Consider the following 72,089-nt stretch of genomic DNA (forward strand, 5'->3'; position numbering starts at 1 on the left):
GTGTTAGGGAGTGCTCTAATTTCATTCTTTTATATGTAGCTGTCCACTTTTCCCAACACCACTTATTGAAGAGACTGTCTTTTCTCCATTGTATATCCTTGCCTCCTTTGTCATAGATTAGTTGACCATAGGTGCATGGATTTATCTCTGGGCTTTCTATCCTGTTCCATTGATCTATATTTCTGTTTTTGTGCCAGTACCATATTGTGCTGATTACTGTAGCTTTGCAGTATAGCCTGAAGTCAGGGAGTCTGATTTCTCCAGCTCCATTTTTTTTCCCTCAAGACTGCTTTTGCTATTTGGGGTCTTTTGTGTCTCTATACAAATTTTAAGATTTTTTCTGTTCTAGTTCTGTAAAAAATGCCCCTGGTAATTTGATAGGGATTGCATTGTATATGTAGTTTGCTTTTTGTAGTATAGTTATTTTCACAATATTGATTCTTCCAATCCAAGAACATGGTATATCTCTCCATCTGTTTGTGTCATCTTTGATTTCTTTCATCAGTGTCTTATAGTTTTCTGAGTATAGGTCTTTTACCACCTTAGGTAGGATTATTCCTGGGTATTTTCTTCTTTTTGTTACAATGGTAAATGGGATTGTTTCCTTAATTTCTCTTTCTGATATTTAGTTGTTAGTGTATAGGAATGCAAGCGATTTCTGTGCATTAATTTTGTATCCTGCAACTTTACCAAATTCATTGATTAACACTAGTAGTTTTCTGGTGGCACTTTTAGGATACTCTATGCGTAGTATCATATCATCTGCAAACAGTGACAGTTTTACTTCTTCTTTTCCAATTTGTATTCCTTTTATTTCTTTTTCATCTCTGATTGCTGTGGCTAGGACTTCCAAAACTATGTTGAATAATAGTGGTGAGAGTGGACATCCTTGTGTTGTTCCTGATCTTAGAGGAAATGCTTTCAGTTTTTCACCATTGAGAATGATATTTGCTGTGGGTTTGTCGTGTATTTATTATGTCATGCCTTATTAAGTTGCAGTAGGCTCCCTCTATGCCCGCTTTCTGGAGAGTTTTTATCATAAACGGTATTGAATTTTTTCAAAAGCTTTTTCTGCATCTATTGAGATGATCATATGGTTTTTATTCTTCAGTTTGTTACTATGGTGTATCACATTGATTGATTTGCATATATTGAAGAATACTTGCATTCCTAGGATAAATCCTACTTGATCATGGTGTATGATCCTTTTAATGTGTTGCTGGATTCTGTTTGCTAGTATTTTGTTGAGGATTTTTGTATCTATATTCATCTGTGATATTGGTCAGTAATTTTCTTTTTTTGTAGTATCTTTGTCTGGTTTTGGTATCAGGGTGATGGTGGCCTCATAGAATGCATTTGGGAGTGTTCCTCCCTCTGCTATATTTTGGAAGAGTTTGAGAAGGATAGGTGTTAGTTCTTCCCTAAATGTTTGATAGAGTTCGCCTGTGAAACCATCTGGTCCTGGACTTCTGTTTGTTGGAAGATTTTTAATCACACTCTCAATTTCAGTGCTTGTGATTGTTCTATTTATATTTTCTATTTCTTCCTGGTTCAGTCTCTGAAGTTTGTGTGTTTCTAAGAATTTGTTCATTTCTTCCAGGTTGTCCATTTTATTGGCATATATTTGCTTGTAGTAATCCTTCATGATCCTTTGTTTTTCTGCAGTGTTAGTTGTTACTTCTCCTTTTTTCATTTCTAATTTTATTGATTTGAGTCCTCTCCCTCTTTTTCTTGATGAGTCTGGCTAAAGATTTATCAGTTGTGTTTATCTTCTCAAAGAACCAGCTTTTAGTTTTATTGATCTTTGCTATTGTTTTCTTTTTTCCTATTTCATTTATTTCTGCTCTGATCCTTATGATTTCTTTCCTTCTAGTAAATTTGGGTTTTGTTTCTTTTTCTTTCTCTAGTTCCTTTAGGTGTAAAGTTAGATTGTTTATTTGAGATTTTTCTTGTTTCTTGAGGTAGATGTGTATTGCTATAAACTTCCCTCTTAGAACTGCTTTTGCTGCATCCCATAGGTTTTAGATTGTAGTGTTTTCTTTGGAATATGTCTCTAGGTATTTTTTGATTTCCTCTTGGTTTCTTCAGTGATCTCTTGGTTATTTAGTAACGTGTTGTTTAGCCTCTATGTTTTTGTGGTTTTTACGGTTTTTTTCTCTGTAATTGATTTCTAATCTCATAGCACTGTGGTCAGAAAAGATGCTTGATAGGATTTCTATTTTCTTAAATTTACTGAGGCTTGATTTTTGACCCAAGATGTGATCTATCCTGGAGAATGTTCCATGCACACTTGAGCAGTGTAATCTCCTGTTTTGGGATGGAATGCCCTATAAGTATAAATTAAATCTCTCTGGTCTATTGTGTCATTTAAAGCTTCTGTTTCCTTATTAATTTTCTGTTTTGATGATCTGCCCATTGGTGTAAATGAGGTTTTAACGTCCCCCACTATTATTGTGTTACTGTCGATTTTCTCTTTTGTAGTTGTTAGCAATTGCCTTATGTATTGAGGTGCTCCTATGTTGGGTGCATATATATTTATCATTGTTACATCTTCTTCTTGGATTGATCCCTTGATCATTATGTAGTGTCCTTTCTTGTCGCTTGTAACATTCTTTATTTTGAAGTCTATATTATCTGATATGAGTGTTACTACTCCAGCTTTCTTTTGATTTCCATTTGCATGGAATATCTTTTTCCATCACTTCACTTTCAGTCTGTACGTATCCCTAGGTCTGAGTGTGTCTCTTGTGGATGGCATATATATGGGTCTTGTTTTTGTATCCATTCAGTGAGCCTGTGTCTTTTGGTTGGAGCTTTTAATCCATCACGTTTAAGGTAATTATCAATATGTATGTTCCCATTACCATTTTTTGAATTGTTTTGGGTTTGGTTTTGTAGGTCCTTTTCTTCTCTTGTGTTTCCTACTTAGAGAAGTTCCTTTAACATTTATTGTAGAGCTGGTTTGGTGGTTCTGAATTCTCTTAGCTTTTGCTTGTCTGTAAAGCTTTTGATTTCTCAGTCGAATCTAAATGACATGCTTGCCGAGTAGAGTAATCTTAGTTGTAGGTTCTTCCCTTTAATCACTTTAAGTATATCATGCCACTCCCTTCTAGCATGTAGAGGTTCTGCTGAGAAGTCAGCTGTTAACCTTATGGGAGTTCCCTTGTATATTATTTGTCATTTTTCCCTTGCTGCTTTCAATAATTTTTCTTTGCCTTTAATTTTTGTCAATTAGATTACTATGTGTCTTGGTGTGTTTCTCCTTGAGTTTAATCTGCCTAGGACTCTCTGTGCTTCCAGGACTTGGGTGGCTATTTCCTTTCATATGTTAAGGAAGTTTTCGACTATAATGTCTTCAAATATTTTCTCTGGTACTTTCTCTCTGTCTTCTCTTTCTGGGACCCCTATAATGTGAATGTTAGTGCATTTAATGTTGTCCCAGTTTTCTCTTAGGCTGCCCTCATTTCTTTTCATTCTTTTTTCTTTATTCTGTTCCATGGCAGTGAATTCCACCATTCTGTCTTCCAGATTACTTATTCGTTCTTCTGCCTCAGTTATTCTGGCATCTTCTTGATCTTTGCTTCCATTTTTTTTCCAGGGTCCTGAATCATCTTCACTATCATTATTCTGAATTCTTTTTCTGGAAGGTTGTCTATCTCCACTTCATTTAGCTGTTTTTCTGGGCTTTTGTCTTGTTCCTTAATCTGGTGTATATTCCTCTGCCTTTTCATTTTGTCTATGTTTCTCTGAATGTGGTTTTTGTTCCACAGACTGCAGGATTGTAGTTCTTCTTGCTTATGCTGTCTGCCCTCTGGTGGATGAGGCTTTCTAAGAGGTTTGTGCAAGCTTCCTTATTGGAGGGACTAGTGGTGGGTAGAGCAGGCTGTTGCTCTTTTGGACAGAGCTCAGTAAATCTTTAATCCACTTTTCTGCTAATGGGTGGGGCTGGTTTCCCTCCCTGCTGGTTGTTTGGCCTGAGGCAGCCCAGCCCTGAAGCCTACCTGGCTCTTTTGTGGGGTTAATGGCAGAGTCTGGGAGGGCTCACGCCAAATAGTACTTCCCAGAACTTCTGCTGTCAGTGTTCTTGTCTCCACTGTTAAGCCACATCTGCTCCCCACCTCTGCAGGAGACCCTCCAACACTAGCAGGTAGGTCTGGTTCAGTCTCCTATTACGTCACTGCTCCCTTCCCTGGGTCCCAATGTGCACACTACTTTGTGTGTGCCCTCCAAGAGTGGAGTCTCTGTTTCCCCTAGTCCTGTTGAAGTCCTGCAATCAAATACTGCTAACCTTCAAAGTCTGATTTTCTAGGAATTCCTCCTCCTGTTGCTGGACCCCCAGGTTGGGAAGCCTGAGATGGGGCTCAGAATCTTCACTCCAGTGGGTGGACTTCTGTGGTATAAATGTTCTCCAGTTTGTGACTCACCCACCCAGCAGTTATGGGATTTGATTTTATTGTGATTGTGCCCCTCCTATCATCTCATTGTGGCTTCTCCATTGTCTTTGGATGTGGGGTATCTTTTCTGGTGAGTTCCAGTGTCTTCGTGCTGATGATTGTTCAGCAGTTAGTTGTGATTCTGGTGCTCTCGCAAGAGGGAGTAAGCACACGTCCTTCTACTCTGCCATCTTGAACCAATCTCCATCAATGTTATTTCCTGATGGTGAATCTTTGAATTACTTTTCTTGTTTGCAATTTTCCAAATTTTTCCAAAAATTAGATTCTATTCAACTGTATCAGTTTAGGTTCTGTCAGGAAAATGGAAAACTATGAATTTTAGGCAGGAAGAAGTTTAATTCTGAGTTTTGTGGCTTACACTTTCACACGTTCATTGGAGAGGCTGGAGGAGCATACATCTGGCATAGCCATTGATCTGAGGAAATCTGGCAGTAGAAGAAATCATATGAAAGCTATTACTTACTCACTAAAGTAAGTGAGTCATAGGAGAAATTTCCAGAGCGACTGGAAAACCAGGCATCAGCTCTCTGCAAAATTACCTGCCAGACAATGACAGAGAAGTTACGTTGGCTTCTACTTCACCACTATTCTCCAGATCTCACAGGAGCGTGTCTCCCTGACAGATTCTAAATCTGAACTCCACTGGCAAGAGATTCTGGGAAATGTAGTTTCCAGGATTCTATCCCTAACAAAACAGGGAGAAAAACAGAGGAAGGATTCTTTCATGCCCAAACACAAACTACCAAGTGAACAAATCAAAATAAACAAATGAAATAGTATACAGCATGCCATACTGTCCTTTTCATCTTTACAGAGATGAAAGAGTAAAAGCACAAATAGAGTGCCTTCAGAAAAGTGTATGAGGCCACTTTGAAGCACACATTTCAGCTGGGATTGGTCATAATACTGACTTTATATAGTTAGTGATTCCTGTCATTAAAAAGCAGAATCTTGGGAAAATGTACACATGGAGGATGAGAATAATAACATCTCAATTTACTGAGTATTTATCATGTTGTAGGCACTTGAATGTCATTTTCATTAATCCTCGTAGCAACCCAGTAAGATGGATGTTATTAACCTCATTTCTTAGATAAGGAAAATGAATTAGAAAGAGAATATTATACTTGCCCCATATAACCTGGGTAGCTAGAGGAAATATTAAAATGAGACTGCAATTTGGTCTGATTCCTAATCAAAATTTCACATCTACTCCCCTATAGCAAATTGTCACTTGGTTTAAAAGCCTTAATTTGCAGTGGATACAATTACAATTGAGAACTGAACTAAAAAACCAACCAAACAAACAAAACAACAAAAAACTACAAAGCAAACAGTACCAGACTGATAGATGAAAATAAACTGGAAGAGACAAACACAGAAATAAACCTTTAGTCATAGTAGTATAAATATTGCTAGTGAGAAACTATTGGAATTACTTTTGTATATATATGTATCTGTGTGTATATCATTGCTAAGATTTATTTTTCCAACAGCTCTCTATAATCTCATTCAATCTTCACAGTGACTGTTTATTAGTTTCCTAGGGCTGCTATAACAAAGTACTACAATCTGAGGGGCTTAAAGCCACTCACAGCTCTAAAGTCTTGCAGTCTAAAATCTAGTTTTCAGCAGGGTCTTACATCCTCTGGAGGCTATAGGGAAGAATACATTCTTTGCCTTTCTCAGCTCACGTAGTTGGCCCTCATTCCTTGATTCACAGTCCCATCACTCCAATCTCTGCTTCGGTGGTCATATTGCCTCTCCCTCTTTTCTTTGTATCAGATGTCTCTTTGCCACTCTCTCTTTTTTTTTAATTTTATTTTATTTATTTTTTTTATACAGCAGGTTCTTATTAGTCATCAATTTTATACACATCAGTGTATACATGTCAATCCCAATTGCCCAGTTCATCACACCACCATCCCCACTCTCCCTGCGGCTTTCCCCCCTTACTGTCCATATGTCTGTTCCCTACATCTGCATCTCAACTTCTACACTGCAAACCAGTTCATCTGTGCCATTTTTCTAGGTTCCACATACATGCATTAATATATGATATTTGTTTTTCTCTTTCTGACATACTTCACTCTGTATGACAGTCTCTAGATCCATCCACGTCTCAACAAATGGCCCAATTTCATTCCTTTTTATGGCTGAGTAATATTCCATTGTGTATATGTGCCACATCTTCTTTATCCATTGGTGTGTTGATGGGCATTTAGGTTGCTTCCATGACCTGGCTATTGTAAATAGTGCTGCAATGAACATTGGGGTGCATGTGTCTTTTTGAATTATGTTTTTCTCTGGGTATATGCCCAGTAGTGGGATTGCTGGATCATATGGTAATTCTAGTTTTAGTGTTTTAAGGAACCTCCATACTATTCTCCATAGTGGCTGTATCAATTTACACTCCCACCAACAGTGCAAGAGGGGACCCTTTTCTCCACACCCTTTCCAGCATTTGCTGTTTGTAGTTTTTTGATGATGCCCATTCTAACTGGAGTGAGGTGATACCTCATTGTAGTTTTGATTTGCATTTCTCTAATAATTAGTGATGTTGAGCAGCTTTTCATGTGTTTCTTGGCCATCTCTATGTCTTCTTGGGAGAAATGTCTATATAGGTCTTCTGCCCATTTTTGGATTGGGTTCTGTGTTTCTTTATTATGGAGCTACATGAGCTGTTTATATATTTTGGAGATTAATCCTTTGTTTGTTGATTCATTTGCAAATATTTTCTCCCATTCTGAGGGTTGTCTTTTTGTATTGTTTATGGTTTCCTTTGCTGTGCAAAAGCTTTTAATTTTCATTAGGTCCCATATGTTTATTTTTGTTTTTATTTCCATTACTCTAGGAGGTGGATCAAAAAATACCTTGCTGTGATTTATGTCCAAGATTGTTCTAAATATGTTTTCCTCTAAGAGTTTCATAGTGTCTGGTCTTACATTTAGGTCTCTAATCCATTTAGAGTTTATTTTTGTGTATGGTGTTAAGGAGTGCTCTAATTTCATTCTTTTACATGTAACTGTTCAGTTTTCCCAACACCACTCTTTGAAGGGACTGTCTTTTCTCCATTGTGTATCTTTGCCTCCTTTGTCATAGATTAGTTGACCAGAGGTGCATGGGTTTATCTCTGGGCTTTCTATCCTGTTCCATTGATCTATGTTTCTGTTTTTGTGCCAGAACCATGTTGTCTTGATTACTGTAGCTTTGTAGTATAGTCTGAAGTCAGGGAGCCTGATTCCTCCAGCTCTGATTTTTTCCCTCAAGAATGCTTTGGCCATTCGTGGTCTTTTGTGTCTCTATACAAATTTTAAGATTTTTTGTTCTAGTTCCATAAAAAATGCCATTGGCAATTTGGTAGGGATTGCATTGAATCTGTAAATTGCTTTGGGCAGTATAGTCATTTTCACAATATTGATTCTTCCAATCCAAGAACATGGTATTTCTCTCCATCTGTTGGTATCATCTTTAATTTCTTTCATCAGTGTCTTATAGTTTTCTGCATGCAGGTCGTTTTTCTCCCTAGGTAGGTTTATTCCTAGGTACTTTATTCTTTTTGTTGCAGTGGTAAATAGGAGTGTTTCCTTAATTTCTCTTTCAGATTTTTCATCATTAGTGTATAGGAATGCAAGAGATGTCTGTGCATTAATTTTGTATCCTGCTACTTTACAAAATTCATTAAGTAGCTATAGTAGTTTTCTGGTGGCATTTTTAGGATTCTCTATGTATAGTATCATATCATCTGCAAACAGTGACAGTTTTACTTCTTCTTTTCCAATTTGTATTACTTTTATTTCATTTTCTTCTCTGATTGCCATGGCTAGGACTTCCAAAACTATGTTGAATAATAGTGGTGAGAATGGACATCCTTGTCTTGTTCCTGATCTTAGTGGAAATGCTTTCAGTTTTTCACCATTAAGAATGATGTTTACTGTGGGTTTGTCTTATATGGCCTTTATTATGTTGAGGTAGCCTCCCTCTATGCCCACTTTCTGGAGAGTTTTTATCATAAATGAGTGTTCAATTTTGTCAAAAGCTTTTCCTGCATCTATTGAGATGATCATATGGTTTTTATTCTTCAATTTGTTATTATGGTGTATCACATTGATTGATTTGCATATATTGAAGAATCTTTGCATCCCTGTAATAAATCCCACTTGATCATGGTGTATGATCCTTTTAACGTGCTGTTGAATTCTGTTTGGTAGTATTTTGTTGAGGATTTTTGCATCTATATTCATCAGTGATATTGGTCTGTAACTGTCTTTTTTGTACTATCTTTGTCTGGTTTTGGTATCAGGGTGATGGTGGCCTCAGAGAATGAGTTTGGGAGTGTTCCTTCCTCTGCAATTTTTTGGAAGAGTTTGAGAAGGATGGGTGTTAGCTCTTCTCTAAATGTTTGGTAGAATTCACCTGTGAAGCCATCTGGTCCTGGACTTTTGTTTGTTGGAAGATTTTTAATCACAGTTTCAATTTCTTTACTTGTGTTTGGTCTGTTCATATTTTCTTTTTCTTCCTGGTTCAGTCTTGGAAGTTTATACATTTCTAAGAATTTGTCCATTTCTTCTAGGTTGTGCATTTTATTGGCATAGAGTTGCTTCTAGTAGTCTCTTAGGATGCTTTGTATTTCTGTGGTGTCTGTTGTAACTTCTCCTTTTTCATTTCTAATTTTATTGATTTGAGTCCTCTCCATCTTTTTCTTGATGAGTCTGGCTAACGGTTTATCAATTTTTTTTATCTTCTCAAAGAACCAGCTTTTAGTTTTATTGATCTTTGCTATTGTTTTCTTTTTTTCTATTTCATTTATTTCTGCTCTGAACTTTATGATTTCTTTCCTTCTGCTAACGTTGGGTTTCGTTTATTCTTCTTTCTCTAGTTCCTTTGGGTGTAAGGTTAGATTGTTTATTTGAGATTTTTCTTGTTTCTTGAGGTAGGCTTGTATAGCTGTAAACTTCCTTCTTAGAACTGCTTTTGCTGCATCCCATAGGTTTCGGATCATCATGTTTTCATTGTCATTTGTCTCTAGGTATTTTATGATTTCCTCTTTGATTTCTTCAGTGATCTCTTGGTTATTTAGTAACGTATTGTTTAGCCTCCATATGTTTCTGTTTTTTACGTTTTTTTTTCCTGTATTTGATTTCTAATCTCATAGCGTTGTGGTCAGAAAAGATGCTTGATATGATTTCAATTTTCTTAAATTTACTTAGGTTTGATTTGTGACCCAATATGTGATGTATCCTGGCGAATGTTCTGTGCACACTTGGAAAGAGAGTTTAATCTGCTGTTTTGGGATGGAATGTCCTTTAAATATCAATTAAATCTCTCTGGTCTATTGTGTCATTTAAAGCTTCTGTTTCCTTATTCATTTTCTGTTTTGATGATCTGCCCATTGGTGTAAGTGAGGTTTTAACGTCCCCCACTATTATTGTGTTACTGTTGACTTCCTCTTTTATAGCTGTTAGCTGTTGCCTTATGTATTGAGGTGCTCCTATGTTGGATGCATATTTATCTATAATTGTTGTATCTTCTTCTTGGATTGATCCCTTAATTATTATGTAGTGTCCTTCCTTGCCTCTTGTAACATTCTTTATTTTAAAGTCTATTTTATCTGATATGAGTATTGCTACTCCAGCTTTCTTTTGATTTCCATTTGCATGGAATATCTTTTTCCATCCCCTCACTTTCAGTCTGTTTGTGTCCCTAAGTCTGAAGTGGGTCTCTTGTAGACAGCGTATAGATGGGTCTTGTTTTTGTATACATTCAGCTAGCCTGTGTCTTTTGGTTGGAGCATTTAATCCACTCACGTTTAAGGTAATTATCGATATATATATTCCTATGACCATTTTCTTAATTGTTTTGGGTTTGTTTTTGTAGGTCCTTTTCTTCTCTTTTGTTTCCCACTTAGAGAAGTTCCTTTAGCATTTGTTGTAGAGTTGGTTTGGTGGTGCTGAATTCTCTTAGCTTTTGCTTCTCTGTAAAGCTTTTGATTTCTCCATAGAATCTGAATGAGATCCTTGCTGGGTGGAGTAATCTTAGTTGTAGGTTCTTCCCTTTAATCACTTTAAGTATATCATGCCACTCCCTTCTAGCATGTAGAGGTTCTGCTGAGAAGTCAGCTGTTAACCTTATGGGAGTTCCCTTGTATATTATTTGTCATTTTTCCCTTGCTGCTTTCAATAATTTTTCATTGCCTTTAATTTTTGCCAATTTGATTACTATGTGTCTAGGTGTTTTTCTCCTTGGGTTTATCCTACATGGGACTTGCTGTGCTTCCTGCACTTGGGTGGCTATTTCTTTTCCCATGTTAGGTAAGTTTTCAACTATAATCTCTTCAAATATATTCTTGGGTCCTTTCTCTCTCTCGTCTCCTTCTGGGACTGCTATAATGCGAATCTTGTTTTGTTTAATGTTGTCCCAGAGGTCTCTTAGGCTGCCTTCATTTCTTTTTATTCTTTTTTCTTTATTCTGTTCCACAGCAGTGAATTCCACGATTCTGTCTTCCAGGTCAGAGGGTCCGTTCTTCTGCCTCAGTTATTCTGCCATTGGTTCTTCTAGTGTAGTTTTGTTTTCAGTTATTTTATTGCTCATCTCTGTTTGTTTGTTCTTTAATTCTTCTAGGTCTTTGTTAAACATTTCTTGCATCTTCTTGATTTTTTTTTTTTTTTTTTTTGTGGTACGCGGGCCTCTCACTGTTGTGGCCTCTCCCATTGCGGAGCACAGGCTCTGGACGTGCAGGCTCAGTGGCCATGGCTCACGGGCCTAGCCGCTCCACGCCATGCGGGATCTTCCCAGACCAGGCACGAACCCGCGTCCCCTGCATCGGCAAGCGGACTCTCAACCACTGTGCCACCAGGGAAGCCCCATCTTCTTGATTTTTACCTTTTTTCTTTTTCTGAGGTCTTGGATCATGTTCACTATCATTATTCTGAATTCTTTTTCTGGAAGGTTGTCTAGCTCCACTTCATTTAGTTGTTTTTCTAGGGTTGTAACTTGTTCCTTCATCTGGTACATAGCCCTCTGCCTTTTCATTTTGTCTATCTTTCTGTGAATGTGGTTTTTGCTCCACAGGCTGCAAGATTGTAGCTCTTCTTGCTTCTGCTGTCTTCCCTCTCTCTTTGCCGCTCATTTATAAGGACATTTGTCATTGGATTTAGGGCTCACTCAACGAATCCAGGATGATCTCATCTCAACAGTCTTACTTTAATTACATCTGCCAAGACTCTATTTCCAGATAAGGTAAAGTTCACAGGTTCTAGACGGTGGACATATATTTTGGAGGACTATTCAGCTCCTTATCCTCTGGAAAGTAGGTACCATTATCACTATTTTATTTAGGATGAAACTGAAGCATTTCATGTTTGACATTAAAAAAATATAGCTTTTCTGTGTCAAAGTCAGGTTTAAATCCTGCTTTTTTCAAACTCCAAATCTTATTACATGAAACCCCTTTTAACGGTTCTGATCACCAATCCATTTCAGTGTGTGTTGTGTTTAGATTCAGGAGGAAGTCTCCACACCTCTGACATCAGCTAGGTATGCTAAAATTCAACTCAATTCTGACACTATCTACCTGGATGTAGCATCTGATCCTGCAGGTTAAGGGCTCAGTCCTACAAGACTGCTGTCCCCCAACACACTTCAGATGCCAATCACAAGTCCAGGTTGTTAACTGTGCTTCTCATTGACCTAGTATAGATTGGAGGTTGTAATGAACCCCTCCTTGGGTTTGATTAATTTGCTAGAGCAACTCACAGAACTCAGAGAAATATTTTACCTACTAGATTACTGGTTTATTGTAAAAGGATATAACTCAGGAAGAGCCAGATGAAAGAGTTTCATAAGGCAAGGTGTGTGGAAAGAGTCATGGAGTTTTCATGCCCTCTCCAGAAGGACCACTCTCTCTGTATCTGTGTGTATTCACCAACCCAGAAGCTCTCTAAACCCTGTCCTTTTGAGTTTTTTATGGAGGCTTCATTGCATAGGCATGATTGATTAAATCATTGGCCATTGATGATTGATTTAACCTCTAGCCCCTTTCCCCTCCTTGTAAGTCAGGGAGTGGGGGAGGTAGGACTGAAAGTCCCTGTCTCCGGTGATAAGGATGCCTTCTACCCTCTTTTTCAAGGAAGGGTATCCTTCACATGAGAGATTTATCTCTTGTTTCAGGAGGAAAAAAGGAGAGTCAGAGTGTCCTTCTTATGCTGGCTTTTTCTCAAGTACCTTTATTTCAAAATAATCAATATGAAAAAGTAGCATACTTGGGATGATATATTCTAAACCCCTATAGCCACAATACAAAATTATTATTTTCCTAAACAGAAGAAAGCTTAAAATGTACTGTTTACTTTATTCACTTGAGTAAATAGAATTTTATTATTATTTGGTTGTTTTTTCTTTGACTACGTATCCTCTGAAATTTTGTAATCCTGAGTGATTCTTTTCTTTTGTAATTCACATTTAAATCTAGGTGCTTATTTACAAAACACTGATATTCAAAGGAGCCATTCTGAAAGACTGATTCTGTCTTTGTTTAAAAGTCTTTCTTCAACAATTTTGGTTTAACGGTTAGAAAAATATATGAACAGGAAAAAGAAGGGGAAAAAATGGAGCAGGGAATGAAACACAGTGTTAATAGTGGTCAGCAAGTTAAAGCTTGTTATGTGATAAGTACATGAAATGCAGTCAGCAAATTACATTCCAAAAAGAATGTAGTTTTAGGTATGTTATCAACATATCAATAACTGAATGATGGGTACAAAAATATTGTACTGTGTAATCAACAAAGCAAAGCATTTTTCTTGTCATTTTTTAAAAACTCCACCTTTTCACAAGACTTTAGGATATAAGAAAGCTTCCCAAAGATGAGAGAAATATACCCCATTCTTGTCCCTACCCCCACTTTTCCCATAAATGTGTTTCCGTTTACAAATAATATACCAGGTATAATAAATCTCATGCCACAAACCAATTGTACAAATAAAATTATTTCCCCCATAATAAAACTTAATTTCTATTTTAAACCCCAATTCCAGCAGGATTTGAAATTTTAGGTTTGGCCAATTCAAGGACTCAGTGATTTGGGAGTTCTGCCTCTTGACTTACCCTGTGTTTTATTCTAAAGCCTCTTGTGAGTTATTTGATTGCTAAGGTATTGGATAGGAAGATATCTACCTGGCCCTCAGTCACTGTTCCCTTCTCCATGCTGAAATAAGCACTGTTTCTTTAATAAACATTTTGTCCATCCATGTACATAACAGACAACCTAAGTTCCATCTGTTGTTTGGTCACTTATCTATAGCTACATCCTTGACCACTGGCTTCTCAGCTCTGGCTTTCTCTCAAGTATGGCTTTTCTTGGGCATTCAGGTAGCACATCACTATTTTCACACTCCATTGGAGTTCAGGGATTGCTGATATGTCACAGACCCATTTCCTATGTATCTAATGTGGCCATCTCTCTTTTCTTGCTCTTAAAGCATGCTGTTCATGCAGGTATTGTGTGGAGCTGGCTATCTTCCTGCTTCTCCCAGGATGTCCCCTACTCTTACAGTCTCTGAAACTACATGTCATCCCTCTCAATGTCTCACCCTACCGTGGTTGGAAGGCAGGCACAGGGTCCATTCTCTGATTATTTGTACTCCCATAGTTAGCCTAACAAATGTTTATCTACCATGGGCCAGATAGTCTTTGATATCTGTTATGAAGGGCAAAAATATAATGTTCTGAATCCTGTAGGATTTAGGAAGGTGAATCCCAGTGGTTCAAATTTGTGCATTTCAAATTATTTTTTCCACTAAACACTATTGTCATGTCATTAGTTTCAAAAATCCAAAACCTTTGTCAAAACTCATTGGACTACACATTTAAAAAGAGGATGCTATATTTTATGTAAATAATACCTCAATAAAATTAATTTTAAAAAGACAACACTCAAATTTAGTAAATAAATCTCCATATTTATTAGTTATTTTTCTCTCAGGCAATTAGTAGAGAATACCCTTACCACTGCCTTATTTGTGGAATGTAATATTTGAGATAAGAGGATGCAGGAGAAGGGAAATCTCAAAATAATATCTTATGCTATAATATTAATAACAGTAATAATAGTGGGATGAAAACTAAACTCATAGGTTTCTACTGTGTGCCAGAAAACAGTTTCTATCAGTTAATCTTCACTATAATTCCATCAAATAGGTGTATGATTGGCTAGGTTTAGAAGATTAAGAGGGGTATGTAAAATCATTAAGCTTTTTTGTGGTGAGGAATGATTTAAAAGCAGACAGTCTAACTTCTGAGTCTTTACTCTTAACCACTACTCTATACCAATATTTAAAGCTAATTTTTCTGGTCAAAGCTACAATGATAATGCAAATGAAAATAACGATGATGAAAACATGATGATATTGTGAGTTTTTAACATTGATGCCCCTCATTCTTAGTGTCTAATGTGCATTTTATCCAATTATTGCTCACAAAAGTCTTCTGACAATGTTATTGTTATTATCTCAATATTTAAAATGAGAAAACTGAGGCTCAGGGAAGATAAAATAACACACTTGAAATATACAGCTGAAAAGTATTACAAGTTAGATAGGAATCTAGGTTTGATTGGCATCAGAGCTCACTCAACCACTTTGATGTAATTCTCTCAATAGCTTGTTTTTCCTCTCTCTTTTTGAAATAAACACATATTTCTAGTGTTATCATGTTTGGATCCCCATACTGAATAACTTAACAATATTCCATTATTGTTTTTCACTTGTGATTCTTAACTAAATAATAAGTCTCACTGCTTTTTCAAGAAAAATACATGCTGTCATCTTGTACAAAGATGGGGGCTGAGAAAATGGGAAAAAAATAGAACTCAGCCCTTTCTGAACTCTGGTTTGTATCACTGTATTCAACTCCATATGCATGTTCATCTATCCATCTCTACCTCATACCTATCTCTATCAGTAGAGCTGTTCAACGTCTGTATAATTGTGTTGTGTTAAGACGCATGAAGATCGAAGGAGAAGCAAGTAGAGAAAAGTGATCACTTTTATAGCTCCCTTTTTTCTTCCTTACTACCAGTTGATAAGTAATGTTTTATAAATACTTCTGGAATCCACAAATACACAAACTCACAAGCAATTATTTGCTAGTCTCCCACGGGTTCTTAGTCCTTAGCGTGAAAACACGTTGCTCTACAAATTCAAGAGTCTCAGGGAAAAAGGGAAATGTGAGGCTTATGAAATAACTCCAGTCATGATGTTCAGACCCTTGCAGGGAATCCATGCCGGTAGCAAAGAAATGTTGGCCAGTGTTTGAAGATCATAAGAATGTCAGGTAAACAGGAACCAACAACTGGATCTTTGGGTTGGACATGTATATTTGGGACTAAGAAATTAGAAAGCCCTTGAGGGTAGAATAGGGGAAAAAAAGGAAAGCCTGAGAAATCCAAGTTGAGCTTCGATGCTCTTCAGGCAGGCATGAAGCTAGAGGCAGTAGCAAAGCTTAATTTAAAAGTTGTATTTTCAGAGTTATTTTCTTTAATACTGCTTAACACTATAATTTTATTAGCCACTGGACAGAGACAAAGATGATTTCAGCAGCTCAGTGTAAACTGAACATGTTTTAGCAACTCCCATGAAAAGTCACCACATTGTAATGACATGCTGCCACATACATCATCAGAGAGAAAACTAGCTTTGTTTTAGGAAGAAAATCATGCTCACCCAAGAATATTTCGTATGTACCTATTATTAGAAAGATCTCTATAGCCTCAAGGCTAAGATCCTTTTATCCCTCCAGTAGTGTTCTAAAGATTTGTAACCCTGAAAATGTTTCAACAATTTAACTTTACTTCAAAATTTGAAAACCTACAGGGATAAATGGTTTTTCCAGGGGCTGCTATTAGTATAAAAATATGTCCAGTATATAAAGAGCATATGTCCACATGTTTAACATTATTTATTTTACATAAGTTTTATATATGAAAAACAAATTCCATTCCAGAACCCAAGTGAAGCAGTGATTTGGAAAGGGAAATTTTTTAATAAATTCAAATTAAAGGTTTATCAGAGTCATTACACTTTTTCTACTTTATCAGGCTACAGCATTGTGAAAGGAAATTATTAGGATACAGTAACTGTAAGAGTAACCAGGAGAAGTGGTTGGGGGAGTCTGAGAAATAGTGAGAAGGTGGTAAGCTCCTGTTTCTATTTACTAAATAAACCTTTGACTGCCCAGTAGGTCCATGTATTTGACCAATAGTGGCTAGGATATATGGTTGGAACATTTAGATGAAACTGCATCAGTTCAGCATTTTTGCAACTACCAATCAAGCCATCAAATTCAACAGTGCATCCTATATGCCATTGCACAGGTGTATGTCAGTGATAAAAAAAATGCTGATAACATGACTTACCTAGGTTATGGAACATTAAACTTATGAGACCCTAGAGGCCGGGAAACAAACTGCACTTTATTGCTCTCTCTTGAAAGGTTTTCCTTATTTATACCTTTCTTTTCTTGTAGAATGGGGGAAAAAAAAGTGAAAGTCAACAGTCAACCAGAATGGTTTCAGGTCTGTGGAACCCCCATACCTCCTTTAAGCCTTTATAAATAAAAACATAATATGGGTAGTTCTCAAATAAAAATAGCACTTCAATTAATACTCATGAAGAAAATAGAAATATGTACCCCCATCAAATTATTGTCCTAAATTTAAGTGGCATTTTCTTCTCTGTGGAATTGCCTTTAATCATCTAATGAAAATATAGCAAATGGCATCTGGTTGCCACAGCAACATTTTTTTTTCTTACATATAGTTAGACAATTTGTTTTTCATTTCCTTGGCTTTGTTTTAATAGGATAAAAGTCTCTCTAATAAGTGCGATTTTGCAATTTCACTATCCCAGTTTCTGGGTTTGCTTCATTATAATGAATAAATTTGAAAAATGATATACATCCCAATAATGGAATATGTTCATACTTAATTACTTGGTGGCGTTATTTTGAAGACATAATGCTGCTGACAAATATAGTGGTTTCCTGCTTCATGAGGTAATTAATAGTGCTGTTTATTGTTCTATAAGTTTTCTTTTTTGTCAGACATAATTCGTTAAGTAAATTAGATGCTAAAATGCATTTGGACTTAACAGATACCAAATAATAAAGTATTATCAAGGATTTAATGATACAGAAATAGCTCTGGGAAAAAATAGTACTCTGATGCAAATAGTTGCCATGGTGAGAGCTTGAAATCACTGTGTGATTTTTAAAAAAAATATATTTTAAGAACATGTGAATTTTACTAACATTGAAAAAAACCTAGACTACACTAGATTAAAAAAAACACTTAGATTTATTTTTCAAAGTTTTCATGTTTCTATTTCATATCAACCATATGAATATTGACTTGCAGAAATGTTTACTTACACATATGATAACTATATCAAATGGTACAAAGCAATTCATGTGTTGCTTGGGGGATTGGACTAAATGAAATTTGTATCACTACCAAAACCAAGGCTCTATGACATATAAATATATAATTATATTGATATGATTATATGATTTAATAGATCACAAGCAGGAAAATTAACAGTGTCAAAATCAAGATTAATCATTAGAAATACCTAGAGAAATTATAAAACATAATTAAAAGTTTATCAAAATACTCAGTGTCCAAAATACAGTAGACACTCAAGAATTTGTTACATGAGAAAATAAATGCTCTAATAATGCCATTTACCAATCTTCATTCCATAATATATGTTGAATCCCTGCAATGTGTAAGTTTTTAGTAATATTTCCCTTCAATATGTAAAGTTTAAAATAGTAGAAGATATATTATCTAAACCTAATGAATTAGTATACCGGAGGGGATACAAATCCTAGTGTTAAAAAGCAACCATTACCAATAAAGAATAATAATAGACAATAATAGACAATGGATGGCCACCCATTACTTTCACAATGCAAGGCAATACTTCCTAAATCAAATGGAAACTTTGGAAAAAGTCATCTAAGAATACTGCCTTATATAGAGGAATGATTCAATGACTATGTTAAATGGGTTAAATTAAAATAAGTCCATGGATATGCTCTCATATACTGGCACTTAGAAGGTCCTGCATTTTAACTTTTTTAAAGAATCTACAGATGGGAGAAAACTCTACCTCCACACTCTTTCACATTTATTTATAAACTATTCTCTGTTTTCACTGACTAATAGATTGCTCTCAAATAATCTTGAATTACTAGCAATTTGTTCAGATACAAACAGACACACACACACAGTTTAGCTAATCTTTTAAGTAATAATGTTATTTGGTTAACATTTTCTTACTGTTTAAAATTTACCTATCACATTCTTGTCAATTAATTCATTTGATATCTATAGCAATCCTGAAAAATATCATAATTTCAATTTTACAGATTGAGACTAAGAAGCAAAGTAGTTAGGTGTCTGAACCAAGGTAACTAAGGACTCAAACACAGGTCTTTTGATTAGAGACCCCACATGCTTGCAAATCTAGCCTTTTTTTCATGTCACATAGGTTCACATACTGTATTTTATGATTTGAACTCTAAAATGGGGAGAGGTTTGCTTTTAATTTACATATAAAATCCAGTGACCACACAAGGTGACCTGAAGAATTGGTGAAACAGTTCTTGCAGGTAGCTGGGCAGATAATTTTTTTCCAAGTAGAAGAAATAGCAAATGCAAAAACCCTGGGAAACAAGAAGAAACAGAGCACTGTGAAATGGACTGCTTCTGAGTTTTAGGAGAATGAATCAGACAGGTTATTGTGGGAGAGGCAGATTTTGTAGAACCTCATATGCTGTGTATTCAAGTTTAATCTAAGTGAGGTGAAAAGACAATCGGGTGTTTTGAGCAGAAGTGTGTCATCTGACATGTTTTAAAAGATTCACTCTGCCTGCTGTGTTAAAGAAATTAAACAAATAATTCATTTGAGAGATGAAAGAGGCTTGAATAATGAGGATAGGGTGGAAGATGTGAAAAGGGTCTGGAATCTAAGTATGTCATAAAGGTAGAGATGGTAGGGTTTATTGATTCATAAAATGTAGGACACTTGAGTAAAAGAAGAATCAAGAATAAGTCCAAGATATCTGGCCTGAACAAATATAAAAATGTATTGGCTATTTATTGAGACAAAAAAGAGGGTGGCAGAGGCAAATTGTGATGGGATTGAGGGCATATTGGGGGCTTAGTTTTTAACATGTTAAGTGTGAAACACAGGTTATATATCAAAGTGGACAGTTGAGCAGGCAGCTAGATATTTGAATCTGAAGTTCAGGGAACAAGTCAGAGCTGGAAATGTAAATTTGGGTTTGTCAGTATATTGATGGCATGTAAAACTATGAGATTAGATAAAATTGCCAAGGAAATAAATTTTGATTTTAAAAAATGAGAAAAAAGTTCAAGGATTAAGCCTTAGAGAGATTTGGGAGATGATGATGAACAAAGGTTTGTGACAAGGAGAAGTCATTAATAGAAAATCCTGGGGAATGTATTGCCTTGGAAATCTAGTGAGGAAACTAGTTCATGGGGGGAGTGATCAAGTATGTCAAATGCTACTGACAGATCAAGTAGGGAAAGAGCTGAGAACTGATCGTTGGATTGACATTCAAGGACATCACTGGAGACCTTGAAAATAGCAGTTTGTTTAAAGTGGGCATTAAAATCTGACTGGACTGGCTTCAGAAAATAGTGAGAGGACAAAAACTTTCAGACAACACGTATAGAAAAAACTTTTGAGTTTTGCTCTGAAAGGAAGGCAATAAATGAAGTTGATGGTGATGACGGTAAGTAAAATCAAGAGGTTTTATAGATATGAAAGGCATTGCAGTTGAGCATATTTGTATCACCATAATAAAGATTGCATTGAATGAGAAAATTGATGCTGTAGAAGAAAGAGAGAGAGGAATTAATAATGCAACACCCACTCACATAAGAGTTTCGCCTATGACATAACCATACAAATTACTACTTATAGTTTCCAAATACACTGAGTTTTTTCACATTTTCACATTGTTCACTTACAGTGTATTTTTTTCTCCTGTATTTTTTTTTCACTTGGTAAACACATATCCACGTTTCAAGACTTAGACTAAGCATACTCTCATTTTTGTGTGCCAAGTGTCTTCAGTATGCTCAATAACTCCCTATGTGTATTTCTATTAATAGTACTTATAATACTTTATTGTATTGTTTACATATTTATCTCCCTCTATGAAACAATACGCTCTTGAGAGAGAATCTTAACCATCTTAATTTTCTCCCTACTCCGTCAGACTACATTAAATGTAGTAGGTGTAGAACAAATATACTTTGATTAGATGAACTGAGACATAAATCTACGAATTGATTATTAAATAAATAAAATTCTCAAACCTCATAAACTTATAATCACAATAAATATATATTTACCCACTAAATTGCTGTAATATTGAGAGATATCTTTTTGGTTTCATAGAGATAAGATTTTAGTTACATATGTTTAAAAAGACAGAAATTTAATAAACAAGTGTGCATGATTTAATCAATACATAGATACCAGATAAATTTGTACTAATTACTGGTATTTCAAGTTCAAGTTCACATCATCTTCCCATTTATGATTTTCTAAACCATCCTAGACTACAGTGATCTCTTTCTCCTCCAAACTTGGCAAGTACTTATTGTCTGTTTTACTCACTTGACTATTAACTATGTACTGCCTTGTGATCTTTCTTATACTGTTATATTAAATAAATTGAATTAGTTTTTGCCCTTTAGCATTTTGCATGGTTGTTCTGTGTATCCTAAACCAATTATAATATCATAGAGAATTTTAATTTATGAATCCTGTCGGCATATACTTATTGAATGCCTGTGCTATGCCAGGAACCCTTCCAGGTATTGAGATAAATTTTATAAAAACAAACAAACAAAAAAATGAACTTTTCCAAGAGTTGCATCCAACAGGAGATTAATGCAATAAATATACATAGCAAATGCTAAGAAAATCCAGGGGACTCATCCAAGGAAACCTCACACAAAAGGTAAGATATTTTTGTCTTAAAGGGCAAGATAAAATTTTTTCAGTTGCAGAATGAAAATAAGACCATTCTTGGACAAGAGAATAGAATATACAACATGAGTGGATATTTGAGTAACTAGTAATATTTTAATATGACTAGAGCAATGTAACATTAAGCTGATTTTATTTTAATTCTCAATTTAAATTAGGTTCAATTTATCAATCCACCACCACCATTCCCCTACCTCTGCCATGACACACACAAAATAGAAAATTGTAGTTAGTTGAACTAGTTTGAGAGAAATACTTGACCTTTTAAGTAATATTCTGAAAGATTTTCTCTCACTCATAAGCTAAAATCATCACATTAACATATTAAAATCTGATATTAAAGGATTTAACTGATGGAGTTCTCCCTTGTCTTGAGAAGAGAACCTCTTCTTTGCTGGAGTAAAGAAGAAATAATATATGCAATAGGGGAAAGAATCAGAAAACCCCACTCCTTTTTCAAGCCCAAGGCATTTGAATGAAAATTTAAAAAGTAAGTAGGTAAAGCTGTCAAAATTCAACTACTGATTTCTGCTCTCTGAACATCTATTTGGAGGATATGGATAAGTACACAAGCTAGTTAAGCATTTTCAGGCAAGACCTTGTGATGGAAGTTAATTACAAAGGTTTGAGGATAGAGGTGGTTAGCTTCTGTGGCTTAGAAGTGAATTATCAGACCACTGGACTGCATAGCTAACTTGGCCAGGACCTGGAAGCCTGTAGACCCTCCGTGGTCAGGTGAAATGGGAAGAGCAAGCTAGGGAGAACTAATTTGCCACGAGAGATTAGATGACAAGCCATCCCAGCCACAAATGGCAATAGAACAAGGAACACACAGGTGGACATGGAATCAAGCATCAGAGATCCCAGGGGTAACAAAGGATTCCTTTTATTTATTTTTTTCTTCTCTGATTGGTGTGGCAGGACTTCCAAAACTATGTTGAACAAAAGTGGCATAGAGTGGACATCCTTGTCTTGTTCCTGATCTTAGAGGAAATGTTTTCAGTTTTTCACCATTGAGAATGTTGTTTGCTGTGTGTTTGTCATATATGACCTTTATTATGTTGAGGTAGGTTCTCTCTATGCCCACTTTCTGGAGAGTTTTTATCATAAATGGGTGTTGAATTTTGTCAAAAGCTTTTTCTGCATCTATTGAGATGATCATATGGTTTTTCTTCTTCAATTTGTTAATATGGTTTATCACATTGATTGATTTGTGTATATTGAAGAATCCTTGCATCCCTGGGATAAATCCCACTTGATCATGGTGTCCGTTCCTTTTAATGTGTTGTTGGATTCTGTTTGCTAGTATTTTGTTGAAGATTTTTGCATCTGTGTTCATCAGTGATATTGGCCTGTGTTATCTTTGTTTTGTTTTGGTATCAGGGTGATGGTTGCCTCCTAGAATGAGCTTGAGGGTTTCTCTCCCTCTGGAATTTTTGAAAGAGTTTGAGAAGGATAGGTGTTAGCTATTCTTTAAATGTTTGATAGAATTCACCTGCAAAGCCATCTGGTCCAGGACTTTTGTTTGCTGATACAGTGTATTTTTAAGTGGCCACATAACTAAGGTTTCTCACTGAGGGGTTAACCACCTACTAAAAATATCAAGCTAGCACAGACTCTAAAGAAGAGAGAATTTTATGTTATTACATTAAATGGCATTATTGTAGGTAAGATTGTTCATATTTATTTATTTGTTCTTTTTTCATTTTTGTTTTTGTCCAGCACCTAGTTCTGGAAATTCATATAACAAGGGCTCCATAAATGTTCATTAACAAAGCCGTCACCTCACAAATTTATTTTTTTCTTTTTGGTAAGAACATTTAAGTTTTATTCTCTTAGCAAAATTCAATTATACAATACAGTGTTATCAGCTATAGTCACCATGTGTTTCATTAGATCCTCAGGCCGTATTCATCTTATAGCTGAAAGTTTGTACCATTTAACCAACCTCTCCCTATTTTCCCCACCCACTGTCCCTGGAAACCACTTTTCTACTCTCCATTTCTATGAGTTTTTCTTTTTTTGATTCCACATATAAGTTATACCACGCAGTATTTGTCTTACTCTGACTTATTTCACTTAGCATAATGCCCTCAAGATCCACCCATGTTGTCAAAAATTTCCTTCTATCTCATGGCTGGAAATGTTTCATAATATACCAAAGGCATGAACTGTTGAGGAATACACGTCTGGAAACAAACAAAAAGCCTTATCACTTTCAGTATATGCGTTTTTCTATATGTGAGTTTGCTAACAAGAGCAGAAGTAATAGTTGTTGCTGTTTTAATTTGTTTTTGTTTTAATTGTGACTGTTGCTTTGTCATTCCGGTGGTCATTCCATCTTCCACACAGTTTGTTCCACAAGGATGGTTCTTGAAGTTGAACTTTCCCTGGTATTCTTTTGTGTGGACTGTAATGCTTCTTTTTCCTTCAAATGGAAAAGAAAAACAAAATTTTCCTCTTTGATTGAAAAAAAAATTTGTTGTACTTGAAAAAGGAGTGAAACAATTTCATTCTTGTCTTAGTTTAGACTGCTATAACAAAAATAACATAGACTTGGAGGCTTAAACAACAAAATTTCATTCTCACAGCTCTAGAGGTTGGAAAGTCCAAAATCAAGGCACTGGCAGATTTGGCCTCTGGTTATCTCACTGTGCCCTCACATGAAGGAAGGGGTGAGAGAGCTCTGTGGGGTCCCTCTTATAAGAGCACTAATCCCAATCATGAGGGCTGCCCTCATGACCCAATCCTCTCCCAAAAGCCTCACCTCTGAATGCCATCACATTGAGGAATAGGTTTCAATACATGAATTTTAAGGGGCACAAACATTTGGCATATGGCAATTTTGAAACCCAGATAAGCTAAAAACAAGTATCTTGTTAGCATGGCCCTCCATAAACACTCACCTATTCCCCTGATGTACTCCAATGTTGTAGTATCTGGGCTTTTCCAAAAATAAGAAATATATTTTTGACTTGACCAAGAAATTAAAAGTCTCTTAATAAAAGCATCCATTTTTTGAAATGATAATTTGTACAACTTCCTGCTTATCACTCACTTATACTACCAATTTGTTTGTTGTTGTTGTTATTCCCTTTGTTAACAAAAATACACTCCTCATAACATTCCTTTTAAAAAACAATTACGGTAAGCCAACACGGATACATGCTACATTCGGGTACAAAATACTAAATGCTGTATCCCTTATGATCTATAACACTGGAGACAAATTAATAAACATAAACGTATTCGTGATTTTAATCATAGCTGTGATTTTCATTGTCATTTTTAGTTCTCAGAAGTGGTGGAGTTCTGCAATGGTATAGTTCCCCACCCCAACCTCCCAGAATAAGATATATATTACAGTAAGAAAATGATGTTCATTGGAATGAGGGAGAATTAAATATAATAGTAAGATTCAAGCTGGATGATGAATATACTTAAACACTTTTTCTTTGTTTGAATTTAATTGCTTTTAATTACACTCTGCCTTGCTTTATTGATCAGTGGTCCTTTGAAGTGATACTTGAAAAGAGAATTCTGAATTATTCTTTCAAGAATATCCTGATGCATATATCAACCTCAGTGAATTTGGACTTTTTCCTCTTTCTTAGAATAATAGATGTCTCACTACATTGGAAATTCAATTAAATGACATGTTAAATGCATACTGTAACTAACTGAATTCATCATGGTGTCTGATTTTTGTGGATATCAAATAGCAAAATGAATCAAAAGTTGTAGAACAAAGGTGACATTTTTCAAAGTCTTTCCAGATGTTTCGACTTTCTTTTTGTGCTCAATTTTCACTTCAAGTTCTGATAAAAGTGCCTTATAGTTAGCTGCCTGGTTGAAAGTTTCTTGTCTTGGCATCTATTGCTCTTAAGACCATGTTTCTTTTTAAGGATAAAGATACACAATTTAATACTTGCAGTAGCATGAGAGTTGGAGCCCTTGTGATGACTTTGGATAAGAGATTAGTCTTTGTCAAAGTGTCTCCACTGTCTGAGCCTCTACATTGTAGAGGGGGGGCTCCTCTTAGTCTTTAGGTCCAAGACCCATTACATGACAGTCCATTTAATGAACGATCACATCTTCTTCTACAACTTAACTGAGTCATAGGTATTAAACCTATATGGAATAAAATAAGTAAAACCTAAATTATCGTTTTAGTTAGTCCATTGATAGTGTCTTAATCACTGCTATATAACATACTTTTTTGCAAGTTTGGGTAGGATACAGAAAACATGTTCATGATAGAATATTTAGGAAATGCAGAAAACTAAAATTGAAGGACTTTTTTTCTTTATTAAATGTAATTCTCCCTCTTAGTGGTAATGTCTATAAACTAAATTGTTTGCATATGTCTTATTTATTAATAAGCAAATTTTACAATATGATATTAATATCACATTATAATCCTATACTTTAATTCTTTTATTTTTACCTAATACATAAAGAATATTTTCCTATGTCATTGAATAGTCTCATACAACATAATATTTAATAGCTATACAGTATTACATGGTATGGTTTTATGATAATTTATTAAATCTTCTATAGGTATGCATTCAATTGTTTCAATTTTTTCAGTGAATTAAATTCTTTAATAAACATTCTTATGGAGAAAATTTTCTGTCTTTCTAATTATTTCTTTAGAATGAATCCCTAACAGATGACTCTCTGAGACAAAGTATAGTGAATCCTTTTAAGATGTCCAATGCATTTTGTTAAACTATCCTCAAAAAGTATATTTTTCCAATATATACTCCCAGTAGAAAAATTTGAGAGTATCAACTACTCAAAACCATCACAATGTTGTATGAAATTTTGAAAATTTATAAATTATTAGTGGAAAATATTATCCTTATTTCCTTGACTGCTAGGAAAGTTGAATATATCTTGGCTAAAAAGTAGTTCTTATTCTCTGTGATTTGGGACAATTGAGAAATACACCATGAGCAAATTTTATAGGTGAGAAATGGAGCCTGAGGAGTGATACAAGGCAAGGAGAATGGAAATGTCCTGAAATTATAATTTTCTAATATTTTTGTATGGAAATCTTTTGTCAACAACAGCAAAAATATATGAAGAAGCATAAATCAATGGTGGTTCTGTTTGAAGTCTAAGTGATGATTCTGCAGTATCTTCCAGCACCATCGTTTCTGTTCTGCATTCCCCATCCCTGAGGAGGTTCTGGAGATATCCCTGTAAAGCTCTCTCCTATGGATCAGCTGTTTTCCATGGCTGAGACACTCACACCTCATTCCTGTGTGGGGCAGCAGAGGAGGAAAAAGCTTTTCAATCAAAACTCTTTCCTGAGGAAGAAAGAGTAACTTTCAAATCAAAAACCAATGACTCTGGACTTCCCTGGGGGGTGCAGTGGTTAAGAATCTGCCTGCCAATGCAGGGGACATGGGTTAGAGCCCTGGTCCGGGAAGATTACACATGCTGCGGAGCAACTAAGCCCATGCGCCACAACTACTGAAGCTCGTGCACCTAGAGCCTGTGCTCTGCAACAAGAGAAGCAACCACAATGAGAAGCCCCCACGCCGCAACGAAGAGTAGTCCCTGCTTGCTGCAACTGAAGAAAGCCCACGTGCAGCAACAAAGACCCAAAACAGCCAAAAATAAAAATAAATAAAATAAATTTATTTAAAAAAAAAACCCAACGACTCTGATGTTAGCATCTACACATGGCTGAAAGTACAGCCTTGGGAACATTTTTGCTGTAGTTTTTGAGAGGCTCCATTTTCTTCTTTAATATTTTTAAGTTTTTAATAATGAAATAGCAATGAGAAAATTGAGTTGTAAGGAAAACTCATCAAGTAGGAATTAAAGCAGTCAGATATTCCAAACAGTTAGGGAAATTAACCCACTGACCTGTCTTATTCAAACATGAACTTTGCCAAATTAGCACTGTCTCTTGAGAATGTGTCATCAGAGATCATTTCAGGAGACACTGATCATATGACATAAGCAGAGAGAACTGTGTGTGTTTGCTTGGTTAAACCAGAGGCAAATCCCAGGGGTCTATGGGTCACATCTAAACCCACAGCCTAGTTCATGCAACCAAGTATCTGGTGGTGCAGTGTTTATGTGAAAATTAGTTCACACTACTCTAACAGATTTCACAGAAAAAAAGATAGATTTCTGACTTCTTTTTTAAAAATTGATAATCAGCTGGCTTGAATTTCCATGTAGCAAACATCAGTTGTTGCTGAGAAGGGTCTCTCATCTTTAGACAGTGCATGCCTTTCCAGTTACTACAATCCCTACTACAGTCTGCTGCCTCCCTGACACTGAGACATAATGTCAATTGCCATTTGTCATTTTACCCACGACTGATTTTACTTCCTTTATATTACTTCTCAGACCTTCTAGGCATCTGAGTTTATGATTCCAGGCAAATATTATTAGATCATTTACATGAATCAGGAAGGAAAATAATACAGAGTGCCCCCAAACTTGAAATGATGTATTTTGAGAATGTACCAAGACATAGGAACATTTTTCATGTATTCATTAATTAATTCATTTACTCTCTTATTTATTCATTCAATATTTATTGAAAACCAACTACATACCTGGGATTGTGCTGGTTGTTAGATAATTCAGTAAACAAATGGCTATTGTTCTTCAAGCAGAGAAAAAAATTACAAACTTGAAATCATATATAAAGAAAAACACAGGATGCTATGAAATCATGTAAGAGAGGACATGGATCTTTTAAAATAGGGAAGCAAGTCATTCAAGTACAAACAAGATAGCCAAATTATAATCATGTGACTAAAACATGATTGATGAAAAAGAGCTGTAACAAGATAAATTATAGTAATAGATCTGAAAAATAAGAGCTGCATTGCTATAAAAAGAGGCCATTTTACTGGAGACCAAAAAAGATACTGTAGAACCAGAACTGAAGTAGAATATGTAATCATATATTCTATATAGTCTATATATTCAATATATAATGGAAGTGCATATATATGCATATGTATATATACGTGTACCTATGTATACACAATTATTATTTGGCAGGCACTGGATTAAATGCTATGATATGCATCATCTCACTTAATTCTTTTAAGAAACTTATGAGGTAGGCAGCATTATTATTCATGTCTTAGAGGTGAGTCCATTGAGGTTCAGAAAAGATAAACTTTTTTCAGCTGCACTGCACAGTATGCGGGATCTTAGTTCCCAACCAGGGATAGAACCCGTGCCCCTGGAGTTGAAGTGCAGATTTTTAACCCCTGGACTCCCAGGGAAGTCCTTAGAAAAGTTAATCTTACCCAAAGTTATATAGTAAATGGCAGGGCCATTTCTCAAACACAAATTCTCTGATTCTAAAATATAAAAATAAAACAACTCAGTTTTCCATGACCTAGAAGGAATGTCCCTCAAGATCAGCTAAGATGGCTTTGTTTAAAATCCAGACCCATCAATCAACCTTGTACCTAATTATTTGCATGCTCATGTAGCCTTATCCCAGAGAATGTGGTGCCCTAGATAGTAGACATACATTCCTTTTCATGAGAAAAACACATAGCCTTGTAAATTCCAGGATTGACATTATTTATTTAATCACTCTTATTTTTTCTTGGCTACACGAGTCAAAACCCCAGAGTTTAATCAACTCTGCATGGGTTGAACCACAGAGCTTTGGGGTTTGCAAAATTTGAAAGTATTGGACTTATACTGAGTTTAGCAACAAGTTAGAGTCAAACTTTAAGTTCAACACGTGAAGAGATGGGAATCAAAGTGCCATTTAATTACATATATATATATATATATATATATATATATAAATATAGACACCATATCTTCTTTAACCATTTATCTGTTGAAGGATACTGAGTAGTTTCCATATATTGGTTACTTTATTTTTTTATTTTTTTTAGAAAGAAGATATTTTATTATTTCTCTTTTTTTTTAACATCTTTATTAGGGTATAATTGCTTTACAATGGTGTGTTAGTTTCTGCTTTATAACAAAGTGAATCAGTTATACATATGTTCCCATATCTCTTCCCTCTTGCATCTCCCTCCCTCCCACCCTCCCTATCCCACCCCTCCAGGCGGTCACAAAGCACTGAGCTGATATCCCTCTGCTATGAGGCTGCTTCCCACTAGCTATCTACCTTACGTTTGTTAGTGTATACATGTCCATGCCTCTCTCTCGCTTTGTCACAGCTCACCCTTCCCCCTCCCCATATCCTCAAGTCTGTTCTCCAGCAGGTCTGTGTCTTTATTCCTGTCTTACCCCTAGATTCTTCATGACATTTTTTTTTCTTAAATTCCATATATATGTGTTAGCATATGGTATTTGTCTTTCCCTTTCTGACTTACTTCACTCTGTATGACAGACTCTAGGTCTATCCACCTCATTACAAATAGCTCAATTCTGTTTCTTTTTATGGCTGAGTAATATTCCATTGTATATATGTGCCACATCTTCTTTATCCATTCATCTGATGATGGGCACTTAGGTTGTTTCCATCTCCAGGCTATTGTAAATAGAGCTGCAATGAACATTTTGGTACATGACTCTCTTTGAATTTTGGTTTTCTCAGGGTATATGCCCAGTAGTGGGATTGCTGGGTCATATGGTAGTTCTATTTGTAGTTTTTTAAGGAACCTCCATACTGTTCTCCATAGTGGCTGAACCAATTCACATTCCCACCAGCAGTGCAAGAGTGTTCCCTTTTCTCCACACCCTCTCCAGCATTTATTGTTTCTAGATTTTTTGATGATGGCCATTCTGACTGGTGTGAGATGATATCTCATTGTAGTTTTGATTTGCATTTCTCTAATGATATATTGGTTACTTTAAATAATGCTGAATGAACATGGGAATGCCGATATCTTTTGAAGACACTAATTTTGTTTCCTTCACATATGTACCCAGGAGTGCGATTGCTGAATCATACGCAAGTTCTATTTTTAATTTTTTGAGGAGTCTTTATAATGTTTTCCATACTGGCTGCACAAAATTTACATCCCCCCGAGTGCACAAGAATTTCCTTTTCTCCACGCCCTTGCCAACACTTGTTATCTCTTGTCTTTTTAAAAATAGCTATTCTACCGGTGTAAGATAATATTTTACTTTGGCTTTGACTTGCATATTCTTATTGATAAGTGATGTTGAACACCTTTTTCATATACCTTTTGGCTATTTGTATGTTTTCCCTGGGGAAATGTCTATTCAGGTCCTTTGCCTAACTTTTAACTGGGCTGTTGTTTTCTTGCTATTGAGTTGTTTGAGTTCCTAATATATTTTGGATATTAACCCCATTTTCTCCCATTCTGTAGGTTGTCTCTTCATTCTGCTGATTATTTCCTCTGTTGTGCAGAAACATTTTAGTTTGATGTAATCCCCTTTGTCTATTTTTGCTTTTGATACATGTGCTTTTGGGCTCACATCCAAAAAATCATCACCCAGATCAATGTTGACAAGCTTTTCCTTATGTTTTCTTCTCACATTTTTGTGGTTTCAGGTGCTACAATTAAGCCTTTCATTCAGTTTGAGTTAATTTTTTGTATATAGATTGAGTCCAATTTTATGCTTCTGCATGTAGTAAACCAGTTTTCCCAGTACCATTAATTGAAGAGTCTATCCCTTCTGCTTTGTGTGTTCTTAGCACTTTTGTTGAAAGTCAGTTGACTGTTACAGTATGAATTTATTTCTGGGCTCTATTCGGTCCATTGGTCTATATGTCTATTGTTATATTAGTACCATATGTTTTAATTGCTGTCGTTTTATAGTATGTTTTGAAATCAGGTAGTGTGATAACCCCAACTTTGCTTTTCTGTTTGTTTGTTTTGTTTTGCTTGAGGTTGGTTTGGCTATTTGCAGTCTTTTGTGGTTCCATATGAATTTTAGGATTATTTTTTCTATTTCTGTGAAAAATGCCACTGGAATTTTGATAGGTATTGAATTGAATCTTTAGATTGTTTTGGGTTGTATGGACATTTTAACAATATTAATTTTTTCAACCCATGAACACAGGATATGTTTCCATTTATTTGTGTCTTTTCCAGTTTCTTTCATCAATGTCATAAGTTTTTAGTGCATAGATCTTTCACCTCCTTGGTTAAATTTATTCCTAAGTATTTTTTATGCTATTGTAAATGGAATGTCTTTTTCAGATAGCTCATCATTAGTGTTTTCTTTATGTCTTTTTCAGATAGCTCATCATTAGTGTTTAGAAACACAGCTGATTTTTGTATGTTGATTTTATATCTTTGCGTGTACTGAATTTATTAGTTTTAAACAGTGTTTTAATGGAATCTTTAGGCTTTTTCTCTATATAAAATCATGTCATCTGCAAAATGATTCGATTTTTTCTCTTTCTTTCCAATTTGGGTGTCTTTTATTCTTTTTTTTCCCCCAATTGTTCTTTCTAGGCCTTCCAGTACTACACTGAATAGAAGTGGTGGTCGGGGGTAGGGTCTGTGCGGCAAATCTTCGTCTTGTACTTGACCTTAGAGAAAACACTTTTAGCTTTCTGTAATTGAGTTTGATGTTAGCCGTGAGCTTGTCATATATGGCATTTATTTGTTGAGCTACATTCCTTCTATACCTAATTTGTTGAGAATTTTTATCATAAAAGGGTTTTGAATTTTGTCAAATGCTTTTTCTGTATCTACTGAGATGATCATATAATTTTCATCCTCCATTCTCTTAACAAGGTATATCACATGTATTGATTTGTATATGCTGGACCATCTTTGCACCCCAGGGATAAATCCTCCTTGATCATGGTGTATAATTCTTTTAGTGTGTTGTTGAATTTGGTTTGCTTGTATTTGTTAAGGATTTTTGTATCCATGTTCATCAGGGATATTGGTCTGTAATTTTCTTTTCTCGTAGTGCCCTCATCTGGATTTGATATAAAGGTAATACTAGTTTTGTAAAATGAGCTTGGAAGTTCCCATCTCTTCAGTTTTGGGGGAGAGTGTGAAGATTGGTGCAAATTCTTTTTTACATGTTTAGTGTAATTCACCAATGAATCCCTCAGGTCCTGGAATTTCTTTGTTGGGAGGTTTTTGATGAGTGATTCACTCTCCTTGTTATGGGTCTGTTCAGATTTTCTATTTGCTCATGACTCGGTCTTGGTAGGTTGGATGTTTCTAGGAACTTATCCATTTGGTCTGGAGGTTATGTCTGTGGGGACCAGCCTGGCACTGGAGTGGCCTAGAAGCCAGTAGTCATGGTAGCCATCCTGGAGGCTGGGGAGAGCCTATCTTGAGACTAGTCTGACATTGGGGTGGGCCCTGAGGCCTAGGGCTGCTGGTGCTGGCCTGAAGCCTGGATTCATGGAAGCAGGCCTGGTGCTGGGAGGTGGGCGGTGAGGTTGGCAGCCAGGGCCCATGGGAGCTGGCCTGGAGGCTGTTTGCAGAAGCCTGGGTTTATGGGAAGAGGCCTGATGCTGGGGTGAGCTGAGAGCCTGGAGCCACAGGAGTTAGGTCTAGAGGCTGGATCTGTGGGACCTTGCCTGGTACGGGGGGAAGTCAAGAGTCTGAATCTTCAGGAGTCTATCTGGACCCTGGGACCCCAGTGACTGACCTGGTACTGGTGAGAGCCTGGTGCTGCCATGCACTCACTATTCTCTCCATCCCCCATGGGAAGGGTGTCTCTCCACTCTGGGCTGCCCAGGCCTGAAGGAGGAGTGACAGGGCACTGTAAAACCATCCTTCCTATTCTCTTTAATGTGATCTTTCTTATTTCTGTGCTCCACCCACGTGTAATCATCTCTTACATGGAATCCTTAGCCTTGTGAAGGTATTGTCACATGTGGATAGTTGTTCAAATTGATGTTTCTGAGAGAGGAGGAGTGCTGGAAACCCCTATACCTTCATCTTGCTGATGTCACTACTGAGAATTCTTAAGAGTTTCAACAATTTTAGGTATAGTTAGATTCCAGATTGTAAAGGTCCAAGTAACATTATATAAGAAAAAAATGACTTATCTACTTAATTTTCAGATTATATGCATTTGGTTATTATTATTATAATTATTATTTTAGATCTGTAAAGTGACATGTCTACCACAGGGGAATTTAGGTGTTTTCTTAATGTGCACTTGTTGATAAAATGTGTGTGCATAGCAGTATGCCTAGGGAAACATTATACTTTATTGATTGACTCAACTACATTGGCGTAGAAAATAAATCTTTCACAATAAGGGATATTTATTGTCCCATCTACAGAGAGCAGAACCAAAAGGATTAACAGCATTAGAATCACTTTCATGGACATTATAGAAAAGTGGGTAAAACTTTATATAAGTCCTAAAAAAAGCTTCTTGAAACTCAATTCTTTCTGATAGATATATATACATGTTTTCAAACTACTTACTTTATCTGATAGAACTATAGCCTCATAAAGGATACTATTAAATTAGTATATTACCCAGATTTACTTACTAGATGAGGCATATTTCATTAAAAATATTTAAAATGCATAATTCACTTTGTCAAAGCACATAGATCTCTATGAATATCCAAATAATAAACTCCCTAAATCAAATATGTAGATAAATAATACATGTTGATACAAGTAATTTCTATTATTAATTTCTTTTTTTTCTATTAATGGAATTTCACTGGTCAAAAGTATCCAGAAAAGATGAGATATTAGGACAATAGGGCAATAAAAAATAAATAAAATATGTTCTTCTTTTATTTAGAACCATAATGTGGTCATATGAAAAATGCTGAAAGCATCTTCAGCATGGTAGTTCATAAAATCATTATGGTATATACACAGATTTATGAAGACAAGAAATAATGATGAAAAGGATATAAAAGGTGATTCGTGACTAGAGAAAACATCAAGAAACAATAACGAAACCTTTAAAAAATAATCAAATAGAGGTATGAAGAGAGGCAAGAACTTGGGAAAACAGATAAAAAGGAATAAAAAAGAGAAAGAGAAAGAGAAAAAAACAGATCTTCCTCTGCTTGGAATGATAATGACAGATATGTGATGACAGAGATTTCAAACACCATGATAAGTCTTATCAAGGATGAAAATGACATTGCACCTAATCTTATAGTAAAACTAGAGCACATGACATGTTTAAGTCCAATGAAATATGTCCTGACAGTGTTTATAAAATACTCATAAAATTGTTTATTCTGGAAGAAGCCCAGACATTGAAATGAGGATCCCAGACGTCCCCTCAACATATCAGCAAAGTTCAGATTAAAACCATTCCATGGGTTGCTATGAGAAATGAACATGTTTTGGTAACATTCTAAGACATAATATTGTTGGATATATATTTTTCCATGTGTCACTCATGTTTTTTTCAGAGAAGAATACAGAAGTAAATTTTGTGTCAGGCCCAGAACTCAGAATGTTCTCACAGAAGCAAACCATTCACTTGTTGTTACTTGATTGCTATTTTTTTTTTTTTTTTTTTTTGTGGTACGCGGGCCTCTCACTGTTGTGGTCTCTCCCATTGTGGAGCACAGGCTCCGGACGCGCAGGCCCAGTGGCCATGGCTCACGGGCCCAGCTGCTCCGCAGCATGTGGGATCCTCCCAGACCGGGGCACGAACCCGTGTCCCCTGCATCGGCAGGTGGACTCTCAACCACTGCGCCATCAGGGAAGCCCTTGATTGCTATTTTGACCAATATTATGAATGAAAAATAGTGCCTGGCAAGGAACAGATTGTAAATTATGTAGATAAGAGTATTTTTTTCATACAAATTTAATTACCTGTTTGTCAAGTTTGTGAAAAGAAATAAGGTTTTATTAAATCTTGCTGAAAAAGCCTGACCCAGGTATTTTCAAAACCTGTGTGTGTGTGTGTGTATGAGAGAGAGAGAGAGAGAGAGAGACAGAGAGACAGAGAGAGGGAGAGAGAGAGAATTAAGGTTATACATGACAGAAAATTATACTTTTGCTCTTAGACCTTTTCATTCATTCCAGAATTTGTGTTATAAAAATAAACCTGTATCAGTCAGGGTTCAATCACAGAAAGGGAACTACTATAATTAGCATGGAATGAGGGATTTATTTTAGGATAAGAAGATCTATAATTACTGAAGAAACTGCAGTAATAGGGGTCAGAACCTGGGGGAGCAGAGAAAAGTCTTTGAACAGCCATCCTTGAGCACTGACACAAGTGGACAAGGGCACCTCAGCAGCCACTTGTAAACAGCTGCCGGAGTGCTTCTCAGGAGAGAGCTGGTGTAGGTGTCCTTGGACGATGTTGCCTCTTTGTCTGGTAGTGGGCCTGGGTTTGCTGCTGTCCAGAAAAGCCCTGGTTGGAAAGAAGAGCTGAACACAGAGTAAAGGGGGGTGAGGATAAGTTGGAATTAGCCAGCCCTCTTCATCAGTCTCCCGTTACTTGTAATACATCAGATACACCTGAGGGCTCTGCTGGTCTTCCAGTTTGGACAAATATCCCAACAATTTCTCATTTGGACAACTCTACCTGAAACCATTCAGAAAAGATGGTTCTGGAAAACTTATTTCCAGCTTAGCCAAGTGGACACAATACAAAACTATCATAAAACATCATATAATAATTTACTTCCTCAACTGTTCTCTGGTTTTCTTTTTTTTTTTCTTTTTACTCTTCCTTAAAAATTAAAAAAAATACCCCATTTATTCAACACTTCCTAAATATGTCAATATGCTGGGTGCTAAGATACAATGGTAAGTCATATGTAGAGATAGTCTCTGACATCCTGTAACTTAGTGTATGGTTTCATAGCTTGCTTATTTGAGTCAAATCTACAGAGTGGGTTGCCCTGCATGTGACAAACCTACCAAGAGAATGGAGCCAAGAGTCACATGTTCAAATACCTTCAGGGTCCAAGCATGTAATTAATCTATGCCAAGACTCTTGGCATAATGTAAGAAGAAGTAGAAGGTTTTGTAGGAACTCAAGAGTCTCCCTAAGCCTTCCAAGTATAAAACATAGCTTCTAAATCTGCTAAAGTATAGAATAAATTGCTTTTACTTTTGTGTGCTAAAGAAAAAGATAGATGCAAAAATCAGCAAATAAGATATGATTTCTTTGGACAGCATGATTAAGATTATCCATGAAGGTGTTACCGAGTCCAAACTCATTCTGCTTGCTGCGCCACAGGCCAATGAATTGGAGATGAGGTGTTGAGGCAGGGAATACGACTTTATTTGGAAAGCTGACAGACTGAGAAGATGGCAGACTAGTGTCTCTGAAAAACCATTTTGCCTGGGTCTGGATGCCAGTTTCTTTTATAGAATCAGAGAGAAAGTAAAGTAAAAGGACCATCAGTCTTGCAAAACATCTCCTAGAGTGACCAACCTAGGTGAGGGGATGTGTTAGTTTCATTTTTCTTGCAGCCATTCACAGGTGGGCAGGTTTCCCTGAGGCAGGCTATTATGTATGATTATAATAACCAAAGCAATAAAAAGCAAAGGTTAAAGTCAAAGAAACAGATCCAACATGGAGTCTGATTTAGCTCTTCCCTGTTACAAAGGGAGTTAAAAAGTGCTGCAAAGAATAAATTGTGGCACTAGATTCATGATTGCTATGAGCCCACCAAAAGAGTATTTCTACAAAGTGGGAAGCCTTCCCTATGTACTTCAAAGATATTTGATCATAAGTTAAATCAATTTAGCAAATTTAGGGTGGGAAGGTACAGCAGCACACTTACTTTATTATCCTTATTTGACTGAAAAAATCATTAACTGTCCCCATTACCAAAAGTGGTATTTCCTCTACCATATGTTGAAGCATGAAATTAAGACGTGAATCTCTCTCTTTGCTTTCTCTTGTACATTTACTTTCATTCTGCCTAGTGATCAGATCCTCCCAAGGCTAAACAAGGGGCAATGTCATAGCTTTTAAATCCATAGGCCAGCTGACAGAAACAAAAATAATTTCAAAAAGCTTCGTTCATGGATTTGCATTTTTGCTATATCTTTGACAGTTATCCAGGGCCCTGAGAGTAATAACAAAGGGGAAAGAAAAGAAATTTAAAAGGTTCCAGTTTTTTGTATACTATGACAGTTTACTGAGTTAGGAAAATCTATTAGGATCCAAACAGGGAAGAATGGTGCCTCTTACTTATTCCATGGGGTCTTGACTAGATCTGATTCATATTCTAGTGGATTGGCCTTTTGTGGCCTGCTGAAAAGCCAAGAAAGCTTTGACAGCAAGAATGACTGTATCACAGATGACCCTTCCTCTGATTTCCATCTCTGTTCTCCCTTGGGACTGTCTTAATTATGAGAACATCAAACGCACTAGCTTCAGGTTCTTGTTTCTTCTTGATTCCATGGTGCATGCTTTGACTGCTTCATCCCATCTACCTGGAGTCTCAAAGTTATCCAGAGAACACTCTTTGTTCCTTTTCTCACACTGATAGTCTTGAGAAATCTACTGGTTTTATCAAATGCTTGTGAAGGAAACCTTGATACTGATGTCATTTGTCCATCAGAATCCAAAACAATCTGCCAACAACTTAAATACATGCATGCATACACACGCACACACACACCATACACATCAGGGTGAGGGTTTCTGAAGAGCTGTGGTTAATTTATATTTACAGATGAAATTAAGCTTGGACTCATGACTGGACTCTCTTCTCTGTTTTGAGAAAACATCCTTAAAAATTAATTTGGTTTGAGATAAATGTTATTTTTATAATTTTTAGGGGGTAATGAATTTTGTTACTGTTAAGAAATGCTACCTAGCCAATTTTTTAAAACTCAAGTCATGCATACAAACATAAAAATGAAAATTTACAAAATCCTGTCATTAATAACCATCATTATGACATTTGGTGAGCGAGGTCTCAAACACTTGTCTATGTCTATAGACATGCACACAAAAGGTACAATGAGGTATCTATATTTTTAAAAGTTAGCACTCACAGTTTACTTTTACTTAAGTTTAAACAAATGCAAAGAAACCACATGGAATAGAAGATGTATGCCTTACTGAGTCCAGAAATATCTTTCTTTACAAGACATATAATTTTTAGAAAACTCTTCCAAAGATAAGGGAAAATATCTTGACTTCTTTATGTAGTCGGATACCTTATAGTTTAACTTTATAGTGTCTATTGACTCGGTAGTATTGGAAGATGATACCCATATTCTTCCTATTGATCTATTATATTTTATTATGTCATTTTATATTGACTATGTCATTAGAAAATTTATTAGACAAAATTGTTTGAAAATTTGTTTAACTTGGTACATAAATCATTTCAATGTCTTTCTCTGGCTTTTTAACACAATTCCCATTTTCTAATCTCATTATATTTAATATATTTTCATCATTGTCTACATTTCATCACCTGGTAATTTTTCAGAAGACAAACGCATGGGTTTGCTTGTCTTAGTCCCCAAGATCTTTCAAACTTGAAAGTATTTTTCTATTGCCCTTAGAATTTAAAACCAAATTGGCTGTACATAAAACCCTTGAATCATACTCTCTTTCCTTTGAAATTCCATCTATTATTTTATCTTCTGGCTTCACAGAAACATGAGGAACACTCCAATCCATGCTGTCCATCCAAAATAATTTACAAAAGTTTTTTTTTTTTTCTGCTTGTACATTTAAATGATATTTTCCTTCAGATTTTATTAATTTTACCAGGGTATATCTTGGTGTGATTGTTTCTACAAATTTCTATTAGGACACAATTGCCACATTTAACTTAATATATAGATCTTTAAGTTAGAAACATTTTATTTTATATTTAACAGTTTTTGTTTTTCTCTTTTAGATATTATTTTCTCTTTCTTAGTAACAATGTTTATGTGAATGGAAAATCTCCTTTGTCCTCATGTAGCATCCTCCTGATCTTATCATTTGTATATCACTGTTCTTTTCAATTTTGTGTAATATGTTGTCTTTAGGCTGTTATACATATTCAATTGATCCTTGAGTTTTGCTATTTCACTTTGCATTTCCTTTCATTGGCTTCTATTCTCTTCCTGAACTTTTATAATTGTTTAGCTCTTTTTGGACATAGCTCATGCTGTCTACAATTTTTGAGACTATGGATAATATTATGGGATGTGTGCTTTTCACTCATTTTTTGCTTATGCTTTTTCTCACTTAACTAAAGCTCCAGATTTTGTCCATGCAGATTTTATTTTATTCATGGGACTCATGTTGGTTCCTTTACACTTCTTAATACTCTTGTAAAGGACCAACTGCCTTCTAAGTAATAATACAGGGAGTGGCAATCATGAGTGAGAAATCTTTACTTGGATTTGTTTTCTCAAACACCCTCTCATCCAATATGTTACTTTCTTCACTCCAGGGAAGAGAACATATTTCTCCTTGGTTTTTCCTGCTCAAGAGTTCAGTGTCATTATAACAAAGCCTTTCATGTTTCAGAATCTATGGATTTCAATGTGGTCCTTACAGCCTCCTCTTCCTTAGCACTTCACTTTATCTCCTGTAGTCACACTCAGCTAAAACACTTGGCCATAGACATAGGTTTTCATGTCTTCTCTGTCATCTCACTCCTCACCTGACATTTTGTAGTATTGAGCTGAGGGACATTTCCCACCTTCATAGAGGCTTCTCCATGGCATTAGATCACCTGCTTTAAATCAAAGCATCATTGAATATGCCTTTCAGGATGGTGACACTTACTTTGCAGGAAATATGCATGCTGCTGGCCATCTGAGGTGGCCATGTGTAAACTCTCAGCATGCTCCTTTATCACAGACATTACAGTATTTGGCAGATGTACTTCAAGGTTACTGGCTTAGGGCTATGGCATTTCCCTTGCTTTGTCAATTTATCTCTTTCTATCTCTCAGCCTTTTCCTTATTTATTATTTATTGTGGTATTCAAAGACACCAGTGGAGTAAAAAGTCATTACTTGATCATTAACATAAAATTACCCTAAATATTTTCAAATAGAAGGCTATAACTTAAATACATATAAACTGATGAAACAAAGGCTTCTAATTCAAGTTAATTCAATCCACCTTTACTGGAACACACTGTGTTTCAGCTACTGGAGAAAGAAAACTATATTAAGGAATGAAATAAAGGGAAGGGCAGTTTTACAAAAAGCCAAGATGGTCAGTTGACAGGGATAGTGACCCTGGAAAAGGCAGAAAAGTTGCAGAAAAGAAATTAATATGATGGCACATACTGGCAAAACCAGTAGTATCTATTGCTTGCTATATTAGATTTATTGCCATGTATATCTCCAGGGAACACTGTGCTTGGTAGGACCCAGCTAACATATGGCTTATAGGTTATGAAGTAACAAGACAACAACCTGGGAAGTGTGAATAGGAGAGATGATAACCTTTTGTCTGAGACTGTCCTACAGGATAATTACCAGCTATTTCCAAGCCTTTGCATATACTTAGGGGTCCAGTGCAAACTTGGAGGCTGATTATGAACAGTTCCCTCTCATAAGGGTGAAGTCATCTACATCATCACAGAATGGAGTAAGCCATCAATGGTTGCAGGTAATAAAAAATAATCAACAATGGTCGAGTACTTCTAATATACAAGGCCTTGTTCAAAGCACTTAACTCATGTAATTCTCACAGCAGTCTTGTGAGAGGTCAACCCTTCTGTGGTCATCATTTTACAAATGAGGGAACTGAGAAAAGAGAGCATAATTAACTGTCAAAAGGATATTGAGTAAGAAAACAGCGAAGTTGAGATTGAAACCCAATTCTGACTAACCCCAAAGCCTTTCAATTCAGTCACCCTGTTAAGCAATTTCATCACATGTTTCCATGCTCTAGAGAAACCATCCCTTAAGCCCAGCTAGTTCCCTTTGTGGTGGGTACACGCACTTTTCAGAAAATGTAAAGTAATACATAGATAACTTTCATTCTCAACTACACCCTTAGAATACCTAGAAAGTAAATATCTGTAGCAGTATTTATATGTGGGGCGAGCTTGCAAGTCATTCGATAATTCCACATTCTGCTCTCATTCCTTTGTTCTACATTTTGTCGTATATTGTGTGCACAGTCTTTTATGTCACATCTCTTGATTCAGTTTGTCTCTGAGGCCCCTCAATGAGGTCTGCTACTGAAAGACCCCTTTCCAGGAGCAGCAAGAAGCTGAGCTGTACACAGGTATTCAAATTAAGTAAGCCTTTCTTTATAAGCCTCCAAATACCAACATAATATTATTACACTATTTTTCCTGCAATTGTATGACTAGCCAAAATTTTATCAGCCAGAAAAAGTGAGAATTTCATTACATCTTTTGCTCAAAAGTAACAGCATAAAGTTAATGCTGTGTTGAATGTTGGAAATTTGGGGAATGTAAGAGAATGTTGGTAAGCTCCATAAGTAGAAAATTATAAACTCCATATGTAGGAAGTTATTTATTTATGAGGGAAAAAGAAAACACCTTGTTTGGAAGGACTTGAAAGTTTTGACAGGAAATGTAAGGAGGTAGAATTTTGTACATGACTAAAACAGGCTACGTGATTAAAAAGGGCAAGAAGGGCTCAGGAGCTCTGCAAGAATCACAATATTCTTAGAGTAGACCAGTGACCACAAAGTGAGAAAGAGAGAAACAATCTTCTATTTTTTATTATTTGTATAATTAACATATGAATTGACATATTTGTATACACCTCTATGGCTTTTATCATGTGTAGACTTGCATAAACACTGCTCCGATCAGATTATGGAATGGTTCTATCACCCCAAGAGATGCATTCTTGAAGCCCCTTTGTAATCAGACCTTTTCCCTCCTCCTAACTCCTGTGAATCATTCAGCTACTATTTGTCATTATGGTTTTGTCTTTTGGGAACATCAGATAAATGAAATCATACAGTATGCGACCTTTTGAGACTGGATTTTTTTCACAACCATAATGCCTTTGAGATCCAACTAAGTTGCCTGTGTCAGTAGTTTCAATCCAGCTTATGGCAGAGCAATATTCTTTTGTATGGCTGTATTGTACAACAGTTTTATTATCTATTCGGTCAAAAAAATTGGGGCTGTTTCAACTTGTTCTTTATATATGTATATATATATATATTATGAACAGAATATATATATTATGAACAGAGATGCTCAAACATATATTTTCATTTCTCTAGGGTAAATACCTTGAAGTGTTACAATGGCTCAGTTAAATGGTAAATAAATGTATGCTTAACTTTGTAAGAAATTATGAAACTAAAGTAACAATATTTTTCAAATAAAACCACCATGAGGGCCAAAAGTAGAGTGCGAAATATTAGACACCAGCACTTCTCTTGACCCAGATACCCATATGTCAGACTCTTGCCAATGGGAGACATCTGGTTGAGTGAATCTACAGGGTCACAATTTTGGGAGGTTCAGGTAATTTCTGCTTGGCTTATTCTTAGCAGAATATCTCTCAACTAAGTACAGTACTCCCTTACGGTTTGAAGAATTTGTCATTTTGACATAGCAACAAGTAGAAAAAGAGGTTCGTTCCCAGCTTCATCATTTTGGAAAAGCAATAAATTATAACAGTAGCTTCAAGCACAGTATCTCCAAAGATTGTCCAAATTTTGACTCTAACACTAAGCCTCTTACTTTTATTGGCAGCAACATTGGTTCTCATTCTAGAGCAACATCCAGGCACATTTAGAGTACTGTAACATTTATCAAGGGAGCACATTGGAGATCCAGCTCTGGGGCGTGGTAAAGAAAACACCTTGACATGTTCATGGACATATCAGTGAGGAGGAGACTGCATTTCCTGCTAATCTGGTTGGATTTTGTACTTTAGGATATTGGTAAGAAGCCACATAATTGAATTGCTCTTCAAGATGTAAACAATGAGTTGACATTAGGTGATAAGCATTAATGTAAATTTTGCTATATTTTGCATTTGTTCACAGTTTGGGGAGAATTATATTGCCAATAGAAAGAATGAGATACATACCTCTCACTATAACATGGAAAACTTCATCTTTTGTGTTATGAAGAAATAATTGTTAATAAGTGGGTGGATTATTGTTATTAATAATAGTCAATCCTTAAGGAGTGAAGACCACATATAGAATACACACACAAATGCATTTCGTCCTTTTGACAATCCATGACAGAGAATGCTTCTATCTTCATTTACAGCTTTTTCACGGTTTTTACATCCACTGATATAAAATCGGGAAAACAAGGCCCACAGAGATTATATAATTTGCTGAATATTGTAGAGCTAGCAAGTTGTCATATAGGAAGTTAAACCCAAACACCTTGATTCCAGAATCCAGATGTTGAACAATGATGTTATGTGACTTAAAATATGTCACTTTTTACAGACTAATCATTGTGGTAGGCAGACTCCAGATTGGCCTCCAATGATCTCTATGCCCTGTAGAGTTCCCACTGATGTTAAATCAGGACAGTCCTTTGTGATTAATAGAGTATGGCAATACTGAGAATCCATTATTTCCAAGCTAGATCACAGAAGGCATTCTGTTTTCTATTTTGGTCACCTAGATCAATTGCTCTGAGGAAAGCCAGGTACCATGTTGTGAAGACACCCAAGAACTGTGAAGAGAGTTCCCCATGAAGAGGAAACAACTTGCAACACCAACTCACCCACCTTTTGAGTGAACTACCTTGGAAAGGGACCCTTCAGCCCCAGACAAGCCTTCAGGTACCTACAGCTCCGGCTTCAGCCTCAGAAAAGATCTGGAGTCAGAACTGTCCAACCAAATTGCTCATGAATTCTTGACTCACAGAAGTTGTGATAGGTACATAATTACTGTTGTAAGCCATACATTTTGGACTAGTTTGTTAACTGGCAATAGATAACTAATATAATGACATATTTATTGTTCATTAATTCAAAACAATTTTGTTGACAATAAGTAAAAGTGTACTAAAATTTTGTTCAATTATTTTACCTTCTTCCCTACCACCTCTTATTTCAGATTCTGAGACAAAGTAGGATTACAGACATTCTATGTTCATGTATAGCAATACTCAATATTGGCAAGGTGTCAATTCTTCCCAACTTTCTCCATAGTTTCAATGCAATCTCAATAAAAATCCCAGGAATTTATTTTATGGACATTGACAAACTTATTCTAAAGTTTATATGAAAAAGAAAATAATCCAGAAAAACCAACACAGTATTGAAGAACAACAACAAAGTTGGAAGACTGATGCTACCCTATTTCAAGACTTACTATAAATATAAGCCTACAGTAATCAGGACAGTATAGTATTCGTGAAAGAATAAACAAATAGATCAATGGAATGGAATACACAGCCCAGAAATATATAGAGTCAACATATCTTTGACAAAGGACCAAAGGCAATACAATGGAGCACAGACTGTTTCTTCAACAAATATCCAACTGGGCATCCACATATAAAAAATTGAATCAAGACCCAGACTTAACAGCCTTCACAAAAATTAACTTAAATTGGATCACAGAACTGAATGTAAAATGCCAACTGATGAAACTCCTGGAAGATAAAATAGGAAAAGATCTAGAGGACCTTGAGTATGATGATGACTTTTTAGATATAACACCAAAGATACAATCCATGAAAAAAATAATTGATAAGCTAGACATCACTAAAATGAAAAACTTCTTCTCTGTGAAAGACAATATCAAGAGAATTAGAGGACAAGCCACATACTGGAAGAAAATACTTGCAAAACACACTTCTGATAAAGGACTGCTAACCAAAATATATAAAGAACACTGAAAACTCAACAGTAAAAAAACAAACAACTAGACTAAAAAATGGGCCAAAGACCTTAACCGACACCTCACCAAAGAAGATATACAGAGGAGAAATAAGCATATGAAAATATACTCCACATCATATTTGCTTTAAGGAAATGCAAATTAAAACAACAATGAAATACTACTATACACCAATTAGAATGCCCCAAATCTAGAATACTGACTTCAAGTGCTGGTGAGGATGTGGCACAACTGGAACTCTCATTCAATGTTGGTAGGCAGGCAAAATGGTAAAGACTTTCTTGAAGATGTTTGGCAGTTTCTTACAAAATTAAACATACTCTTACCTTACAGTCCAGCAATTGTGGTCCTTTGTATTTATCCAGAGGAGCTGAAAACATCTTTACACAAAAATCTGCCCATGAATGTTTATAGCAGTCTTATTCATGACTGACAAAACTAAGAAGCAACCAATATTTCCTTTAGTGGGTGAATGGATACATAAACTGTGGTACATCCAAATGAACTATTACTCAGATTTAAAAACAAAAGAGCTATCAAGCCATTAAAGGCACATAGGAAATTTAAGTGTATATTAGTAAGTGAAAGAAGTCAATATGAAAAGGCTGAATACTGTATGATTCCACCTATATGACATTCTGATAAGGTTAAACTACGGAGACAATAAAAAGACCAGTAGTTGTTAGGGACAGGGGAGGTGGAAAGTTGAATAGCCAAAACGTAGTATTTTCAGAGCAGTGAAAATGTTCTGTAGGATCTTGTAATGATAGATGTATTTGTTCAAGCCCATAAAATGTGCAAGGCCAAAGTGAACCATAAGGAAAATTATGGACTTGGGATAATTATAATTTGTTAATGTAGGTTCATCCTTGGTAAAAAAAAAAATGCCATTCTGGTAAATGATATTGATAATGAGGGAGGCTATATATGTGTGATGCAGGGAGAATCAGGAAACCTTTGTACCTTCCCCTCAGTCTTGTTGCAAACCTGGAACTGCTCTTAAAAAATCAAATCTTTAACATAAAAACTTACTTACAAAAAAGAAAAGACTACAACCCAGAACAAATCTTACATCATAAAGAATATAATTTAATTTTTCTCATATCACAAAATTACTAAAATTTCAATGCAAAGAGTTAAAAAAAATAGAAGCTCAAGCACTTTATGAAGAGTAAGTGAACATTCAGTCAGTCAGCAGAACTATATGTGTACCAAACCAGTTAGGAGGGTAGTATAAATATTTGAGTTTTGTATGTTAGAGAAACACAAGAATAACTGGAGGAGGAATCTCTGCCCTCTAAACTGAGGACAGTTGGCAGGTTCATATTCCCTTCTGTGTTTCCTTTGAATGTTATTCTTGTCTTTCCAATAAGATTTTGAACACACTCTACTATTAACTTTTTAGATCATCTTCTAAGTTGGAGATTTTGTCTTCTTCTAGAATCTAACATAATATCTGGAACATAATAGAAATTCAATAAATATTGTTGAAAAATAGTGAGTGAACAAATGAGTGGAAAAAATGAATGCTTTCTTATAGAAAGGTTAAAAAAAATTAACCCTCTATAGTAGATTGTGTTTATCAAGAAAACAATTGCAACAATTTTTCTAGTCTCACAAGCTCTTCTATAACCATGCCATGCCCCTCACAAGAGGCAGGGCTTGGATACCTTCCCCTTGGACAAGGGCAGGTCTTTGTGACTGCCTTGACTAATAGACTATAGAGAACATAATAAATGTGACTTCTGGAGTTATGTCATGAAAAGAGGTACAATATCTTCCTTTCTCTTGGAACACTAATCCTTGAAATCCAGCCACCATGCTGTGAGGAAGCTCAGACTACTTGGAAAGATCATACATAAATGTTCAACAACCATTTAGGGTTGTCTTTTCATCTTGTTTATGGCTTCCTTTGCTGTGCAAAAGCTTTTAAGTTTACTTAGGTCCCATTTGTTTATTTTTGTTTTTATTTTCATTACTCTAGAAGATGAATCAAAAAAGATCTTGCTGCGATGTATGTCAAAGAGTGTTCTTTCTATGTTTTCCTTTAAGAGTTTTATAGTGTCCAGTCTTACATTTAGGTCTTTAATCAATTTTCAGTTTATTTTTGTGTATGGTGTTAGGAAGTGTTCTAATTTCATTCTTTTACATGTAGCTGTCCAGTTTTCCCAGCACCACTTATTGAAGAGGGTGTCTTTTCTCCATTGTATGTTCTTGCCTCCTTTGTCATAGATTAGGTGACCATAGGTGATATCTCTGGGCTTTCTATCCTGTACCGTTGTTCTATCATTTTTTTTCGTCCCAATACCATACTGCCTTGATTACTGTAGCTTTGCAGTATAGTCTGGAGTCAGGGAGCCTGATTCCTCCAGCTCTGTTTTTCTTTCTCAAGATTACTTTGGCTATTCAGGGTCTTTTGTATTTCCATACAAATTGTAAAATCTTTTGCTCTAATTCTGTGAAAAATGTCATTGGTAATTTGATAGGGATTGCATTGAATATGTAGAGTGCTTTGGGTAGTATAGTCATTTTCACAATAATGATTCTTCCAATCCAAGAACACAGTATATCTCTCCATCTGTTTGTGTCATCTTTGATTTCTTTCATCAGTATTTTATAGTTTTTTGAGTACAGGTCTTTTGAGTCCTTAGGTAAGTTTATTCCTAGGTTTTTATTCTTTTTGTTGTGATGATAAATGGGATTGTTTCCTTAATTTCTCTTTCTGATATTTTGTTGTTAGTGTATAAGAATGCAAGAGATTTCTGTGCATTAATTTTGTATCCTTCAACTTTACCAAATCTATTGATTAGCTCTAGGAGTTTTCAAGAAGACAACCCTCAGAATGGGAGAAAATATTTGTAAATGAAGCAATGGACAAAGGATTAATCTCCAAAATATACAAACCGCTCATGCAGCTTAATATCAAAAACACAGAAAACCCAATCAAAAAATGGGCGGGAGACCTAAATAGACATTTCTCCAAAGAAGACATACAGATGACCAAGAGGCACATGAAAAGATGCTCAACATCACTAATTATTAGAGAAATTCAAGTCAAAGCTACAGTAAGGTATCACCTCACACCAGTCAGAATGGCCATCATCAAAAAAATCTACAAAAAATGAATGATGGAGAGGGTGTGGAGAAAAGAGAATTCCCTTGCACTGTTGGTAGGAATGTAAATTGATACAGCCACTATGGAAGACAGTGTGGAGGTTCCTTAAAAAGCTAAAAATAGAACTACCATATGACCCAGCAATACCACTACTGGGCATTTACCCTGAGAAAACTATAATTCAAAAAGACACATGTACCCCAATGTTCATTGCAGCACTATTTGCTATAGCCAGGACAGGAAAACAACATAAGAGTCCATCAATAGATGAATGGATAAAGAAGATGTGGTACATATATACAATGGAATATTACTCAGCCATGAAAAGGAACAGAATTGAGTCATTTGTAGAGATGTGGATGCACCTAGAGTCTGTCATACAGAGTGAGGTAGGCCAGAGAGAGAAAAACAAATATCATATATTAATGCATGTATGTGGAATCTAGAAAAATGGTACAGATGAACCTAGCTCCAGGGCAGGAATAGAGATGTATATGTAGAGAACAAACGTGTGGACACAGGGAGCGAAAGGGAGGGTGGGATGAATTGGAAGATTAGGTTTGACATAATTACACTATCATGTATAAAACAGATAGCTACTGGGAACCTGTGGTATAACACAGGGAGCTCAGCTAGGTGCTCTGTGATGACCTAGATGGGTGGGATCGGGGTAGGGGGTGTGGGAGGGAGGTCCAAGGGAAAGGAGTATATGTATACATATAGCTGATTCACTTTGTTGTATAGCAGAAAATAACACAACATTATAAAGCAATTATACTCCAGTAAAGAAAAGAAATATTAAAAGATTAAAATAAAAATGAAGTGCATTTTAAAATAAAAACAAAAAACAAGCAACAACAACAACAACAACAAAAAAACACCCACTTAGGTCCTAAAGACCAATCACCACTAGCTGCCAGACATTAGAATAAGAAAGTCCGCATACAAGAGAACACCAACACTAGCTGTTTTTTGACAGCCGCTGCATAAGATATCCTGAGAGAAAACAACCTAATTGAATGTAAATCCCCCAAATTTTAAGAAATAATAATGAACTCGAGAAGCTGACATAATCTCATTACCTGCTGAGGTTTTTTTGTTTTCTTTGTTTTTGCATACAACACTTGCCTCTACACTAGGGCTTTGAATAACTCTTGCTATTATTTTATTATATGATCATCTAAGTTGTGTCTTATTCTTCTATGGAGCTAATATGGTATCTGGATCATAGCAGAAGTTTAATAAATATTTGATGGATATAAATAAGGACTGACTATATGAATTAATAAAAATGAATATTTCTTTATGTTAAGATTTAAAAGTTTTTGACAGGTTGTATTTTTTAAAAATTTACTGTAGCAAATTTTGGGGTAGTTTATTATGCAGTAATAAGTAACTGGAGCATCCTCCTATTAGTCCCAATTTGTAAATCTCTTGAATCCCTTTAGTAAGAAATATTTTTTAAATTGCCTTTACCATAAATTCTTTCATGAAAAAGCAAGGAGAAATCAACCCTAAAGTATTTGGAGTTTGACATTGTCACTTCTTGACATTGTCACTTCTTAGTTGTGAAAATTTGGACTCTACCTAACCTCTGAAAGCCATAATTTCATGGTATAGAAAACTTAAAAAATTACCTGAAGTACAGTTTACCCCAAAATATCACTGTGTACCCCAAGTTAAGTTTATTAGATAGACAGATAGATGACATAGAGATATATAATTATTTGCCAACATTTAAACTTAAGAGATTTCACCTAGATATCTAGGTGTCTGGTTTCTTTTACATGAAATGAGTAGAATTTTTTCCTTAGTTTGGCACAGGCTTGTTACTGTTTAAAGTTTCTTATATCCACCCCCTTAAATTTATACCTTCCTGTCTATGTGGGCACTTGAGTTTATAACCACGGTTCCAAATCATTGAAGCCATATTAGACATTATTTTTATTCCACTGGGAAAGTTCTCTCAACAGCTGCTACAAAAAAGAGTTATTTTTCTTTAAGTTGGTTTCCTCAGATTCGATAAAAATTACCAAACGTGGCTTTAAATTAATTAATTTTGTTATTCATTTAGTAAAAACTTTTTTCGAATATTATGTTAGGTACTCTACTGAGTATTAAGACATCACTTTGCAAATATTAGTTTGCTTCCAAAACACAAGGTCATTTTTTTAGTAGTTCATGAATAGGACAGAATTCTCATGACAAGACTGTTGTTTCTTTTTGCTTAAAACTGAAAAATGCACTCCAGTGGTAGAAATAAGAATTGAGCGAGGTCCAGTAGAATGTTCTGCAATGATGGAAATAGTCTATATTTGTGTGGTTCAATATGGCAGCTTTCAGCCACATGTGGCTACTGCAATTAAGGACATAAATTTTAAGTTAAGTTCAATTAAGTTCAATTTAATTTTGAATACTCACATAGCCAGACGCTATAGAATTGGACAGCACAGATCTACACTTTATTGACTTTTCTATGAACTTACATAAAAAAGCAAACCCACAATGATGCTATTGCCAGTCTCAAGTGTTCTTTTAGGATCCGGACAAAATACCAGAGACAGAACATCGATTAAAACAGATAATACTATCATAGACAAAAAATATTGGGCATTGGGTGATCATCAGTGGAAAATAAGACAATGAAATCAATCATTCATTGAGTAAAACCATCTTGCCTGACTTAATAGAGATGTTAAAAAGACCTTTTACCAAGCAAGGGCTCGCTGCCCTATATAGAAGCCAGTACCGTGGCACAGGCTTTTGACAAAAGAAAAAGCTCGACTGCAAGGTCCACCAGCAAGCAGAGAGGAGGCAGGACTCAAATCTCTCTCTCTGATTTGGGGCTGGGCCAAGCCTTTCTGAGTTAGAGACGGACGGGTTTGTATGTGGAAGCCCTGGCAAGACAGATTTGGAGTGGAAGGACTTTAAACCAGGCCATTTATGGTAAGGTTTTAAAAAGGGGTTTAACACTGGATCTTTCTGCATAATGTACCCCTCGCATCTGAAGAAGTTTTGGCTTTCGAGTTCCAGTCGTGTCTTGATCTTTGGTTTTGTTGAGGGGAGACATTCTGGTTCTGGCAATACCGCATCAAAATTTCCTCTTCTGCGCATGCTCCAGAAACGCGCCTTGCAGTTTTGGCTCACTGTCCTTACAAGAAAATTTTGACATTCTGTTATTAAGACAGGGCCAGTTTGAACTAATCTATGATGGAACTAGTCTAAGGCCGTTTTGACCTCATCTCCTTTAGCCTTACTTTCTAGATGAGAAATCTGAGTCCTGGCCGACCTGACTTGACCACTATTACACTAGTCTGTAGAAAAACCTGGACAGAAATTCACGCCTCCTGGTTCTTGATCACTTCTCACCATGGATGTTTTCTGCAGCTTGTAAGCATAACCCAAATGCTTTGGCCAAGCTAAAATTTATCTATTTATTAATTTATTCAAACTGTGCACATAATACTTTTAAGTAGCGTAATGATACTTTGGGTATCATAATTATTTGGAACATTTCAGAAAAATTTTTAAAAATGATGTGGGCGTCTGATCATTAATAAGCAAATGGTATTCTATACATACTTTTCTTTTTCGCTAGAAAAATAATCTAAGAGAAATAGAGATATGGACAACTCTGTCATATTCCAACTTCTCAGGTAAATGCAACTTTCAAACGCACTTCAATAGAATCCCAGTGATGCTGTTACCGTGGAGACAGCAAGCATTGGGAGAAGGCTTTAAGAGGAGAGTGCAGGAAGAGACACTCAGAGCCCTGTTTTACATGCAGAGCCATCATTTGACTCTATTTCATGCAGCACTGCGGCAATTTCTGATCATACAAGTGCAAAATGGTAACAGTCTTGACAACAGCTCTGTACGAAAGGTCAGCCAGCTTTGACTGTGCTTCTTGTCTTTCTCTTTTCTTTTTTTTTTTAGAAGATGTTGGGGGTAGGAGTTAATTAATTAATTTTTGCTGTGTTGGGTCTTCGTTTCTGTGCGAGGGCTTTCTCTAGTTGTGGCAAGCGGGGGCCACTCTTCATCGCGGTGCGCGGGCCTCTCACCATCGCGGCCTCTCTTGTTGCGGAGCACAGGCTCCAGACGCGCAGGCCCAGTAATTGTGGCTCACGGGCCTAGTTGCTCTGGGGCATGTGGGATCCTCCCAGACCAGGGCTCGAATCCGTGTCCCCTGCATTAGCAGGCAGATTCTCAACCACTGTGCCACCAGGGAAGCCCCTCTTTTTCTTTTCTTAATCAGAGGCTGTATAAGAGTAGGAGAGGTTTCCCTTTGGGTAGCCACAGAAAATACTTTAGGCACAAGAGTGTGTTGAATTTAATCAGTTCTGATACTAGTAGCTTCCAGTGTTAACCCTGAAACCCTATTACAATCATGAATGACATAATAAAACCATGGGCATGTTTTGTATTTGTTAGTTTCCTCAAGGAAATTGGGAAAGAAGGAACTCAGGTAATGAATCCTTTTGTATTTGTAATGAACTTTATCTGTAAACACAATTCAGTCAATAAATATTTGTTAAGTACATTTTTTAAAGTATAGGCAGAGCACCATTAGAGGAATTATGGAAGATATAAAGACGTATCCCACTTTGCTCTGAATTTTTTTTGAAAATATCAACTTATGCATCTGACTACTCCAGACTGTGAGTCCTGATTGGAAATGATGACACTGATGTCTTCATCCCTGTAAATGCAAGGCTTGGCACAATGTCTGACACAGGGAAATCAGTCAGCGAATGTTTATCAAATGAAAGATCACTGAGATACAGTTCCTATTTTCAAGGTATTTACTATCTTGGTAAGCAATCTCTAACTGTGATTTTATCCCACTTGATGATTTTTAAGTGTGAATGATTTATGTGTGAACGGATGAGTGAAATCACCATTCAACTTATTCACGGATCCATTCATTTATTTAGTGCCTAAACTTGAAAGCTGTGTGTTCAACAAACTTTTTTTGGTGTCCCTGATGTTCAACCAAAGTTGGCAGTGTAAAACGTCTCTTGTAAAGAAAATGCAAATAAATGGCAGCTCTAAGAGAAGAAATGAGACAAAGCCTAGGTTTTGAAATGCGCAGCACCAAGAAAATGGCACTTGGCTCATTTTTATTTCTTGCCCTGAGAAAGAATAGGCAGCTTAAATTTAGGTCTCCCAGGGCAACCAGGATATGAATTAACTCAGTACCACCTACTCAAGCTAATCTCTGCCATCAGAATCACGATGGCTTCTATGTAAGTATAATGCAATAAAAAGAAGATGGCTGCGGGGCATGGTTATAATCTGCTTTATAATTTGAAAACCTCATTTTAAAAGGTAAATTTAACTCCTGACTTGACTAGTGCAGAAACTGACATCTTCTGGGAATAGGAAAAAAACCTCATCCTCACAGAGTAGTATTTCTTCATCTTGATTCTAAAAGAAACACACCTGCAAAAGAGACACTATTTTGGTTACAAAAGATCTTTAAACTTCTAATCTAATTTGTTGGTACACACCATGCATTTTAAAATAATAAAGACTATGCACACTCTGCATTTTGAGACCATATAATCTCCTTTCAAAAGTACAAAAGTTATGGAAGACACTGTCTTGAGTCAAACAAAATGCATTTCCATATAATTATAGTTCATCAATTAAAATATCAATGCTGGAAATTTTATTTATTGATTTATGTGTATTCGTTTGCAGTAAATTTTATTTGTTTACTTTTATTTATAACTCTTTGAAGAATTTCATAGACACTGGTGTTTAAATTTATTTTTAATTTATTAGAAAGACTGGAAGACGTTTTCCTTTGAGTGATTGTAGATTGACAGGTTTTTTTTGTTTTTTTTTGTTTTGGTAAAGCAGATGCCTGACTTCAGCTTTGATTGCAGAGGCATCCGTTTCAAAGAGGTATCCCCCTCAAAGACTACTATCTGGGATTAAACACATTGCCTGCCATAAGCACAGATAAGGAGCCAGACCACCTCCCCACACTGAAGCTGCTTTGTTTCAGAGATCTAGGTTAACTGGTTGGTTTCAATAACTGATCATTTGGGCTACTTGGTTTTTTTTTTCTCTTTCTCCGCTTTAAATTCCTGCTCTTCTGTTTTAAATTCACCAATAAGGAGTGAGCCCAAAAAACCCTAGCTCCCACCCTACAAGCCCCAATAAAAGCAAGAACCCCAGGTCCTGGTATTCTTTCTCCCTTTACCTGTTGTGTGGCCTCAGGTGTGCTGTGTAATTTCCAGGTCTCTTAAGTAATAAACCTTTATTTTTTCAAAGTTTCCTGATGGTTATTGCAGAAGGGTGTCTTGCAATCATAATAAGAACCACAAGCGCTGATTCAACCACAGCGTTGGTTATTGATATTCTGAGACCAGCACAAAAAAGTGATACATTCTAAATGAAGCTGGAGTTTCAAATTCCCATTATCCACTTTTGTTTTCTCCTTTACCTCCGTGCCTCCCCTTGGATTTGAAATTATGTACATATATAGATATTTATGTAAAAACAAAAGATATAGGGCTTCCCTGGTGGCGCAGTGGTTGAGAGTCCGCCTGCTGATGCAGGGAACGCGGGTTCGTGCCCCGGCCCGGGAAGATCCCACATGCCGCGGAGTGGCTGGGCCCGTGAGCCATGGCCGTTGAGCCTGCGCGTCCGGAGCCTGTGCTCTGCAACAGGAGAGGCCACAACAGTGAGAGGACCGCGTACCGCAAAAAAAAAAAAAAAAAAAAAAAGACATAAAGACTTGTGTTTTTATAGGGTATGTTTTATACAAATTTGTTTTTTATAAATACAGATTCATTTGTATGACTATACTACATCTTGTTATACTTTTCCCAATTCATGGGAAAATGTATTTTCCCCATTTTTTACTATTACACAGTGTATTTATGGTCAGAATGTCTCAAGCTATGTGCTGTGCTATATTTTTTTATTAACAGAGTATAAGGTGGCATACTTTCTTTTTTCCTTCCTTTCCTTTCCTTTCTTTATATATTTTTTCTCTTTTACATAAAATTGCTATCAGTGAAGGTTTTAGACTAAACACAGCAGAAGCTGACTCTGGCTGGTTAAGCAGAAAGTTTTTTAAAAAGGATATTGGGAAGCCTGGAAAATCTTCCTGAGTCAAGTCTGTGCTTCTAGGAACAATGTCCCAACCTGCACTGCAGAACCAGCTTTACAGAGGATCCACGATCACTGCATCTGCTTTCTTGACTGTTAGAGGGAATCCTACTGCGCCACTTGTACCAGTGGACCTTCTCCATGCGTCTCCTGTGTGTCTCTCCAGGATGCCAAGATTTCCGTGGAAATGTGGCCTCTTCTGCCACCTGGGCCTGGAGCGGGTGAGAGAGTGAGAGCAAGAGAGATAAAGAAAATGGAAAAATGGAAGCCCCACCCAGAGCCCATGTGCTTGCATTGCTCACTTCTCAATGGAAGTTCAGTACCAGTGATTTTGATTGTTGGTTCTGAGGCCACAAGCCTGTCCTCTACATGCAAGAGGGCTGGAAGTTTGAGCTCTGACTTCTGTGTTAGTTCTATGTTAAGAAACATAAGTTGAAATATCCCTCAATGGGAAAAACTATTCAAGCTTGACTGGTAGCCATGAATATGAGAGATGTTCACTCTACTGCCTAACTGACCTATAAAGAGCTAAATCACCAGTAAATAATAGTGCAGGTTTCCTCATGACTTTGCTGAACTTTGATAGTGGAAAATATTTTGACTTTTGCCAATAGTGATGAAGAAAAGGGTTATTATTTTTTTAAACGTTGGTTAAAAACGTTAGACATTATTTCGTATATTTACATGGCAATAATATAACTTTTTCTGTGAATCTTTCTGCCTTTAGCTTTTACCCATTTTTCTAAATAATAGTTTTTGTTTGTTTTGTTTTTAATGGCAGGTGTTCTTTATATAGTCTGGGTATAATTTTGTTATCAGTTATATATGTTGTAGTCAATTTCTCCCAGGATACTGTCTGATTTAACTTTGTTTATAATAGCTTTTGTTAGACTTAAAATTTTGATGTTAAATTTATGATGTTTTTAATAATTTTATTTTTGTGATTTTAATATGTCTTTAATCAAGGTGATATATTGGCTCTGATATTTTTTAATCTAATAATTCAAAAAAGTCGTTTTGTTTTGGTTTACATATTTGTTTTTAATTCAACTGGAATTAATGTTATTGTTAGTGTGAAGTAAGAAAATTAATTTTTCCATGTGGTTAACCATTTGTCCTAACATCATATAATTAAATATTTCACCCTTTCATAACAGACTGGAAATGCCCACACTTCTTTTTTATTTTTCTTTTAGATTTTACTGAAAATCACTAGATGGTCCTTCCATCTCTTTTCAGTTGCCCAATTTAGCAATCCCTCAAGTTTCAACATGAACTGTACCTCCTTTGGGAAAACTTCCCTAAATATCCAAGCCAAACTGCTCTTTTCTACCTTTAGATTGTTTTAGAGTTTGACCCAGTATTGATTACCTCTTTCCATGCTATGGGAATATAAACACAAAGCATCTAACGTAGAGGGGGATGCCCAGTAAAACTTCTTGGAGGAGGTATCATTGAGGTGAAAATTCAAGGACATGGAAAACACACTTCAGGCAAAAGGAACAGCATTCTCAGACACTTACTATGTTTGTATATTTATCCTTTTAATTTTATGTAAAAGTTCTTGAGTGAAAGAGAAAAAAATCTATAATTTCAAATATCTCCATAGCATTACCCTTAACAACTATTTAATGAATTTTTGCTAGTTGATGTTCTAATTAAAGCAGTCATTCCACACAACATTTTAAAGGTCATAATTCATCAGAGTACAATATCCAAAGAAAAATGTACTTAAATCCCTTTATACCAACTGGGTAATTGGACTCTGGCTAAACACAAAGCAGAACTTACCTTATTAACGAAAAAAGCGTTTTGCATATTTGTTAATTGAGAGACTTCTAAATGGCTACATCCTCAGATTAAAAAAGGAAGCAGTGTATATATGTCTCTATTACATGTTACTTAATATTTACAAAGCTTTTTTTCTTTTAGCTCTGAAAGTACCTGTTAAAATCATCTTCCCAGGAAACATCGTAGTGCAGGATACTGCAAAAGTAAAATAGTTTAAATCATTTGCGTCCCATACTCTTGAACCAGCATACCAGTCTTGACAGGAGATGCCAAATGGACATTTCACTAAACCTTACCTCTTTCAGTTGTAGAATGTATTTATTATGAAAGCTGCACCAGTAATTGGATGGGAAGAAGGTAAGACAGTGGCTAGTGAGAGAAATAGAAAAAAATTTAAAGGGAGAATTCACAATTAGAACTATTTAAATTTATGCTTCTAATGGAAGATACAGCTACCATAAAAAGTGGAAATATGACAACGTTCTTATACTGAATCTCTAAGGAAGAAAGATTACCTTTCTTCTTATAACTTAATGTTGAAAAAGTATATTTAGCTTGGAAAGCATCAGAATTAACTTAAATGATAAAAATGTGTTCCACCACCAAGAAGAAAGAAAATGTACCCTCTCAGCCAATATAATTCATTCATTAGCCAGGAGAAAGGGGTGTGCAGATACCTACAGTCTACCTTAAATCTACTTTTCCTAAGCAGACACTGTAACAAGGTCACATTCATTATTGTGGGAATATTATAAGTCTGATTTTCACACATATTTTTTTTCTTAAAAAAAAAGCTATAGATTTTTAAAGTTAGGTATGTTCTTAAGACATGTGTAATTTTGGAACTCAAAATTATTGAATTCATTACAAAAATATAACAAATCACTTTCAGTCATTTTAAAGGTACATAAATGTGCCCACGATTATGGGTGTTTGCATGGTGGTTATTACAATGGTTTTTATCCTTTAAAAATTGTCCTTGGGGAGACTACTTCTGAAAATGCAACATCTCATTTTCATAAGAGAATGAAGGGACAGAGTGCACACAACTACTTTTACAGCAAACCATCACCATTAGAACAAAGGAACATTGACTAACACTATAAATCAAGAGCAGTAGTGGAACAGGAACGCACAGCCTGGAAGGTTAAAAGCAATTAGTAAATAACAAAGGTGGCTTTGAGGCTATGAGCCTCACTTTTTGGCTCAGCTGGGTAATATCTGTCACCGCGTCTTAGTCACGCTTTCAGCTAGAGATATTTATAGGTTGTAAATACTGTTTGTAATGCTGAGTATTCTCTTCTGTGGTGTACTTGCATTTTCACTGATTAAAGAAGGGAAAAGTCTCCAAACTAAGATAAACCAGGAGCATGGTTATCTTTCAGTAATTCAAGAGCAAAAACTGCCTTATACATTGATATATTCTCCAGGTCTATTATAATCTCTGGACAGAGTAGATTTTCAAAAACTATTTGCTAAATTAATACATCAGTGAGATATAAATAAACAAATGAACAAATGACCACATGGGAGTGAAAACTTGCCTGGTACTACAGTTCAGGAATTTGATAACAGTCCCTCAACAATTTTAGATTTGTTCATTGGTTTATCTCATTACTCTTCATTCATCCACTCAGTTAACTCAGTAGCCATTCCTTGAGTACCTACTCTTTGCCAGATGCTGTGCTATGTACCATAGATACAATGAATAAAATAATCATTAAGGAATGTTTAAAGAATTTTTAAACTACAATGTGTTGTGATAAGAATGGAATAGAGTTCAGTAGAAATTTCTGTAATGGTCCAGAAAATGGAACAACCAAATCAGTTAGATGAGGAAGGTTTGATATGGAAACCAGTATTTTTTTTAAATTTACTTTTTATTTTATATTGGAGTATAGTTGACTTACAATGTTGTGTTAGTTTCAGGTATAGAGCAAAATGATTCAGTTATACATATACATATAGCAACTCTTTTTTAAAAATTCTTTTCCCATATTGGCCATTACAGAGTACTGAGTAGAGTTCCCTGTGCTATACAGTAGGTCCTTGTTGATCATCTATTTTTTTTTTTTTTTTTTTGTGGTACGTGGCCCTCTCACTGTTGTGGCCTCTCCCATTGCGGAGCACAGGCTCCGGACACACAGGCTCAGCGGCCATGGCTCACAGGCCCAGCCGCTCCACATCATGTGAGATCTTCCCGGACCAGGGCACGAACCCGTGTCCCCTGCATTGGCAGGCGGACTCTCAACCACTGCACCACCAGGGAAGCCCCTGCTCATCTATTTTATATATAGTAGTGTTTATATGTTAATCCCAACCTCCTAATTTATCCCTCACCCACCCACCTTTCCCGTTTGGTAACCATAAATTTGTTTTTGAAGTCTTTGAGTCTGTTTCTGTTTTGTAAATAAATTCATTTGTATCATTTTTTTTTAGATTCCACATATGTGATCTCATATGATATTTGTCTTTGTCTGACTTACTTCACTTAGTATGATTATCTCTAGGTCCATCTATGTTGCTGCAAATGGCATACTCTCATTCTTTTTTTTTAATGGCTGAGTAACATTCCATTGTATATATGTACCACATCTTTATCCATTCCTCTGTCAATGTACATTTAGGTTGCTTCCATGCCTTGGCTATTGTAAATAGTGCTGCTATAAACACAGGGGTGCATTATCTTTTTGAACTATAGTTTTGTCTGGATATATGCCCAGGAGTGGGATCGCTGGATCATATGGTAACTCTCTTTTTAGTTTTTAAAGGAACCTCCATACTGTTCTCCACAGTGGTTGTATCAATTTACATTCTCACCACCAATATAGGAGGATTCACTTTTCTCCACACCCTCTTCAGCATTTGTTATTTGTGTTTTCCTAGAAACCAGTTTTGAGGATGGGTAAGTTTGCCATGTTGATAAGCATGTGCTTTAAAATAGTAGGATATTCTTCCCAGAAAGAATAGCATGTTTGGTGCCATGGGATCCTCTGAGACCATGATGCTTTGGAAGTACAAAATGCTAGGGACAAAGAAGTTTAGAGAGCAATGAAAATTTCAAAACATTTACAACATATCCATTCCCTTCATAACTATTCTCAACTCCCACAAAGTGCACATAAAGAATTAGTACAGGACCAACAAAAACAACAAAAGTATAAATTTCAATGGCTACTGGACAGGGATATGCTGAAGGAGTTTGTGAGATTGCTTAGAGGTTTATAAATCTCACAGAGGTGTATTTTTATGGTAGACAGCCTTATCTGAGTCTCAAAGAAAAGGTAACTCACTGAGTTCCACGCCAGGCTATTCTATCTCAGTGTGGATTCTTCATCTGTCAACATTTGGTTTCAACCAAGTACAACCTTTCTTTTTCCTGTTATGGGAAGGGGTTTCATGGTTTCTTTAAATCACAGAGAAGCATTCATTTCATGCTACAAGGAAGACATTGTACTCTTTCACTCTCGGTGGTGATAAAAACCTCATGCCATAGACTGTGTTGCCTGAGATGCCAATATCACAACTTCCACATCCTCCTATGTCCCACTGTGACTTTTTTTTAAGAGACAAATTTGAAAGTAAAACTCCAGTTCCTACAGCCTTCCTATGGAGCATTGAATTTAATCCTCATGGAAATGAAGAATTAACAGCCCTGAACCAACTGACTCCAAAGCTCGCTATACTGGCTTCGAAAAGAATGCAGACTCAGAACAGACCCAGGACCTGATGTATATGAGAAAGAAGCACAGCAGGGAGAAAGGAAGGTGACCACAAGCACATTACAGTGTTCTTTCTGGTTGAGCCTGGGGTATCTTTTTTTGACATACACTCAAGTAATTTCACTATTACGCATGGTTTCCAAGACTTTGTAGCTCTTGGAGAACCTGCTGACTAGTTACTGCAGAATGCTCTTATCTGATCAGCAGTGTGTTCCCTTAGTTAGGATTTGTTGTTCCATTGTCAAAACACAGGACTGTGCACGCCAATAGGGCATGCATATGCCTGACACAATTGTCTTTTCCTTTTCTCTCTTATCAAAAATTTAATAAGGCCGACTAAATAAACCATAATGGGCCAGTACTCTGAGGACCGTATGTGTTTATTGCCTTCTGTAGGAGCTGCAGAGACCTGGTCCCTTGCGCCGGTCAATCTGCTTTTATACGTTTCAAGGAAAAGAAGAAAAGAATGTGATAAGAGGAGCTAACATCTATACCATGGTGATTAATAAGTTGACTCATTTACATTTTGACAAAACATACCGACAAAACATACCAGTAGGAGTTTTTAACATCAAATTTCATTCCATTAACGTATGCTCTTCAAGCTTTTTAAAAATTCTTTTCCATTATGGTTTATTACAGGATATGGAATATAGGTCCCCATGCTATGCAATAAGACCTTGTTGTTTATCCATCCTATATATAATTTGGTTTGCATCTGCTAACCCTAAACTCCCAATCTATCCCTCCCCCACCCTTCTTGGCAACCACAAGTCTGTTCTCTATGTCTGTGAGTCTTTTTCTGTTTTGTAGGTAGGTTCACTTGTGTCATATTTTAGATTCCACATATAAATGATATCATATGGTATTTGTTTTTCTCTTTCTGACTTACTTTGCTTGGTATGATAATCTCTAGGTCAATCCATGTAGCTGCAAATGACATTATTTCATTCTTTTTTATGGCTTAGTAATTCCATTGTATATATATATATATATACCACATCTTCTTTATCCATTCATCTGTCAATAGACCTTTAGGTTGCTTCCATGTCTTAGCTATTGTAAACAGTGCTGCTTTGAACACTGGCATGCATGTATCTTTTGGAATTAGAGTTTTCATCTTTTCTGGTTATATGCCAAGGAGTGGGATTGCTGGATCATATGACAACTTTATTTTTAGTTTTTTGAGAAACCTCCATACTGTTCTCCATAGCGGCTGCCCCAGTTTATATTCCTACAAACAGTGTAGGAATGTTCCCTTTTCTCAACACCCCTCCAGCATTTGTTATTTTTAGACTTTTTAATGATGGACATTCTGACCAGTGTGAGGCAGTACCTCATTGTAGTTTTGATTTGCATTTCTCTAATAATTAGTGATGTTGAGCATCTTTTCATGTGCCTGTTGTCCATCTGTATGTCTTCTTTGGAGAAATGTCTATTTAGGTCTCTGCCCATTTTTTAATTGGCTTATTTTGTTGTTGTTGTTGTTACTGAGTTGCATCAGACATTTTTATCCATTTGGGGCTTTAAAAATACCATACAACTTTAAGAAAACATTCTTACAAGACACTGGTTTGTTGAAGAGTATATTTCTACTGTCTAGTCAATCAATCTGAATCCATCTGTGAAGTGAATTTTCATTTTCTTTGCTCTTTCAGATGTACAGCTTTCAGGAGATACATGAGAACCAAGAAGAAGAAAAAAAAAAACAAATAGATGAAGAGTAAAACCAGGCTCACAATGCAATTTAGGAATAAATTAATGTGAAAATGGAAATTTGTTAGCACTCATTCAGCATAATAATTTGGGGCATTTAGCAGGGGATGGAGGAAAAAAATTATTTTCCCTCTCCTCCCAGTCTTAACTGAACATATTTAGGAAGTGCATAGTTTTGGAGTTTCTCTTTTTTTCTTTCTTTTTTTAGTGTTCTTGTCATGTTTTCACAATGCAACAGGAAATATAGTGAGGAGTTGTGAAGAGTTGTCCCTCCTCTCCCCTGATTCAACAGATTTCAAGTTTCTGTTCTGGTTGTCTTAGTTTCTATCTAAATTGGTAGTTATCCACTGTCCTAACACCCTCTACATCAGGAACTAAAAAACTTTTTTGGAAAAAAAGTTGATGAAACTCATTTATTCTTAGGGTATTAAAAAACCACACACAGTTCAAAGTATTATTCTGTCAAGGGATATTTGAATTTTAACAAACACAAAAAATTCATTCAAACGGAATATTTCTAGTGGTGTATTCAAGCAGTCAGTAAAGGAACTTTGGGTGGGAAGACTCTTAGGATTTGACTCATTTCCTGTCCCCTGCAGGTTGTTTTGTTTTCCAGGAAAGCCAGCCCTGAACCAGTTTTGTGGTCAACACCATCTTTGCTCACCATTTACAACCCAATGTTTTCTCCAAAGAACCTACCTTAACCTATTAGAAGCAATGAGTGCTACAGGCTGAATTGTGTCTCTCAAAAAGATGTGTTCAAGTCCTAGCCCCCTACTAACTCAGAATGTGACCTTATTTTGAAATAAGATCATTATAGATAATAATTAGTTAAGCTAAGCTAAGTACATACTGGAGTAGGATGGGTCCTTATTCCAATGTGATTGCTGTCCTTATAAGAAGAGGAATGATGCTGTAAAGGCAAATACACTGGGGGAATGCCTTGTGAAGAGAGAGGCAGAGTTTAGAATGAAGCATCTACAAGCCAGGGAACATCTGGGACTACCAGAAGCTGGCAGAGGTAAAGGAAGCATCCTCCCCTAGAGGCTCTGAAGGGAGCATGATGCTGCCAAAAACTTGGTTTCAGATTTCTAGCTTCCAGAACTCTAAGAAAATAAACTTCTGTTCTTTTAAATCACCCAGTTTGTGGAACTTTGTTATGATAGCCCTAGAAAACTAATACAACTAGTGATTTCTTTTTGTTTGCTCTTTATCTTTTCTGTTTCTTTACTTCTATTTCCTTCTTTCCATTTATTTATTTATTTATCTATTTATTTACATATTTAGCCAACATCTAAATACGATGTTGCTCATTGACAAGGAAAAGGAGTGGGACCATGAGAAAAACAAAGTCTCTTTTTCCTTTTACATTAAAATATTGGGAAACCTGTTCAAAGTCACATCCCCTCAGTGGGCTTCAACTATCTACAAAAACAGATTTTTTAAAACATTTACAGGTTTTAGCTTTAAAACTCTTTAAAAGAGTGCAATTCTTTAGTCAAATGAAATATTACATGGCTCCTCAAAATGTGAAATAGATTTTAAAACTGCACTTTTCTGTTTGAAGTCAGAAAGGTACCCCGAATCAAATAGTACGGCTTCTCTTTGTCATCTTCCTTCCCTAGATGACGCACATGGTAACTCCATTGTTGCAGGTATTTTATTAGAATAATGTTTTCAATAAGAATATAGTTATATACTTAAGAATATCTTAAGAAAACTCTATTAAGGATGAGAAAACAAAACAGTGGTTACTACTAGTCAGGGAGTATACCTGAAGACCGGAACTGTACATCATACATGGCTGTTCCAACACATATAACCTGACAAGGAGGGGAAAAAAATTGTTTTGAGTATTTGGCCATTTGATATATCAGCTAATCTTCCTGCTGAGTAAATAGGGAAAGTCCAAATCATAAATTTACTACTAAACAGAGAAACTGATGTTTGTGGAGTGCTGAAAGTATTAATGTATTACATGTTCATACTCAGTCCTCCAGAGGTAAACATTATTCTCCCACATTACCGATTAAATCACTGAGGCTGTGACTCCAAATCTGTAATATGCCCACAGTCAATAGTGAGGCAGATACCAGGATTCAAAGTCAAGTCTGAAGTACACACATTGTCATGAACTGCGCTCTCACCCTGCGTGAAGAGTAGAAATCTTTTTGTGTGTGTTATTTGCTTCCATCTCTTTTAACCAACATTTTGTCAGGGTTAAATCTCTCCTAACTATGCTGGATGTGATGGACTCAGATAAGAGAAGAATGACAGCTCTTGTGAGCCATCTGCAGGAAACACCAAGCGTGGGTGGTAGATGTAAATGTCACAGCGGGTGGTGGATACAATACCTGTGTGGACAGGTGCAGATGAATTGACAACCAACTGTATTTTCTCCTCACTGCGCAGAGTTTTGTTTTCACGTTTAATCTATGAGGACAGGCATCATGTTCAGACCGTTTTGCCACTGCGGTGCTAAAGCAGCAAGCATTTCCTTCCCTCGCCCCATACTTTCACATTCTATATAAAGTTATGCTCACATGGCACTGAAATAGACATTTTTATGTTCTACAAAAATACCACTGCAAAATGGCAAAAATGCTATAACTTGAAATAGATTATGTTCTAAGATTAACTTTGCCTAAAGAACAGATTTTCCCCACATATTCATTCTGAAATCTTTAAGTCCTAGAAAAACTGCCACTAATTCCCCACTCCTCTGTGATCTCAGCTGTACCCTCACCTTGACTGTCTTCTTTAGGAAAGATGTTGACCACAGGAATGCAAAGAAAATCACTTCCTACCTATGTGAACTTGGGCTATTCACCTAAACTTTCTAAATCGAGATTCCTTATATTTAAAATAGGAAAAACATTTTAAAAATTATTTTCACTTGTATTTATTTTGCTTTCTAAGTTTCCCCCTCTAAGATAAATTTCATGACAACAGGAACTTAAAAAATGACAATGGAATCATCTTGTACATACTATTATGTCAATTGATTTTACATACACACAGAGTTTTTCATGTCAGAGAAACTGATATATCAATAACAAAACTTTTTTTAACACATTTCTGTCTGACTTGTTGCATTCCATAACTTTTGGTATGTTATGTTTATATTTTAATTCCTCCTAAATTATTTGCTGGTTTCCCTTATGATTCTTCACAGCCATTTATTATTTATGAATGTGTTGTTTCATTTCCACATATTTGTATATCTCACCTATTTTTTTCTGTTATTGACTTCTAATTTCATTCCATCATGGTTAGAGGACATAATACATACAGGAAAATTACAAGAACTGATTGGAGAAATATAGTTCTACAATAATCATTGAACATCAGTGCCTCACTTTCAACCAAGGATAGAACAATTAGACAGAAGATCAGCAAGAAAATAGAAGATTTGAATAATATTATAAACAAACTATTCTTTTTTTATTAAAGTATAGTTGATTTAAAATGTGTTAGCTTCAGGTGTACAAAAAAGTGGTTCATATATATATGTTCATATATACATATATATGAACATATATATGTGAAACATATAAAAGAACATATATATATGAACATATATATATGTTCTTTTTCAGGTTCTTTTCCATTATGTGTTATTACAAAATATTGAGTATAGTTCTATCTATTTTATATATTGGAGTGTGTATAAACAAACTAGTATTAACAGACATCTATAGAATATTCCACCCAACAACAGCGGAATACACATATTTCTCAGTGTACAGGGAACATTCTATAAGTTAGGCCAGAAAACAAGTCACAATACATTTAAAATGATTGAAATCAAATAAAGGAATAATAAGTCTTAAGGGGCAGGGTCACTGAAAGGGTGAAGTATTTTTGCTGCTACTTCAAGTTAACATTAGTTGAACATTTATTGTACACTGACACTGCACTAGACACTGGAACAAAGATTACTAAGGCATTTGCAAACCACAGGGACCTAACATTCTAGTGGGAAGGATGAACAGAGAAACAACGAGCTGCAATGCATCCTGATAACTGTGAAAAATGTCACTGCTCTGGGAGTTTATAGTCAAAACTGGCCAACTGCTAGGAAAGGCAGGTCACGATGGCAGGGAGTGAGATGAGAAGGATCAGACATAGATTTATCGAGAAAATGAGAGTTGTGGAGTCTTGATCTCAAAAAGTATGTGTTTTCTAACAGGAGAAAAGAAATTGAAATCTCACAGTTTTGCGGAATAGGGGTGAATGGACCTGCAAAGCAGTTTGAAATAACCATAGAAGGTCTTTTATGGCATTCTCCAGATTCTAGCCTTGATTTATTCATATAGGTTTCTAAGAAAAAAAAAAAAGAAAATGAGAAAGCATAAGTGGCATAAATAGTAAACATTTTGAAAAGGCAAAACAAGTTTACACATTTAAAGTTCAAGGTTAGTCTGGTGTTTTTAGGGTCTGGCAATCACCAGAAACACTGAGCAGCTTGGATTCCAGGGCATATGTCAAGTGTTCAATTTGACTGAGCATCGTGTAATTTTAAGTCATAAATAATTAAGCCATGTCCTCAGCCTATGGAAGTGAGTAACATTGAACATTTCAAGGGGATTCTTTGCCATTTTCAAAGACTAAAGATACACTAATGATGATTATCAAGTGAGTTGCCACATTTCAAAATTACTCATGGAAGTGTTACTAATTACCTGTCTTAGTGTGCAGCAAATAACAGCCTTACTAAATTAGTAATGCTCAGCATGATTTAACAACTAGCCTTGACATCTAAGTCCCTTATAACGTGTGGATGACATTTTTTGTCTTAAAACCAATGGCAGTCCACAACCCAAGCATTTAGTTCACCAGCGACATACTCTTTTACATGAGCCTCTTGGTGATAAGTGATAAAGTTGACTCCTATGTGAAAGTCTATTCTAAAATGACTTGGGAAACGAGTGGCATGCCAATTTTTCCTGTAATTCAGAGTTGAGGCTTCAACTGTGGAAAGGTTAGTAAAAGAGAGGTCCCCTTCACTCAATGAAGAATTGCAATTACTATCTTTATAGTAGCTGACAAATTAACATCCTAAATCCTCAATTTTGTGATAAACAAAAAGTAAGACACAAAGTAAAAAACAAAGTCTCCTTTAGTAGGAAGGAAAAACTAGGAGGCCCTAGAAAAGATTTCAAATTTAGGTTAGTTTTCCAGACAAAATGTGCTCCAGTAGAAAAGGACTGACTTTCTCGTCTTCTGAGCAGGGATGTTCTCATCTTTACTATTTAGTCTCTGACCCCATTCCTATAATGTGCCTTTCACATTTTAGATTCCTCATCTTTAAAATAGGGGGATGATATTATCTAACTAACCATTTTATTGTCAGAATTAAATAATATTATATGAAACAGCTGTAAATGTTCAGGTGCTCTAATATCAATATTTTGGCAATTAGGCTAAAAATTCAGAAATATCAAATAAGACTATTTTCACACATTCAGTGTGTATGGAATGTTTCTGAGTAAAAGCAGTCTTGGTACCAGAAGACTGAGCACTGCAAGATGTAATATAAAATACAACACAGAGTACACAAGACATAGATAAATAGATAATAGATAAGCTATAGTATAAGAGATTATTCTAAGATTATATATGGCTTTATAAATGTGTCTCATGTCTCTTCCTCAATTTCTCTACTCTATGTATAAGTTATATGAACATATATCTTAAAAGACCTTTTACTTGAATGTATTGAATATTTAGCTCTAGCTCTGGTTCTTTTACTACTTATCTCACCCCAGGGGAAAAACACACACGTACATGCACATAAACACACACAAAAATTATTTTCTGCAAACCTCGTTTTTACATTTACAAAATATGAGACTTTGAGTAAATGATCTCTAAGATCTTTGGACACATTAGCTTTCTTTGATTTTAACTTTATCACCATCTCTTACCCTACCGCTGTCCAAATGCCTAATTATGTATTTAGATATCAATCAGGAAAAGAGGGGGAAAAATGGAAAGAAGGGGCTCAGGAAGAAATGGCTACAGAAAGAGAACCAGAGTTAAAGTTGTGAGAGAAGAATTGAAGCTGAAAAAGACACGTTGTTCTTAATCTCTCCTGCATCAAACATTGAGTCAAACTTCTTTATCATTAGATTAAAGAGACTATATTTTCTTATAATTCAGGTACTTATAGGACATTACTTAAGAATGAACTCAGTATCTACAGTAAAATTTTTTGGAAAAACATCAAAATTACTCTGAAAATTTAGATTGTAAAAGTCATAATTTTATTGATTTATTTTCTATTTTCAAAGTCCCCAATTATTTAAACTCTGCAAACTCAAATATAGGAGCTTTCTTGAAAATGAAGCATTGTAATGAGTAAAGCTAAAAACACTAAAGTTTAAAATTTCCTGGAAGATACCTTTTTGGCGGAGCAGATCTTGCTTAGGAATCTTGCTATGACTCTTCTGGCAGTGTTTATTGTGATATTTGTCAGTGGGGCTACGCTGGAAACTCTACTAACAGAGATGTAGCAACTCAAAGCACTGTTTTTGCCAATTCGAAGTTTTAAATAGTGCCAAGTGTAACACAGTGGTGCTATGACGGAGAGACTCCAAATCAGCATCACCCCATTGATGATGCTGAGCTCGAGAACTGTATGACATTTATTCTGATATGCATGGATTGTTTAGGCAATCTGTTTTGTGCATTATCTATTTTATCATCAGAATTAGCCCCTTTCTTTACTCTCTCAACACAGGTATTGAGCACAAGGGTATTGCTGAGTTTGATATGCCAAAAATCCCCTCGTAATGTGAGGGAAAGAAAAGCACAAGTTTGCATAATTTCTTCTTTCTCCTTCTGCAAGGTCATACTGTAGGGAAAGAAAAGATATCTAGAGTAATTATACCCAGTAGAATATAGGACATTCTGGAGGTGCTCAGGATCTATCATAGTTTGAGGGGGAAATATTAGGAATATTAAATATATGTGTTAACTTAAAGGTTTTATTTTTTTATTTTGAATATATTTAATAATGTATTAGTACAATAATATATTTATGTGATTTATGATTAAGTATAGAAATAGCCAGCAAATATAAAAAGGTGCTTCACATCACCAACCATCAGGGAATACAAATTAAAACCACAGTGAAATATCACCTCACTCCTGTCAGAATGGCTGTGATCAAAAAGAAAAAACAACAAATGTTGGTGAGGATGTGGAAAAGGGAACCCTCATGCACTGTTGGTGGGAATGTAAATTTGCACATCCACTATGGAAAACAGTATGGAGGTTCTTCAGAAAATTAAAAAGAGAGTAGAATAATGGTTGCCAGGAGCTGGGAGGTAGGGTAAATGGGCAGATGTTGGTCAAAGGGCTTAAACTTTCATTTATAAGATGAATCAGTTTTGGTGATCCAATGTACAGCACGGTAACTATGGTTGATAATACTATATTGCATACTTGAAAATTGCTAATAGAGTAGATCTTATGTGTTGTTACTACATACACACACACACACACACACACACACACACACAAAGGATAACTGTGAGGCGATGGATGCGTTAACTTCATTGCTGTAATCATATTACTGTGTACACAAATATCAAATCATCACGTTGTACACTTTAAATACATAAAATTTTAGTTGTATATCAATACATCAATAAAGTTGGGGAAAAATAAAATATTTGTAACATACGGCAAAAGGTTAAAATATTTGTTTTATAATGAGTATTTCTATATCAGCAGTAAATTTATTATCTCAATAATATAAATTGTATAAACACCTCAACAGAAAGTTATCAAAGGGAATAAACAGTTTCTAGCATAAATGCAATTGATTAGTTTATTTACTAAAATTTGATTACCCTCATTAATTAAGTATTGCAAATTTAAACAAAAACGTGACATCCTCTCTCATATAGCAAAGATTATATTACCAACGCTCAATACAGGCGATGTTGTTGGGAAATGGCCAACCTCACAGTTTGCTGTCAGCAGTGTAACTCTGGCCATTTTTTACATTTTATGTCTTACTGTCATACATAAATGTGCATGTCCATTAGTCATAAAATTCCACTTATAGAAATTTATCTTAAAGGAATAATTAGACAAATTTGCAAAGATGCCCATAAAATGATAACAATAGCTAACATTTTTTGTGTATTATATATGAATTATCTAATTTAATCACCATAAAACACTATGAATGATTTTTACCTATTACTATCCCAGTTTTATAGCTGAAGGATCTCAGGATAATAGAAGTTAAATAACTTGGTCAATGTCACAACAGTTGTGACTGAAATAGGGCTGCCTGTCTCCTAAGCAGATCTTCACAACCAGGTAATCTTAGTAAATAAAGTGGATTGAACTTCAGCCTCCATTCCACCCTTTTTCTGGGTATTCCTTTACTGAAGAATCGGGAAAGCTAACACACACATTTCACAGACTCACTTGAAGCTAGGGTTCCTGATGTGTTTTAGGTTCATTTATGCAGGTGCACTCCCATGAGATTTGGCAGACAGGATTAATGTGGAGGTCATTTAGCAGTTCTTTCCATTTTCTGCTGGCAAATACAGTGTGGAAGCATTTGGGTTTCTTGTGGCAGCAGCCAAGGACCAATCACTAGCTTCATGGGTGTCAAATCTCATGACATACACTTTGTCAGTGCAATTCCTACAGTGTGGCAAAGCTCTGGGTCCACATATCCTGTGCCAGAGCTTCCTGATACCTGGGTCACAGCTCAGCAGAATTTTCCTGGGACCAGCTGTTGAGATGGCAGCAGCACCTTTCTGACTCTGGAGATGATAGGTTTTCTTTTATTTCTTCGGTCAAAAGTTTCATGATCTGTGCATCATAAGTAAGGCCTCGTTCTCTTGGAGTTAAGAGTTTCAAGGACTGCTACCTGATGGCCAAGCTTCCAGACTGTAGGAAAGATAGCCATTCTCCTGGTGGCCCTGTTCCATGGAATTGTCCTGGAAATCACTCCTGCAAGCCCAGTCTAGAACTCAGTCTTTCAGCCATGCTAACAATTTTTATAAAAGCTCAGACCTTTCTCATTTCTGCAATTAAACATTGACTATATGGCTAGCCTAGGATATATACTGAGTTTGATTTATTATTTGTTAATTGATAACAATTTAAATTATTATAATGGAGAGCTGGATATATAGCTATGTAATACATTTGCACAATGAACTAGAATGCAGTAATTAAAATCTATATTTATTTATTAATATGAAACCTATTACTTACAACATAGTATTGAGTAAAAAAGAAGGCTATAAAATAGCATGCTGTGTGTGTATGTGTGTGTGTGTGTGCTTAGAAAAGCGTGTCCAGATAGAAAATAAAATGTGAATCATCATTTTAATATTATTTAATACTTAATAAGCTTTTAGCATTACTCTTTT

This window comes from Monodon monoceros, unplaced genomic scaffold, assembly GCF_005190385.1.
Source record: "Monodon monoceros isolate NGI ecotype Baffin Bay Population unplaced genomic scaffold, NGI_Narwhal_1 Super_Scaffold_7, whole genome shotgun sequence".
In the NCBI taxonomy this organism is placed as follows: domain Eukaryota; kingdom Metazoa; phylum Chordata; class Mammalia; order Artiodactyla; family Monodontidae; genus Monodon; species Monodon monoceros.